The 62,439-nt window shown below is 50.0% G+C and overlaps 4 protein-coding genes across 8 annotated transcripts; 3 read left to right on the top strand and 1 right to left on the bottom strand.

Annotated features, from left to right (window-relative positions):
- The first annotated feature begins 5,392 nt into the window (after positions 1–5,392).
- Positions 5,393–11,854, top strand: ATP1B2 (ATPase Na+/K+ transporting subunit beta 2). The gene is made up of 7 exons (XM_058283578.2): positions 5,393–6,191; positions 7,985–8,113; positions 8,446–8,550; positions 8,652–8,857; positions 9,091–9,147; positions 9,941–10,039; positions 10,148–11,854. The coding sequence occupies exons 1-7, from the start codon at positions 6,080–6,082 to the stop codon at positions 10,310–10,312; spliced, it is 873 nt and encodes a 290-aa protein (XP_058139561.1). The 5' UTR covers positions 5,393–6,079; the 3' UTR covers positions 10,313–11,854.
- A 5,301-nt stretch (positions 11,855–17,155) lies between these two features.
- On the bottom strand, positions 17,156–30,873 carry TP53 (tumor protein p53). Of its 5 annotated transcripts, none has more exons than XM_012529093.4 (12): positions 30,736–30,848; positions 22,562–22,661; positions 22,374–22,475; positions 22,212–22,233; positions 21,869–22,117; positions 21,248–21,434; positions 21,054–21,166; positions 20,717–20,826; positions 20,244–20,380; positions 20,066–20,139; positions 18,614–18,720; positions 17,156–17,987 (listed from the first exon to the last, which is right to left on the bottom strand). In XM_012529093.4, the coding sequence occupies exons 3-12, from the start codon at positions 22,445–22,447 to the stop codon at positions 17,906–17,908; spliced, it is 1,155 nt and encodes a 384-aa protein (XP_012384547.2). In that variant the 5' UTR covers positions 22,448–22,475; positions 22,562–22,661; positions 30,736–30,848; the 3' UTR covers positions 17,156–17,905. The 5 variants fall into 5 exon arrangements, with proteins under 5 accessions (XP_012384547.2, XP_012384546.2, XP_058139559.1 ...); XM_012529092.4 differs by having other exon boundaries at positions 22,568–22,661; positions 30,736–30,847; XM_058283576.2 differs by having other exon boundaries at positions 30,742–30,840.
- Positions 30,874–32,100: 1,227 nt separating this feature from the next.
- WRAP53 (WD repeat containing antisense to TP53) lies at positions 32,101–53,041 on the top strand. Its single transcript, XM_004468767.5, has 10 exons — positions 32,101–32,985; positions 33,134–33,232; positions 33,413–33,524; positions 50,727–50,815; positions 51,044–51,134; positions 51,244–51,376; positions 51,913–52,121; positions 52,289–52,392; positions 52,544–52,678; positions 52,780–53,041. Exons 1-10 carry the CDS (start codon positions 32,429–32,431, stop codon positions 53,024–53,026), a joined length of 1,776 nt encoding a protein of 591 aa, XP_004468824.2. The 5' UTR covers positions 32,101–32,428; the 3' UTR covers positions 53,027–53,041.
- Positions 53,042–54,716: 1,675 nt separating this feature from the next.
- Positions 54,717–60,838, top strand: EFNB3 (ephrin B3). The gene is made up of 5 exons (XM_004468757.5): positions 54,717–55,257; positions 57,437–57,729; positions 57,906–57,998; positions 58,103–58,207; positions 58,638–60,838. The coding sequence occupies exons 1-5, from the start codon at positions 55,136–55,138 to the stop codon at positions 59,045–59,047; spliced, it is 1,023 nt and encodes a 340-aa protein (XP_004468814.1). The 5' UTR covers positions 54,717–55,135; the 3' UTR covers positions 59,048–60,838.
- The last annotated feature ends 1,601 nt before the right edge of the window (positions 60,839–62,439 follow it).

Below are 62,439 nucleotides of genomic sequence, written 5' to 3'. Positions count from 1 at the left end.
TTCCCAGGCCCCTCCTTGAACTCTTCAGTCTCGAGCCTGCAAGGTCTGCACACCTGCCTCCACCAGCTAGCGGTGTTTCCTCGGAGAGTCCTCGGAGAGTCCTCGGAGAGTCCTCGGAGAGCGGTGTTTCCTGGGCACCCTGGATAGCTCCATTCCACTGATGTTTCCTGAGCACCTACTATATACCAGGCAGTGTTGAGACACTGGGGTTCCACTGGTGAAAAGGACAGACATCTCCCTGTTTTAATGGAACTCAGGACACAGTGGGGGGTGGGGGTAAGGCACAGCCAGCCAGAAACAAGAAAACAAATAAATACATTTTAGATGTGGTTAGGACTAGAAAGGGAATAAAATTTTGTCACATAATTGATGCAGGGGCGGGGCAGGGAAGTGCTCCCTGAGGCAGCATCACTGGCACCGAGGCCTGAATAGTGAAGGCAGTGGTGTGGAAGCAACGCGTGTGAGCCGCTGGGGGAGGAGGTTAAAGGGCCCAGATACCCCCAGGACCCCCCCCAGGGGCTTTTTCTGAGGGGTAGTTTCCTGACATTGCTGTCCCCGAGGAATCTTCCGGGGCTGGCTTTTCTCTTCTCCCTGCCCCCTTGCCAGGACACTGTTCCTTCAACCTCTCTTTCTCCAGCCTGCCCTAGATTCCGAGATTCCTGAGTGTCGTCCAGAGCTGTCTGCACTCTTTCATTAAGGCTGACTTTGCCTTGACACAGACTTTACCAGGCCCCTGCCAAGGGCACCTCCGATGTCCGCCCAATGTCCCCTGCCTCCTCTACACCCCCCAAAACTTTCCAGAGCTTGGCAGCTCACCCTGCAGCCTCTGGGCCTCGCCTATCCACTCCCTCTACCCTAACCACTGCCCCTTTCTCTCTCTCTCTTTTCAACCAGCATTCACTGACTGCTGACGGTGTACTCCAGCAGTGTCAGGGACTCCAAAGATGGAAGGCTTAGTCCCCAAGCTGGAGAACATGAGGGATAGCATGCAAAATGCTTTAATAGAGATATTGATGAAGTGCCAAGATCACCAGGAAGAGGCCCTTACATGTGTGAACTTGGACAAGCGACTTTTGACTCTCATTTCCCCATTCGCAAAATGGGGAAGTTACTCTCTCCATAGGGCTGTCGTGAGATTTTGATGAGACCCTGTGTGCACCACATGTCTAGCATTAGCACAGTGCTTGGCATACAGAAAGTGCTCAGTATAGGAGAGATGTTCTTCTCGGACTCACACACAGTTCTTGACATGTTGAGTCTGAGCCTGAGTTTTTGAAATATAAGTCTGGGCCTGCCAGGTATAAAAGATGGGGAAGGCATGTGGTGTCACTGAGACACGGGCAGGATGAGATGGCATGAGGACAGGGTGGGGAGGCTTTTTGGCCATGTGATGAAAGGCCATGTATGTCCTGCTGAGGAATTTGGGCTTGATCTGGTTAGTGTAGGAACATCTGTGTTTCTGAGCCCTCGTCTTCCCTTGGCCCCTCTTGTCAAGTATGTAGACAGCTAAGTCCCTAGAACTGTGTGGATTTGGTAGGGGGAAGAGGAGCACAGATCCCATGATTGGATATGGGAGAGGGGATGGGGGAGAGGGGGTGGCTCTGTTTGCCTTCCTCCTCTCTGGAGATGCTGGAGCAGCCTTCCTGAACAATGGAGGTTTAGAATGGCCCTTTGCCCCTCCAAGTCCGCCACAGACTTTTCCAGATCTCCTCTTTCTCAGCTTGTTTTCCTCTGAATACAATGCTGTATTTAGTGGAGTGCCTCCTCCACCCCACCTTCTACTGTCTTCATACTGATCCTAACCTTCAGGAGCAGATGGCAAGGCAGGCAACTCACCTGCGGTGGCTTGGAACTACGTACCTCAGAAAAACATGTTCTTCAACTTGACCCATTCCTGCTGGTGTGATCCCTTGTTAGGACCTTTTGAGGAGGCTGCTTCAGCTAAGGTGTGGCCCAGCTGAAGAAGGGTGGGCCTTATTCCTATTACTGGAGACCTTACAGAGAAGGCCTCAAAGGAGGAAGATAGAGAGGGAGCAGCCAGAAGTCCATTGCCAGTGCATTGCCATGTGACAGAAACACCAAGGACCAAGGATACCAGCAGCTAGCCCCGGAAAGTCATGGTCCTCTGGGAGAAAGCATGGCCTTGATGACACCTTGATTTTGGACTCCCAGCATTAAAGTCATGAGTCAGTAAATTCCCAGTGTTTAAGCCAACCGATTGCGCGGTATTTCTTTTAGCAGCCAGGAAACTACAACCTCACCCTTATTCTGTGTCCCTCTACAATGCACAGAAGACTTTCATTCTTTCCTTTCCAGGGAAGCCTGAGCTACAGGACAGAGACTGAGCCAGAAGTCTGGAGATCGCCCCAGGCCTGGGTCTACCAAGCTATGTGTCTTGAGGGTAAAGTCAAGTCTCATCCCTCTAGGTCAAGGCTGGACCCTTTCGGAGCTCATTACTTGCTCCCCTTGCCTGATGAAGGAAAGGGTAACGTGGTTCCCTGCTGTTTCTTGCAGAAACATTCCATATTTCAGCCAGAAATTATTTCAGCTAGGCATTACCTTCGGTAGCTCTGTGCACTTGCTTGTGAATGGAGGACATATAAGACAACTAGGACATATAAGACAACTAAGACAAAGGCTTGCTCTCAAAGAACTTATAGTCTGGTTGGAAGGTAAGACACACCCCAGAGTTTTCAACCCAGTTGCTCAAGACAAAATCTCAGGCGTCAAACTTGATGCCTCACTTTCTCTCATCCCCCATAATATACTCCACTGTACTTCTAAAATAGATCCTGAGTGCATCTTGTCTCCATCTTCAAATCTGCTTCTCTGATTCAAGCAATATATATATCATCTGCCAAGTGGTCTCCTGGCTTCTTATAATCTATTCTCCACACAGCAGCTATGGGGATTTTCATTACATTTATTTTATTTTTTAATTTTCTGGTTATTTATATATATATATATATATATTTATGTTATTTTTTAAGAGTTAATAGATCACACAAAATCATTACATTTAATCATATCACTGTCCTGCTTAAAACCCAGGAATTGCTTCCACGATGGTTAGATTGAAATCCTGAAGACTCCTTGTGGCCTACAAGGACCCATATGACTTGGCCCCTGCCTGTCCTTTGGATCGCATGCTGCATTAATCTTGCCTTTCATCGTGAGAGCCAGCTTGATGTGCTTGCACTGGCCTCTTCCTGGAAAACTTTTCCCTCACATCACCCCACGGTGCTGTTTGGTCATTTAGATCTTAAGTTAAAAGCCACCCCCTTGGTAAGGCAATCCTGCCCACCCAGATACTCTCTACCACATCACCCTGTTTTATTTGTGTGTAATTGTTAGCATTGTTTTATTTGTTTGTTTATTTTTATTGTCTATTGGAATGAGCACCCTTGGAGCACAGGGAGAACGGTGCCTGGCTCTAAAGCACATGCCCTGTAGACACGCACTGAATAAATGAACAGGAGTTGGGGCTAGACTCTGAAGGGTGGACTGCTTTCAGGAGGAAGGAATGAAATGGACAAAGGTGTGAGGTCAACAGTGAGCACGGCCTGTCCCCGCAGTGGTCGGTTCAGCTGTAGCCAGGGTCCAGTGGGAGATGAAGCTGGAGATACAGGCTGGGTCTAACCTGAAGGGTAGCCTGGAGAGTCTGGGCTCCATTCTGCTGGGTAATGGGAAGCCCTTGAAGAACTTTGAGCTGAGATGTGGCCTTCCTGGAGAAGATTAACACAGAGTCTGCCCCAGAATGGACTGAAGCAGAGCCAGCTGCATAATCTGCAGACCCCAGTTAAAATGTAAATGCACTCCCCTTGCTCAAAGTGGGGGACAAGTGCAGTGAAAGGTACTACTACAGCATAAACTGTTTTCCTTTCCTCCACCTCCTTCTCTGGGTGCTTTTTATGCTATTTTATGTTGTTTTAAGTAAAGAAAAACAAATATTTTTCTACTTTCAGCTTGCTGATGAGTAAAAAAGGACTGAAAGAAACAGGAACTATGGTTTTCTCTCTCTTTCCCTCCCCTTCTAGGATAATTTCCAGCCTAAGTGGTTGGCTAATACAGATAGTAACATAACTGAGACAGGATATAATACAGCACTTCGGTCACCCGAGTATCTTAGAACATGGTGCCTTCTTTCTGTGTTTGAAGCAAATTCTGGTCAGTGCCTCCAGTTATTCAGTTGTAGACGTAACCCACTTGCCTTGGACTCGTTCTGAGTCTCACTGAACTCCCATGTCTCATGGGGCCCCTGGAATTCTGTCCTCATGGAGCACCACACACACTGTACGTGAATGGGAGGGCACGTTGTGGGCATTTCCTCTGCTCACATGGTCCCATCAGACTTCCCTTACCAAACACAGGTGCAAAGATAAAATTAAGAATCTCAAGATGGCAACAGCAGAGCGTTTACCCAAGTCCAAGGCCATTCTAAACACCCGCCGCACACCCATGAAGCTGGCCCTGGATTAGAGGGAGTTTGAGAACTAAGGTAAGAATCTAGATGTGAGCTGTAGAGGACTTTGGGCCAAGGATATGCAGTGAGAGCTGAAAGGAGAAGAAAGGCCTCTCCAAGGAAAAGCGACAAGATTGGAGAGAGGTGAAGAGAGAGAGAATGGTTCTTAACACATAAGGCTCTTCTAGACCTTTGTGGATCTCTTGAGCCCTGTGAGAGCTGCAACCTCGATGGGGCCCGTCCTGGCCTCCCCAAGCCTAGTGCCACACGTGGGCACTTAATATGTTGGTTGACCCAAACAGGCAAGTGAGGAGGGCAGCGTGGACTCGAGGGAGGCAGGTGGCCTGAGCAGACCTGGCTGCAGGGCTGGGCAGTGCTGGAGACTGGGCTTGAGGGGTTGGGAGGGTTTCACTGAGGAAAGCCTGGGCAGCCCCTGCACTGAGAATACCCCGTTTAAGTGTGGCCAAGGGGCTGTGGGATTGGAGAAGGAGGTGCTGCGGGGCCGGGAAGCAGTTCCCGCGCCCGGCATTTCCCTCCTGCAGTGGACTCTGTTCCTCTCAGGGATTCCTCTCCGTGTGGCCTGCTCAGACTTCCATCCACCGCGACCCCGCTGGTCTCTTCGCATCCAAGTCTTTCTTGCCCTGTTTCTGTCGCCACAACCCTGGGCCGGATCTGTCTCAGTCCCCTTCAAACTCCCTGCCTGGGGTCCCCACGTCTGAGAATAAATCTGCTTCCGTCTCTGTCTCTGAGTGTCTGGGGTTATTCTTCCCGCTATTCCGCACGGACACGCCCTCCATCCCCTTTTCCCAACCTGACGCTGGTCAGTACCTGGGATGGGGTTAGGGGAGAGAACGCCTTGCCCCGAAGAGGCGGCTGGGGGCGGGCCCCACTCTTTCCATATTTGCATATGCATGAGGTCGCCCGGGCCAGCGGCGAGGAGGCGGGGCTTCTGGGGTGGGAAGGGGGCGGGCGCCCCCAGAGCCGCCGACTATAAAGACGGCGCGCCGAGGCCGCCGGCCCCGCACTGCTGAGGAGCGGAGCCTTGGCCTGGGGGACCCCATCCCTGGCCATCCCCCAACTGCGCGTCCCGCCCCACCCCCGCGGCCGAGCCTCCACTGGTGCGGCGGTCTCTGCTCGCCCGAGCAGCCTTGCGGTCACCGGCCCAGCTCATCAGCCTCTTTGCATCTCGGATTTCGGGGCGGCCCCCTCCCCCACCTCTCCCCGCCTCTTTGCACCCCGCTTTTTTCTGCATTTCACTCGGGTTTTGTAGCCGTCTGTTTTTGCACCTCTTTTCGTTTTGCTTCTAGGCGGTTTGGGGGTGAAGCTGCAGTCGCACCCTACCCCCTTTTTCATCCTCCCCTGCTCTGACAGCCCCCCTCTCCATCGCAGTCGGGGGACCTAGAATCCGTGCATCCTCCGCCGCGCTGCCAGCACCCCGCAGCACTTGCCTGTGCACCCCGGAATTTGCGGCAGCTGCATATCTGAGGAGGGGGATCTCTCTCACCCCCGCCGCCTTTGCACCCCGGGCGTTGCGGTGCGTGGGGGGCTTCGGCGCACGGCTTCGCGGTTTCTCCGCAGCCCCCCGCCCAGCGCCGGGAGTCGCCCCGCGTCGCCAAGATGGTCATCCAGAAGGAGAAGAAGAGCTGCGGGCAGGTGGTTGAGGAGTGGAAGGAGTTCGTGTGGAACCCGAGGACGCACCAGTTCATGGGCCGCACCGGGACCAGCTGGGGTACGCGGGGCGGCCTCGCCAGGGACTGGGGGTGGGGGGCGTCCGGCGGCGCCTCGCGGGGCGCAGGGTCCCAGCGACGCGGCCCCATCTCAGCTCCCCGGCCCCCAGCGTCCGGCCCTCCTGCCCGGCTCCGGGCGGGGAGGGGGCCGAAGCACCGGTCTAATCTCCCCGGCTGGCCGCTGCGGAGGCGGAGAAAGTAGGTCACGGCCGCCTGCTCGCCCCCCGTGGAGCCCCCTCGGGCGGGGGGTCGCGGGCTCTGCGCGCGTGTCCGCGCCGCGGCGCTCGCGCTCCCTCTCTGGGCCTGTGCGCTGCACACGGTCGCCCGCCCTCCGAAGAGCGCCCCTTCCCTCCCCCGGGCTCTCACTCGCTCGCCAACCCCGTCTATTTTTAGCTCATGCCCACCCCCTGGACCCTGGGAACCTTCCTGAGGGGGCGGGTCTTGGAGAGGTGGGGGGGTGTTGGGGGGTAGGGGCTGTTCGCAGCAGAAGTTGTCTGTATCCCACCGCAGAGCGCCTGGAGCCTTCAGTGGCTCTTTTGTGGGTGGGGGTGTGCTGGGAGGGGTGGCACTGTGAGGTTTCGAGGCTGGATGTGCCGCTCGGAAGTCAGATGGCGGTGGCGGAGGAGTTGTCACTGGTGGTGAACTGTGTATATCCTAAGGCCCAGTGTGTCTGTGGAGTTGGGGTGGTGGGATCGCCCCTCACTCCGCACCACGATGAGGCTCAGAGGCTGTGGAGCCAGGTGCATGTGGCCAGGGGGGTCTGGTGATGGGCGTGGGTGCAGGTGAGGAGTGGGATTCTTCCAAAAGGGCTCATCAAGCTGGGAAGTTGAAGCACAGGGGACACTGTGACACGATTAACAATTCATCCAGCTGATTGAACACTGTTGCCGCCAGCCCGCCCACCAAAGGGCCCATGGGGTGGGTCCCCTGCAGTCCCTGCCTGCTCAGAACTCCAAGTCCAGTTTGCTAGTGCTTGGGAGAATCCGGGGAGGCTTCTTGGTGGAAGTGTCTTCTGAGAGGAAGGACCAGGAGTCTGGGGTGCTGGAACCGGCAGGCACACACGCTAGGCTGAGTGATGATGCCAAAGAGGTCACCAAGGGCCTAGCTTCTGAGCGGGGGATGCCCTGTGGAAGAAGCTGTCCTTATTCCCTGTCCCTTCTGGAAGTTAGTTGAGAGTGGAAGCTGACAGATTTTGTAGTTAGGATAGAGCATTAGGGCCTTGGTTTCAGGAAGTGCGTTCGAGGCGTGGCTCCTGAGGACTGGTGGTTGGGGGCAGGACAGAGAAGATTTGCTCAGTGCGGGGTATGCACCCTGTCACGAGGGTCCGGTCCCTGAGGGGTGGTAGTGTGTGCGTGAGCAGTGGTCTGTACCAGCCTAAAAAGCCATGTGGAAGGACAGTTTTACGCACATGTATCAATACAGTGATAACAGATGTTGTGCCTATTTCAGGGCCACGGATACTTGAGAAGTTGGGAATGTGATCCCAGGCAAAATTGCTGTGGCCTATACTTGGGGTTGTCCCAGCAACGAGAATTTAGGTCTCCTGTGGCCTGCGCAAGGTCCGGCTTCACTGTGCCGTAGGACCCAGAGGGGGCTGGGAGATATGGCTGGAAGCCAGACAGCACTGCCTGTTTCCAGCTTGTCTCATTGTGCACCCAGGGGGTGGCTTTGAGACGTTCCTGTAGCTCTGGGACCCATCCCAGTGCAGATCCTGAGTGTGCGGAGGGGCGGGTGGGGAGAGGGGAGGTCACAGCAGGAGGCTTGCAACCTCCTGGCCCTGGGTCCTCCTCCGTAGCCTTCATCCTCCTCTTCTACCTCGTCTTCTACGGCTTCCTCACGGCCATGTTCACGCTCACCATGTGGGTGATGCTGCAGACCGTCTCTGACCACACCCCCAAGTACCAGGACCGACTGGCCACGCCCGGTGAGTGCTGAGGTTCCTCCCACTCCCCCTCTACCCCTCGAGTGCCTCCAAGCCTCCAAAAGGGATCCAGAGGCGGAGAACTCCCGGGGAAGGGGGTGGTTCTGATGATCCAATTACCCTGTGCTGGGAAGTTCTTCTTAAAGTCTGCCTTCCTTCCCACTTCCTGCAGCTGGAAGCTATGGGGTCTGGGGAGGTGGCGGACGCTCCCGTTAGATCTCCCTCCTGTGCATGTGATCTCAGATCCTCACCCCTCACCCCGGTGTGCTCTTCTTCCCCTGTGCGTGGTCCCTCATCTCACGGACACCCCACCCCTCTGCGCTTGTCGGCCATAGGCTTGATGATTCGCCCCAAGACCGAGAACCTTGATGTCATTGTCAACGTCAGCGACACTGAAAGCTGGGACCAGCATGTTCAGAAGCTCAACAAGTTCTTGGAGCGTGAGTGTGGGGCTGCTTGTGTGGCTCTCCAGGATTTGGGCAGGGGATGGGGGACGCTGGAGGCAGAAGGTCAGACCCATGACTCTCTCCCACCTCCATAGCTTACAATGACTCCATCCAAGCCCAGAAGAACGATGTCTGCCCCCCTGGGCGCTATAATGAACAGCCGAATAATGGAGTTCTCAACTACCCAAAACGTGCCTGCCAATTCAACCGGACCCAGCTGGGTGACTGCTCTGGCATTGGGGACCCCACCCACTATGGTTACAGCACTGGGCATCCTTGTGTCTTCATCAAGATGAACCGGGTACCCGTGGCTTTGGTTCCCCGGGAGAACGGAGGAGGGAGATGGGGCCACCATCTCTGCTGACCGTCGCTTCCTGTCACTGGGACTAAGGGGGGCTAGAGAGCTTTGTGGATGTTTGAGTAGCTGAGAGAACAGGAGAGGTGGGTCATTGGAGGCGGAAGTCCATGGCTGGAAGAACTGTGTCTTTGACAACTTCTTCCTCTGACCCTCATTGCCCTCCCTCTTCACTCCAGGTCATCAACTTCTACGCAGGAGCAAACCAGAGCATGAATGTTACCTGTGCTGGAAAGGTGAGTTTTGGGACCTTGGCCACCTGCCCACCCATTTGTTCCTCATGGTTTCCGTATGATTCACTCATCTCTCCCCATCTTCTTTTCTCCCAGAGTCCCCACCGCTATAGGGACAAGGGGGTAAGAGTGGGCCCCAATATGGCTTCAAGTCCAAGGTGCTCCCACCCCTCTTGCTGCTCTCTAGGATGCAGAAGCCTGCTCTGGTGTGGATACAGATATCCCCACCCCTCCACCAAAGCCCTCATCTGCCTTCTCTCCCTCACTTTTCCACCTTCTTTCTTCCCTGATCAGCTATGCCTCCTGCTTTCCCTCCCATATGTCACCTGCTTCCCAGTTCCCTTTAGGTGTCTGGTAGCTGCTGATCTGTGGGACCCCTAAATTGTCTTAGGAACCCTGCTCCCCCACCCCCGTTCTCTGTAGGAACTTGCCGCCTCTCTCCATTCACACCTCTCCTTGCTTCCTACTGAGCCCTTACTCATTTGTCTGTTCTCTCTTGGCCGTGCTCCAGAAACCGGTTTCCGAGGCTGGGGTAAGAACTCAGGGTGGGAGTGGAGTAGGAGGCTTCAGTGTCATTAGCACCCTTAGGAGTTCCCAGTCTGATGAGAAATAGGACAACCCCTTCCTGCATACACACAAGTGCACACTCAGACTCATGGCTCAAGGGACACAGATTTGAGATGGGAAGAATTTGGGGGCAAAGGAAGAACAAAGGGAAGTGTGGGAAACCCCGAGCTTCTGGGTTCCTGCCATCCCTAACATGCTCTCCTCGCTAACCTTTCCCCCCAACCCCCAGCGAGATGAAGATGCTGAGAACCTAGGCAACTTTGTTATGTTCCCTGCCAATGGCAGCATCGACCTCATGTACTTCCCCTACTATGGCAAAAAGTTCCACGTAAGTGCCACGGGAGGCCGCGATGGTGGTTCTTGAGGCAGATGGGGCTCTTGGTGGGGAAGGGGCATTGCCGTAGGCCTGGACCCTCACTCTCCCCTCCTGGCCCAGGTGAACTACACGCAGCCTCTGGTGGCTGTGAAGTTCCTGAATGTGACCCCCAACGTGGAGGTGAACGTGGAATGCCGCATCAACGCTGCCAACATCGCCACAGACGATGAACGAGACAAGTTTGCCGGCCGCGTGGCCTTCAAACTCCGCATCAACAAAACCTGAGGCCCCTTCCTCCCGCCCCTACCTCTTTCCCGTGGATGCTTCTGGAATGCCCCTGACCCTGCCTGATTCCTCCCTCACCCACCCCAAAGGTATTTTTTATAACAGAGCTATGACCTGTCTGAGCCACACACCCTTTTCCTTTACTTCCCAACCCAGCCTGGTGTCCATTGCCATTTCCTGGCTACACACCTTTTCGCCATCTTCTCCTAGCTCTAGCTCAGTAAGAGTCAGGGATGGCTACCAAGATGGTCACGGAGAACGTAGGAGCCTTCCTGGTTCGCACTGAGCTGTGAGTGGGTGTCCCCACAGCTACCCACCTCTCCTGTCCCCTGACCCAGAAAGCTATAGTAAATGCCCCCTTCCATCTTATTTTACCCCTCAGCTCCCCAGAGACGAATGTGGCACCCCGTCCTTCCCTTCCTAAGCTTTGGCCTCTGTCCCCTTTCTCTACCCCTCAAACTTTCTCCTTCATCCACCAGGAACCATCTTGGCGGCTTTTGACTTTTCTGGCTCCTCTGGCAGGACTTTCTCCACCCCCTCTCCCTCCCTGGCCCCTCCTTGCAAAGAAAACCACTTTGAATTGAGGACAAGGTAGTGGTGTGGGCCTTTTCCCTAGTTGTCTTTGCATATTCCACTTCTCACCCTGTGGTGACTTTGTGAGCTGGGAAATGAGGTTTCCTCCCACAGGGCGGGAATGGAAGAGAAGGCCGTGTCGGTTCTTGAGAATTCTCTAGTGGCCCCCCACTCCAATTCCTCCCTGACCCCTCCTGTCGCCCAAAGAGCCTCTACTCAAGGGGGCGGAGTTGACCTAGGCTGAATATCCACTTTGTTTTTACCAGTAGCTCCCTTCCCCCTACTGGCTTTCCCAGAATATCCTTCAAGTTCCACTTCCCAGGGCGCTCTGGGGGAGGTGCAGCCGATTTGGCTGTCCCCAGCGGCCACCTTGGACTCTTCCACCTCTCTCCCCTGGGCCCTGATCTGCCCTCACCATCCTCCGTCTGGCTCTCCTTAGCCAGTTCCCAGCTAATCACTAACGCCTTCCCTTTCCTCACATGTCAGCCTGCGAAACTTCCCAACGGCCGCCTCGGTCTAGGCTCTGAATGTCGTGGCTCCCTCTCCTTCCGCCCCTTTCCCTTGGCCTTTTTTTTTTTAAACCCCATAATGCCCGTAGAATATTAAGCGAGGGGCCTCCTCTCTGTGTGTTCTTTAGTCATAGAGGCGTTTTAACTCTTGCTCCTCTGGTTTCCCTGCACTTCCTGAGCCTCGCTCACGTCCCTGCGCGTTGGTGACGCCGCGGCTTCCCCAGGCGCCCTTCCCTCCCTCCCCCCCGCGCTGCCGCCTCTGTGTCTTCCCTCCCTGTCGCTTCTCGGCCTTTTGGCTAAGATCAAGTGTTTCTTCCCTCCCCGTGGCCACGTTCCCCTCTCCTCCCCCGGTGGTCTTTCTCTGCAGTTATTTAATGCCTCTGTCAGATCTACTGTAAAAAGAGGAGAAAGGACAATAAAATGAGAGCAATTATATATATAAATATATATCATACACAGAGCCCTGCGTGTGGTCGTTCCTTTCTGAGCATTTGGAAGAGCCCCAGAAAGGGGGGTGGAGGGTGGTTTTGGGTGACCCCAGGGTTACCCAAGCCTTGGGGGGCTGCTCCCCACCTTTGACCTCTTCCCTCTGGTGTCCGGGTACCTTAACCATCCCTTCACTTTGACCAACTTAAGGCACACTGTCTTGGGATCACTCAGTATCAGAGGGGCAGGAGGTCTACCTCCTTTTGTTCCTCGAAACTTATAAAGTGCCAACTGTGTGCATTCTAGGCACCATGAGGACACACTTATGAAAGAGGCAGACTTCCTGCCCGTAAGGGGTGAAGAGCACACAAGAAACTCTCATCCAAGGTAGACCTAAACGTGCTGCAAGGAAGGGGAGAAAGCTGTGGGAGGCAAAATTCAGAGCAGTCAGCCACCTGCTGGGGGTTTGGAGGGAAGGCTGTGTAGAGGAGGCAGCGTTTAAGTTGGGGTTTATAGGATGGGGTGGTCTGGGGAGAGAGGGGAGTGTCAGCAAATGCTTAGAGACAGAAAAGCTGATGAGAAGACACAGATCACAAAGAAGTTTGAATTGTATGACCCTAATTTTGTGTAAAAAAGTACATACACACATGTACACACATATAAGCATAGAAAAATACGATGGATGGACATATACCATTATGTTTATTGTGTTTACTTATGGGAGAAGGAATAGGTTATAGCTAATTAAAGTTGTATATTCTTGGAATTTATTTATATTTCTCTTAAATTATTTTTTTGCAATAAGTTGGTCTTAGTATTGTCTTGAAAAAAAGCTTCACTGCCTATGTATAAATATATACATAAATTTATTTTTTTTAAAGATTTATTATTATTTTTTATTTCTCTCCCCTTCCTCCCCCCCGCCCCCAGTTGTCTGCTCTCTGTGTCCATTCGCTGTGTGTTCTTCTATGTCTGCTTGCATTCTTGTCAGTGGCACTGTCAATCTGTGTCTCTTTTTGTTGCATCATCTTGCTGCGTCAGCTCTCCGTGTGTACGGTGCCACTCCTGGGTAGGCTGCACTTTCTTTCATGCTGGGCGGCTCTCTTTACGGGGTGCACTCCTTGTGCGTGGGGCTCCCCTACGTGGGGGACACCCCTGGGTGGCATGGTACTCCTTGCGCTCCTAAGCACTGCGAGTGGGTCAGCTCCACACGGGTCAAGGAGGTCCTGGGTTTGGACCTTGGACCTCCCATGTGGTAGGCAGATGCTCTATCCATTGAGCCAAGTCCACTTCCCTATATACACGAATTTATTATAAATGCATAATACATACACACACACCTCATAAGGATCATTGATTTGGGGGCATTGTTATACCAAAATTGAATCATACACACTTTTGCGTACCTTATATTTTTCACTCAATTTCTTTTTTTTTAAAGATTTTATTTATTTATTTATTTAATTCCCCTCCCCTCCCCCGGTTGTCTGTTTTCTGTGTCTTTTTGCTGCGTCTTGTTTCTTTGTCCGCTTCTGTTGTCGTCAGTGGCACGGGAAGTGTGGGCGGTGCCATTCCTCGGCAGGCTGCTCCCTCCTTCGCGCTGGGCGGCTCTCCTTATGGGTGCACTCCTTGCGCGTGGGGCTCCCCTACGCGGGGGACACCCCTATGTGGGGGGCACTCCCTTGCGCGCATCAGCACTGCGCATGGGCCAGCTCCACACGGGTCAAGGAGGCCCGGGGCTTGAACCGCGGGCCTCCCATGTGGTAGACGGACACCCTAACTACTGGGCCAAAGTCCGTTTCCCTCACTCAATTTCTTGTCGATACTCCACCTTGTAGAGTTTTAATTCAATTTTAATTGCTGCATAATATTCCATTTTCCTGTTGAGTTAGGCCTTTGCTGTTCAAGCTCTTGGACAATTGTAGATATAAACTATTTTCTGCATTGCAAAACTTCCCCCAGTCCATTGTTTGTCTCTTTTTTTCTAATATTTTTTATTGATTTTTCTCCCTGTCCCCCCCCCATTGTCTATGTTCATTCACTGTGTGTTCTGTGTCTGCTTCCATTCTTGTCATGCTGCATCAGGAAACTATGTTGCTTTTGTTGTTGTTGTTGTTGTTGCATCATCTTGCTGTGTCAGCTCTGTGTGTGTAGGGTGCTACTCCTGGACCAGCTGCACTTTTTTTGCGTGGAGCGGCTCTCCTTGTGGGGTGCACTTCTTGCACGTAGGGCACCCCTACATGGGGGACACCCCTGCGTGACAAAGCACTCCTTGTGCAAAGCAGCACTGCGTGTGGGCCAGCTCATCACACAGGTCAGGAGGCCCTGGGTATCGAACCTTGGACCTGTTCTCTGTGTTCATTTGTGTGTGCTTCTCTTCTCTTTAGGAAGCACTGGGAACCAAACCTGGGACCTCCCATGTGGGAGAGAAGCTCAATAGCTTGAGCCACCTTGGCTCCTGGTTTGTTGCGTCTCTCCTCTTTGTTGTGTCAGCTCGCTGCACCTGCCCATCACTCCAGCTTGCTATCTTGCTCATCTTCTCCAGGAGGGACCTGGAACCGAACCTGGGACCTCCCATGTTGTAGGCAGGAGCCCAATTGCTTGAGCCACATCCGCTTCCCTAGTTGTTCTTTTGTGGTTTCTGGGTTTCCATTCTTAATTAGGAAGGTCTTCCTAGTCACTAGGGTATAGTCATTTTATTGTATGGGGGGGACGACAGGATTTTAATTTGATTAGCTTTTTTGTTTCTTTTTGTGTATGGCATAAACAGGGGGTCTGATTTTATTTGATTTTTCCAAGTGCGTCAGCTTCATTTATTTACAAATATCCCTAAATGTATTACTGTTGAACTGAAAATGCCAACTTTGGTCATGTAATAAATTCTTCTATCTGCTGAGATCTGTTTTTGGATTCGTTTCTTGCTGATCAAAAAGAGGTAATTTTTTAACCAGTGATTTCTTATTTTTCGAACTTCTTGTATGCACTAAAACCATTAGTTGTGATAGTGTACATCCTGTCTAGTTCTTGATTTTAATTGAAAATATCTTAGTGTTTTTCCATTTGGGACAATATTGACTTACTGGTATTTCATTACCAGTCTACAACTCTTTTACTTAAAAAAAAAAAGGCTGTTGAAATTTAATCAGATTCCTTTCAGCATCTATTGATATGACTGCATACTTTTTCTTCTTTAATTTGTTAATGTAGTGAATTATGTTGATAGATTCTCTGCTATTAAACCAACTTTGTATTCCTGGAATAAGCCCTACTTAGTAATATTCTTTTGATTTATTGATGTATTCTATTTGATAATATTTTATGTGGAGATTTTGCATCGATATTTATAAGTCGTTAATTTGGTTTATAGTTTCTTAGTATCATTATCAGTTTTAATTTTAATGAAGCCAGCATCATTTTACATGAATTAGAAATTTCCCTCTTTTCCTGTGGTCCAGAAGTTTAAATAACATTGGATCCAGTTGGTCCTTGTTCTTTTTTTTCTCAGTCAACTTCTTGAATTTCTCTATTCTTTTTTTTAAATTTCATTTTATGGACTTTAATTGCTTTTTAAAAAGTTCCTCCTTTTGAGTTTATCCTTTCAACTAGGTTTGTTTTCTATTTTAATAATTTCAGTTTTCATCCTTAATCTTTAGGTCGCATTTTAGGTTGTGTTCCTTTTTCTCTCTCTTTAAATGAAAGCATTTAAGGCTATACATTGTCCTCAGAGTACAACTATTCATGGGCCTCATAGGTTTTTGGGACCCTGAATTCCTGAAATCAGAAAGTTTTTTTTTAAATTAAAAGATGAGACATTGACTTAAGGTTGTGACTTGAAAGACTGACTTGGAAATCATGAGGAAATGGGGAGATTTGATTCCAGACTTCAGTGGGATAGGGCCTAGGCTCTGTGAGCCTGAGGGCAAGGACAGGTCTGCCATGGGCCCCCTAGAACAGTATTGGGTACAGAGTAAGGAACCAATTGATCAGATGTATGATCATGAATGTAACCAGACGGAAAGGAGTAAGCAGAACTAGAGGTCAGCAACTCACAGGTCACCCAGCTCACAGCAGAGATGGGCAGAAAACCCAGGCTTCATAATTCTCAGTCCAGTGATCTCTCATCTCACCATGAAATGATTAGCAGAGCCAGAATGGATCTGCCTTCTGAAGGACACAGAGGAAACAAAAACAGAACTAGGGACACAACCTAGGGAAATGTTGAAGGTAAGCGGGTGCTGGATACTGGCCAAAAAGGGCACTTCAAGCCATCTACAGGGGTGGGGAGAGGGACTGAGTTTCAAGAGCTGTGGTTTGTCAAGGCCCTGGAAGATGGCTAAAAGAAAGGTCTCTGAAGGAGGTGCTTCCAGGCCTCCCAGGGAGAGCATTTGGCCTTCCCTAGTGTGAAAAAGAAAAGGTAGTTTTGAAGCCAGGGAGGCTGGGGGCTTCATAGCCTCCGGGATACTTGGGGCATGGTAAGGGGCTCCCGCTGGCACTTTAAGTCTGGTTGATAGAGGGTAGTGAGGCCAGAAGCACCTCTGGACTGTAGTTCCCCACCTCCCTCACCAGAAAGGACGCAGAAAGACAAGCCAGGTCCCCACTATCTAGCCGTGGCTCCGGGCACTGGCTCAGGCAGCTGCGGGTAACAGGGAGAGCTGCCCCCAGCGCCCCCTCCCTGGGAGCTGGCAGCTCTAAGGAACAGGACAGGGCGGGGGTGTGCTCAGCTCCCCATCCCCAACTCTCTTCCCCACCCCAAGAAGCCCTTTGAAAGGTTTTCCTGGCAGAGTTTTTAAAGCTTCAATTCATTCAACCGCCTGGCAAGAGGCCCAGGATGAGGGGATGCTGGGAAGGCCCCGGTCCTCACCTTAGCCGCCCCCACTTCCCTGGGACCCTGGCTAGCAGCCTCCCCTTCCTCCAGTAGCACCCACCCCCTTTCGCCTCGGAACCCAGGTGTCCTGGCCCTCTCCTGCGAAGCAGATGGCCACCCCAGAGGCTCAGCCTTGCTAAATCAGACATTTAAATCCCGTAATCCTCAGTGAGAGGCTGAGGGTAGCGGCAGGGGAGAGCAGGGGAGATCCTCGCGCCAGCCCTGGCAGGAGGGGAGGAGGGACAGTTGGTTCCCAAGTTGTGAATGGAGCCCCCCCCACCTCGTTGTCATGCAGGCTGCAGACTGAACCAGTCTCCACTCTTTGTTCCCCTCCCGGAACCCGGGAGTGGAGCACCCCGCCCACACTCCCTGGACACTCAGGTGGCCGCTTCCCAATGTCCCCTCCTCACTCACCCCTGGCCCCTGCAGCCCCCAGGAAGCCCGCACGGTCACTCGCTCCTGAGACACACAGGTGGTAGCAAAGTTTTATTGTAAATAACGAACCAATATAAAAACGGGACATCCAAGGGAAAAAGGAGAAGGGCGCGGGTGAAGAATACAGATGTGCCTTGCTAAATGCGAAAGAAACTGCCCTCAGCATTGGGAGGGTAGGGGAGTAAAACAGATGGCGGTGGGTAAGGATCCTCCATCAAGGGCAGGAACCCTTCAGAGTGTGGGGTAGGGATGAAATTCCCTTTTAGGTCCTGAGGTTTACCAAGAGGTTACACAGGATTTGGTCAGCTCCATAGAGAAGGGACTTGGGAAGCTCCCTCCCCCTGACCAGTTGCACAATTACAGACTCTATCAACCCATCCACCAGCAGGGACAGGAGCCAGCACCCGTGGGGGGGCCAAGTCCCAGTCCCCATGTAAAAAAAACCGGTGGCTGAGGCCACACAGACATCATTCCATTCATCCTCACAACAAATTCCGTGAGGTAGGTACGATTATCAGCATTTTCTGATGTGGACTTAGAAGAAATGGAACAACTTGAGATAGCTTCCCAATCTCCCTTGGAGTGAAAACCGTGAAAGCTAAGCTGTAGGGTCCCAGCTCCCCCCAAGCCCCCCAAAACACCCATGCAGGACTTCTTCAGTGGAGCCCCAGGCCAAGGTAAACTAAAGACCTCCTGGGGTTTCTGAGGCACACCTGTACCAAGCGGGGGTTGCCAGGGAAGGGGGCAAGGGTGAGGGGTGTCAATGGGGACAAGAAGCAGAGGATGTCAGTCGGAGTCAGGCGCCTCTCTCTTAAACAGTAATTTTTTATGGCGGGAGGTAGATTGCCCCTTCTTAGACTTCAGATAGCTATAGAAGAGACAAAATGGGGGAGAGGGGTATGGAGAAATGATACGGCATATGAGCAAGAGTGTCTTGGTCTGGGCCCCATTTTCCTAAGTCAAGGCTGGGAAGGACGTGCTGCTGGAGCAGGGGAAACTGAAGTGAAAACAGAAACCACCACTTGCAGTCACATCCGCTGAGTATTTTGGGATACTCATAAATTAATATTCACTTACTCCATTTTACAAATAGGGAAACTGAGTCTGAGAGAGAGAGTAACAAGGTCACGTAGGACCTGCTAGTACCAGCAGAGCTGAGTATCTGACCCCAATTCTTGACTCTTTGTGATATATTTCCACCAAGTTATCAGGCCCCCAATGAAGACCCTCTGGCTTTGAACTAGGGGTTGCTGGAAATGAAAAAGAAGTATCCCCTATTATCCCTGAACTTGAGAGGCTCAGGGACCCCCTCACCCCCATCCTTAGGCAGGGAGTTGGCTGCATGATACAACTGGGGAAAGACTCTAATGGAATGTTTGAGCAGGGTTGAGGCGCAGGGGAAGGGGATCAGTTGCCTTTCACCATCCAGACAGGATTAGTAATTGAATCCCATGGCTTTCCAACAGTGGCTGGGATGGGGTCCAGGTCACTCACCTGGTGTGAGCCCTGCTCCCCTCTGGCTCCTTCCCAGTCTGGGCATCCTTCAGCTCCAAAGCTTCATTTAGCTCTCGGAACATCTCAAAGCGTTCACGCCCTCTGATCTGTGGGCGGGGTGGGGGTTGGGTGGAAAAAAGAATTGGGCAAAGTTATAGAACCATTTTCATGTTCTCTATACTATAACAATTTCCTCTTTGGAAAGTGGTCCTTTAAAAATGTATATTATTGGGAAGTGGATGTGGCTCAAGCAATTGAGCTCCCGCTTACCTTGGGCTCGGTTTCCAGTGCCTCTTAAAGAAGACAAGCAAGACAGTGAACTGATGCGATAGGCTGGCACAGCAAGCTGATGCAACAAGATAATGCAACAAACAACATGGAGCCTAGAGTGTCTACAACTAGAAGCGGGAGGAGTGCATCCAGTACCCATGTGCAATCTAAGCCCTCACTTGACATAGATGTGCAATGGACACAACCAATCCAATGTCCACAGAGAAAATGTGGAATGGGTGTGGGAACGGTAGCCATGGGGGCTGCTGGGTGTGGGGAACGGGAGGAAGAGATGAGATGTGGAGGCGTTTTCGGGACGTGGAGTTGTCCTGGATAGTGCTTCACGGACAATTACGGGACACTGTAGATCCCCCCAGGGCCCACTGGATGGAACATGAGAGAGTCTGGGCTATGATGTGGACCATTGACTATGGGGTGCAGTGATGCTCAGAGATGAACTTACCAGGTGCAATGGATGTATCACGATGATGGGAGAGAGTGTTGCTGTGGGGGGAGTGGGGGGCGGGGGCGGTGGGGTTGAATGGGACCTCATATATTTTTTTTAATGTAATTTAAAAAAATAATAATAAATAAATATTAAAAAAAAAAAAAAAAGATAATGCAACAAGAGACCCAAGGAGGAAAGCATAATGAGAGAGACAACAAAGCAGGGAGTGGAGGTGGCTCAAGCAATTAGGTGCCTCCCTCCCACATGGGATGTCCCAGTTTGGTTCCCAGTGCCTCCTAAAAGGAAGATGAGCACATAATGAACAGACATAGCAAGTGCAAACAGCAAGGGGGTGGGGAAAAATAAATAAAATAAAGCTTAAAAAAAAAAAAAAAGTATATGATGGGACAAGCCGGTATTCTTCTTAGATATGACCAGAAACCATTGTCCCTGAGGCACCACTGCCCCCTGCTGGCAAATCACCCAATTGCAGGCAAAGCAGCCAAGAAGAAAATAGCAGCTTGAGCCCTAAATTTGAAACTTAAATCTTTCAACCTGACAATATTAATTTTACAAGAGTCAGAACCATAGAAAGAGGAGAGGATGGATACAGAAACACGGCATTAGGAGGAACAGAAAAGTTAAAAACTAAATTCTCTACATCTTTTCTTCCCTATCCAACCTTTCTGAGTAGGAGCAGGAGACTTTGTATCTCTCTCTTCCCAGTTTGGTACCTGAAGGGTGAAATATTCCCCATCCATTGGCTTCTTCTTTGGCGGAGGAGACGAGCTGGTGGTCGTGGGCAGTGCTGGGAAAAGAGGCAAGGAAAGGTGAGAAGGGGACTGAGCGGCTTCCAGGCAGCTCCGCACCCTTCCTGCCTCCTCCACTGCGCCTTTTACCATGCCTGCTTACTTCGCTTAGTGGTCCCAACCGGTGGCTCAGGGCAAGGCTCCCCCTTCTTGCGGAAATTGTCTTCCTCATTTCTTCGGTCCCTCCCAGGACAGGCACAAACACGCACCTCAAAGCTGCGCCGTCCCAGCAGATTACCACTAGCCAGGGAAGGAGGAGGCAGTGAGGAAGCTGGGCCCTACCTGTCCTGTTCTGCAAACCAGGCCTCCCTACTGCCGATCACCCTTATCCTCTCTGTTTGGGGCCTAAGTTCCAGCTCCAGGCATATTGAGAAGCGACAGGTCAGAGACGTCCCATAGCTAGAGCAAAGAAACCGGGGAGGGAGGAGACTCCACATATGGGGCTGGGGGCTGGAGGGAAGGACAGGGGGCCATGGGTGTGGCAGAAAGCGGTGAGGGGAGGGTCTCAGGGGACAAAGGAAGGCAGACGGCTAGGAAGGAGTGTGCTGGCATCAAGAGTAGCATGTGGGTGCCTACTTGGAGTCTTCCAGGGTGATGATGGTGAGGATGGGCCGCCGATTCATGCCTCCCATGCAGGAGCTGTTACACATGTAGTTGTAGTGGATGGTGGTGCAGTCGGCGCCGACCTGGGAGAGGACACAGGTCTCAGGTGAGGCTGCCCAGCCCTGGGGAGATCTGCAGCAGCCGGAGGAGGCCCTCGGCCTCTCTCTGCTTCAGTTTCCTCAACTTTGGAATGGGGAGGATTTGGAGGGAGGCCAAATAAGCAGCAGGAGAGAGCCCCCGTCCCAGCTGGATGGCCACGGGACCCCCTCAGCTCCCTCTTCCCAGAGACCCCAGCTGGCAATCCAGAGACCTCGGGCATCTCGTAGGGCACCACCACACTATGTCGGAAGGTGTTGATGTCGTCCAAATACTCGGCATGCAGGTTTCCTTCCACCCGGATGAGGTGCTGAGGGGGGGCCAGACCTAAGAGCCATTGGGGAGGGATTAGGAGCTTGGGGACCCTGGGCACACAGCCCTGTCCCATCCTCAGCCCCAACCCCTCACCATCCCCATGTTCTGAGCAGCGCTCGTGGTGGGGGCAGCGCCTCACGACCTCCGTCATGTGCTCGGACTTCTTGTAGACAGCCATGGCCCGGACGCGGGCCCCAGGAGGGGGTGGTGAGTTGACCCAAAGCTGCACTGGGCAGGTCTTTGCCAGCTGGCAAAACAGCTTGTTGAGGATAGGTGAGTACTGTAAGAAGAAGGAAGAGAAAGAGTCAAAGGTCAGGGGACAAGTGCCTGGGAAGGGGGCTGTCAAAGAACAAATGTGGCTTAAGCTCCTGCTGGAAGCCGCGTACTGGGCTGGGAAGGTAGCGACAGGGATGACAGGGCTGGGGACCCCAGAAGTCAACGTTCCAAAGCCAGAGAATGAATGCCAGCGAAGGAAAAAGAAGAAAAGTCCCATGTCCCCCTGAGAAATCAAGCCTCAGCTCCTGAGAGTATGATGGGAACGATGAAAGCCAAAGGTCAGGGGGCACAAAATTTAATGGCAGGTCAGATGCCAAAGGTCACAGGCTATGTGGGTGAAATTTCAAAAACAGACGAGAAGCCTAAGGCTAAAAAAGTCAGGGGGATATGGGCAGGCAAGGAAAGCTCACAAAGAAGCCTGCCCTGGGGGCCACTGACCGTGCAGGTGACAGACTTGGCTGTTCCAGAACGCAGGAAGCCTAGACGGAAATTATAGTCGCCAGGGTATTCCTTTTGGGAAGGGACAGAGGATGACAGGGGCCAGGGGGTGGCTGGCGTGGGGGCGGCTGGTGCAGGGGTAGTGGGCGCAGGAGCCTCTGGTGTTCTGAGAGGCTCATCTTGGCCTTCGAACCAGCTGGTAACATCATCTGAGAGGAGCAGATCTTCCATGGTAGACAGCGATGGGGACTGTCGGGGGAGAGGGGCAGGAAACGCGCATCAGAGCTGCCAGCTTCCTACCCCCTCCCCAGCCCCTGGCTCCTTCCCATCCCCCAGTCCTTACCAAAACGTTGTTCTGGGGAAGTCTGAAAAATAAGAGGGGACAGTCAGTACTGATTTGTGCTTCCGTCAGGCCTCTGTTAGGGGATGGGAGCGGGGTGGCAGGGAGGGGAGAGCGATCAGAAGCTGGCGGGAAACCTGCCCCTCCCACGAGGCCATCACTCACAGTTTCCATAAGTCTGAAAATGTCTCCTGACTCAGAGGCGCCTCGATGCTCATATCTGACGGGGGCTCCTCCATTGCAGCTCCCTGGAAGGCAATCTGGCCCCTACGGAGAGAAAGGGAAGGGTGCAGCGTTAGATGCCAGGGCACCCGGCCCTGAGCTGGGAGGGACATCCTCCCCCAACACCCTACCGGGACCTGGAACAGGGCTGAAGGGCTCCGTCCACCTTCTCTCTTCAAATCTTTTTACCACAACCTGGGCTGCTCCTGCTCCTGCCCCAGCCCTCAGCACCTGCCGCACACGGTAAGGAAGAGAGGCAATCAGGGGGACTTCCGATCTTGCCACCACTAAATCTACAAACCTTCCTGAAATTGTACCCTGCTTCCTGCCCACAAGGACAAAGTAGCCCTGAGCCTGCCCCCTCCACCTGGGGGACAGAAACCCCCCCAGATCTCTGATATTTGGCTCCATTTCTCCGATCCCCTTCATTGCAAAGCTTCTTGAAGAACCACCATCCCCACTTCTGGCAGCCCCCAAATTCCCCTGGGACTGGCTTACACTCCCTCCTGCCTGGGTGGGTACCATGGGATGCTCTAGCCACACCAGCTGCCCTTCTCTGCTTGTGAACACTCCAGGTCCACTTCTGCAATGTGCTGTCCCCTGTCATTGCAGGGCTGGAGCCTGCTCACTGAGAAGTGTCGACGTAGGGGACATGAGCACAGCCAGCCAAACCCCATCACAATACCGTGCCTCAATTCTCATAGAACTTAACACTGTCTGATACTTCCGCTCATTTGAAATTTTAGTCTGTTCCCCTAGCTAGCAGAACACAAATTTACTCGGTGCAGAGAAGTCATGTCTTATTCACCAGTATTCGCTCAAAGCCCTGGCATGCCGTTGAGCTCACTGACCGTGCTGAATGAATGTTTGCGCTCCTGGCCTGGTAGGGGCGATAGAGGGAACAAGGAGGATGGTAGAGGGTGGTCCCTGAAGGGGCTGGAGTCTCTGCTATGAGGCTCTCGCCTCCCCTTCTCCCAGACCAGCTTTCAAATGGCTTCATCATGACATCCTTCTTGACCCCAAATTTGTTACTGGCTTTGCTGAGGAACACGCTGGCCCTAAAGGTTCCTGCTCCTTACACTTTTCTTTCTGTCTCCTTAAGGGCTTGACAAACACCCCTCACACTCCTCTACCAAGCAGGCTCTTTTCTATTCTAAATAATTTCAAACTTAGAAGAAACTTGCAAAAACAGCACAAAAACAATACATAGAACTCCAACATATTCCCCATCCAAATATCCAGATTCACCAATTTGATTACTTTGCTGTCTTTGTTACAAGCATTCTAGCAACCTCCTAAACTACCAAGCAATCATCTATTTGCTAAACATTTGCCAGGAGGTTGCATGCGTCATCAAGCAGGCTCTTTCCCTAACCTTTATCTCTGCTTCCTCGTCGGTAAGGGCTTTCAGATGTACTTAAGAGTTTGCAAAATCCTTTCACCTGTATTATCTTCCTTTGTCCTGATAACTACACTAGTCACTTTAAAAGTAAAGTAGTTACTTCTCAGGAAGCTAACTGACTCGTCCAAGATGCACGAGGAAAGTAAGTGAATTTTATTTTATGACCATTCAAACATCTACGAATAAGATGCTCACCTCCTCGTCATCCAGCCTGGCAGGGCTCTCTTGAATTCTGATGCTGAGCTGGACAAGGGGGATAGACTATGAGCACGCATGGAGGGAGGCAAGAGGGGGCAGCAGTGGGAATGATCCCAAACATTAATCTTGAGGGGAAGGACCAGGTTCCCTCTAGATCAATGATAAAAGGACTCTTATGGGTGGGAGGGACTCAGAAGTCAAAAGCCCTAGGTCTGTACTGTGGCTGTGTGACCTTGGACCACGACACTTCATTTCTCCAGGCCTTTTTCTCATCTGTAAAATGGGAGAATTCACAGTACCCATCTGAAAGGCCGGGCCTGCATTCAGTCTCATCAAATCAACTGTGTGATTTTGGGAGGTTACCAGACCTCCCTGTGCCTTATTGTCCTTTGCTCTAAAATGAAAATAATTATAGTAAGGACTTCATTTGGTTAATATGGGAATGTAAAGAGCAAAGTGCCCCGCAGGTAATAAGAGGTCAATAAACATTAGCTCTGTTTATTTGTTTATTATCCTCAAGGGAGAACTCTGCTGGTGGGTGGGTGAGGCTTTTGTGGCCTGCCCCCCTCCCCCAACCTGCCCCACTAATGCAGGTTCACCTCTTCCAGGGAACTCCGCTCTGTAAACATCCCTGGACAGCACGTCCAGGGATAGTGGGCCCAAGGTCACTACCCTACCCCAGGGACATGGGAGCTCTCCCCTCTCACTTTAGTCCTTAGTATCAACTACATTCTCAACGTTTCTCTAAAGAGCAGGCAAAGTCGAAAGCCATCGTTAGCAAATCTTTTCAGAACAGGCACTTCCCACAGGTACCAGCATGGGGTGGGTGGCTATACAAAATCATTGGCAGGTGAAGGGGACCTTCCAAATGACGAGGTGGCGGGTTGTAGCGAAATGCAGGCATCCCCAGCAGGGGACAGGCCCCCGCTAAATCATAACAATGGCTGCTGTTAAAGAACCAGTCCAGGGAAACGGACTTTGGCCCAGTGGTTAGGGCGTCCGTCTACCATATGGGAGGTCCGCGGTTCAAACCCCGGGCCTCCTTGACCCGTGTGGAGCTGGCCATGCGCAGTGCTGATGCGCGCAAGGAGTGCCGTGCCACGCAAGGGTGTCCCCCGCGTGGGGGAGCCCCCGCGCGCAAGGAGTGCGCCCGTGAGGAAAGCCGCCCAGCGTGAAAAAGAAAGTGCAGCCTGCCCAGGAATGGCGCCGCCCACACTTCCTGTGCCGCTGACGACAACAGAAGCGGACAAAGAAACAAAAGCAGACAAAGAAACAAGACGCAGCAAATAGACACCAAGAACGGACAACCAGGGGAGGGGGGGAAATTAAATAAATAAATAAACCTTTAAAAAAAAAAAAAAAAAAAAAAAAAAAAAAAAAGAACCAGTCCAGGGCCCACCGCTTTCAGAGGCTTATCTCATTTAATCCTATCAAAAAAAAAAAAAAAAAAAAAAAAAAAGCCAGCGAGGTAGGTTTTATCAGGAGATGAGGGAAGTGAGGGTAAAATAATTAAATCCCTTACCCAGGCTCCCAAAGCTCCCAGAGGGCAGGGCCAGGGATTCGAACCTGGGCCTCCTGCAGCTATCTTCAAGTTCTTACATCATGCTCCCAAGACACCCCCCAGAGTCACATGTAAAACATTTTTTTTGGCTGGAAGCTATTTGTTTGGGGCCCAAAAAAATTGATCCTGGAAAGTTACAAGGTAGTAGCTGGTGAAATTGAAAAACGCATGCATCTTGAACTCATCTTATTAGAGTCAAAACCACTTCTAGGCAGGCTCCCTAGAAAAAAATGTTTGCCATGGGCGGTGTCAGTCTTGCACAAAACTGTCAGGGTTGTTTCTAATGGCGAGTGACAGGAGACACCGGCCTATCCATCTGCAAGGAATGGCTAAATAAAATGCGGTATAGTCACAAGAAATTTGCTATAGTAGTTTAAGGAAATTAATTTACCTGTATATATGTAAACAGATATATCTCAGGAATATGTTGGGTGAAAAAATATAATTTGTAGGGTAAAAACAACCGCACAGTATCGCACACAAATAGTTTATGTGGATTAAAACCCACTAAGCTACTACTTATTTATAAATACGTAAAAAGTGTGAAAGACAGGCAAGAAGAGTAAAAATTCACAAAATCTAGGATAGCAATGGTCTCAGGGAGAGGAATGCACGCTTATGGGACTTGGGTCACTGGCGAAGGGGGCTTTAACTTTATTAAGGAAGAGAAAAAAAAAGGCGTCTACATATTACCTGCCATTAAAATGAGAAACAAGACAAAATGTTAAGTGTTAGAATTAAATAGTTTTATGCTTAGGTCTGTGATGCATCTCAAATTAATTATCGTGGAGGTTGTGAGGTCGGGGTCAAGTCATCTCTCCTCCCCCCTTATGAATGACTATCCCGTTCCAGTGACATTTGTTGTCACAGATTTTCCTTTCCCCATTGATTCATTTTGGTGCCCTTGTAAATTTTCTGGACTCCGCAGTCTGTACATTGGTTGTTTTGTATCACTGTTTGAAGTAATCTTGAAATTAGGCAGTTTAAGCCCTCCAACTCTTTTTCGTTTTAGAATCAGCTTCTTAATTTCTTCTACAAACAAGCCTGCTGGGATTTTGATTGGGATCGATTTAAATCATTGAGGAGCACTGACATCTTAACCCTCTTGAGCCTTCCAATCCATTGTTTAAATCTTAGTTACTGGAGTATTTCATGGTTTTGGATGCCATAGTAAATGGCATGGTTTTTAAATTTCACTTTCCAATTTAAGAACAGCTGCGAATGATGACAGTTTTCTTTCTTTCTTTCTTTCCAATCATTGTGAGTTTTACTTCTTTTTCTTGCCTGCTTAAGGCCTCTAGTATGCTTCTGAAGAGGTGAGTGGAATCCTTTTCCAGTTCCCGATTTTAGAGGAAAACCAGTCTTTCACTTTAATGTTCCTTGTTAATTGTGAGTTGATTGGGGATGCTTTATCAGACTATGAAAGTTTCCTTTTTTTTGTGTGTGTGCTTTTTCCCCCCTTTAATCAGAATGGGTGTTGAATATCGCCAACTTCTTTTTCTCCAGCTGTTGAAATGATCACAGGATTTTTATCCTTTAATCTGTTAATGTGGTGAATTACACTGATTTATTTTTTTTTTTAGGTACCTGGGACCTCATATTTGAGAAACCAGCTCACTGTTTTGCAGTGAGAACCAAACCTGGGACCTCCCATTTGGGAAGTGGGCGCTCAATGCTTTGAGCCACATCCACTCCCCACACTGATTTTTGAATGTTGAATCAACATTGCAATCCTGGATAAACCTCCCTTGGTCAGGATGTATTTAGCCTTTTTAATAGATTCCTAGGTTTGATTTGCTAAAATTTCTTAGTTTTTTTTTTTTAAGGCAGTACTGGGGATTGAACCTGGGACCTCATACATCACTGAACTTCATGCACTCTGTTTTTTTTTGGACCATATTTAATATTTTAAAATGCAATTCATATTCTGATTAATTTTTGTATTTTTGATTCATACAATATTTGATATTTCTTGGTTACTTGTACAATGTGTATTCCATTTAGAAAAGACTGTAGCTTGGAGCACAAAGTATTTATCAATAAATGTTTTTCATCATCTCGGATTTATTGTTGTCTATTGGGTTGTGCTGGAGAATGGGTTGTGCTTGGATTCATAACAGGCAGATTCTCAGGGGAACTTTATCACATACCTTGGTCTTGAAGGAGAGAAGAAAGGATGCAGTGGCTCAGTAGTGGAAATTTTGGTAAATGTAAAGATACGGGATCTATCACTAACGTCGCAGAAGGAAATATTTCCAATATCCATATCCAGAGAACAGTCGTATTAGATTTTTACATATACAGGTTAATGAGATATTGGTCTGAAATTTTCTTTTCTTGTACAGTTTTTGTCAAGTTTTGGTATCAAGATTATGCAAGTCTCATAAAATGAGGTGGGAAATGTCTCTCCTCTATCTTCAGAAAGAGTTTGTATAAAATGGTGTTGCTTCTTCCTCACATATTTGAAAAGAACAAAGAACAGAAGAGACATACAGAAATAGTACTAAGATGGTAGACTTTAACTCAAACTGCACAATAATTACTTTAAATGTAAATGGACTGAACACCCGAAATAAAAGCAATTCAGTGGGGAAAGGCTATTTCAACAAGTGGAGCTAGAATAACTGGACATCCATATAAGAAAAAAACACCAAAAACATGACCCCTACTTCACACCATTAAAAAATTAGTTTTTAACTAGTTAATTCAAGATGGTTCATAGACCTAAGTGTAAAACTTAAAACCATGAAGATTCTACAAGAAAATATAAGAGAATATCTTCATGATCTTGGAATAAGCAAAGATTACCTAAACAGGGCACAGCAAACATGGAACATGAAGGAGAAAGAGAAAAAGAAAAATAAATTGGGACTTCAAATTAAAATCACTGTTAAGCAAACAAATAGGAAAGCAATAGGTTAGGAGAAAGCATTTGCAATATGTATATCTGGCAAAGTACTTGTATCTGGAATATATAAAGAACTGCTATAACTAAACAATAAAAAGAAAAACCAACAAAACAAAACTTGAAGAGCCACTTCATATATGACATATGAATAGCCAATAAGCACATGAAAAACTGCTCGACCGTCAGTAGTCAACAGAGAAATGCAAATTAAAACCACGATGACATACCAATGCAATTAGCAAAGACTGACTAATACCAAAAGTTGGGAGGGATATGGGACAACCAGAACTCTTCTTACATTGTTGATAGGAGTGTAAAATGGTAAGCTACTTTGGAAAACTGGGAGCTTCTTATATATCTATTCTCTGACCTAGCAATTCTAGTCCTAAGTATTTAACCAAGAAAGACGAAAATATATGACCACAAAAAATTGTACAAGAATGTTCAAAGAGCCTTTATTTATAAAAACCCCAAACTGGAAGCAGCTCAAATGGCCATCAAAGGGAGAACGGATAAGCAATCGATGACGCATTATTTATAGGAAGGAATATACTAAATAAAAAGGAATACAGGCACACCATTCGTACATAGAATAACATAGATGAATTCCACAGTCGCTATGTTGAAAGGAAAGGAGCCTGATCAAAAGAACACATATTGTAGGACTGCATTTACAGACGTTCTTGAATAGGCAAAACTAACCTGTGGTCACAGAAATAAAGGTGGGGGTCGGGATTGAATGGGAAAAGGCATGGGAAAACTTTCCGGGGCGACGAAAGTGTTATACATTTTGATAGGCGTGTGGGTTATACGGGTGGTTACACTTGCCAAGCCTCATCATTATCTACCTGCGCACTTAATAATAGCTGTACATCGCACTGCGTGCAAATGCTACCTCATTAAAAAAAAAAAGTGTTGGTTCGTAACAGCAAGTAACTGCTGAATTAAATGATTGCGCCCTAAGTGAAGAAGATGCAGATAAAACAGACTCGCTGGCGATTTCGCCCAGGTTCCGCCGCCTCCCGCCGGGAAGAATCAGCCGGGGCAGGAGGGCGGGACTTAGGACCTCGAGCCCGCCCCCCCAAGGTCCGCCCCTTCCGCCTTCAGACGTTCGGTCTGCGTCCTAAATGAGAATTGCTCGGCCCAAAGCCGGATGTAAGATAACTGTTTCTCCGGTACAAACGGCCCATCATTACTCTCCCATCGTTGATTCTCAAATGTACCCTTTCTGGACCCTGGGTTTGCACTCCACATTTTTTTTAAAACCCCATCCCTCACAATGGTAGCGTCCGCCTCCATCGCTGCGACCCTGGAGCACACCATTTAAAGAGGAGGAGGGATTGAATTTTGCATCAAAACAAACACTCCTTCTTTTCCAAAAAGCGATAACCGAGTAGTCGTGGGGGAAAAAAAAAAGCGGGGTTGGGGGATAGTAACCTCCCTCCTCAAGTAATAGGAACCGGCCTAAGAGACATTTTCTCTCTTTTTACTCCCCTCCCGTCAGGTGAAGAGTGAGATGCTCCTACAAAGAGAAACCGGAAATGCTAGTACAATTGGCAAAATGCAACGGGGGAGCCAAACAATAACAGGGCTCCCAGGCCTTTCAGATAGGGACACTTCCTCCCAATCCCGCGGGCAAACCCCAGCGCTTCCTGCTTCTGCGGTGGACAGTCTTTAACTGGATTTTCTCCATCTAGCGAAGCAGGGGACCGTCTGGAAATACCACTTCAGTAAAGACAAAGGTCCGGAAGTTGTGCGACCTTAGCAGCTTGGGGTTCCCCGATCCTTTCGGGATGGATCCCAAGATTCCACCACGATGCCATGGGCCCCAAAGTCTCGAGCCACGAGTTCTCAATATTTCGAGATCGCAAAGTCTCAGACCCCAATGCTTTGGGTGTCTGATTTAAGGATTCCTCACATCCGGCCTCTGGGTTGGGGGGCAGGGTGGAAAAGAACCCTTAGGCTTGATCAAGGTTCCCCAAAGTCTCTCTTCCCCGCTTAGGTATTCAGATCTGAGTTCGGTAGTTCCTAGCATCCCTATCATTTACAGCCTGTCCTCCCAACATTGCATTCCCATGTTGATCCCGGTAGCTAAGTTCCTATTTCCCCAAAAACTCACTAAGTTCCCACTGCTTCTCTCCCCCCGCCCCCCTCCCCCCATTCTCCGAGTTTAAAATACACGGAGCCGAGAGCTCGTGACTCAGAGAAGACTCATCAGGTTCAGTCAGGGGCTTACCCGAACCTCAGGGGAGCTTGTCACCGTCCTGAGAAGCACCCCCCGAACCCGGACGCCAGGTGACCCCGGAGCCCAGCGGCTACCTGCACCCAGGATGGTGGCTCTAGACTTTTGAGGAGCTGCAAAGTTTTTAGCGCCAGCCCAAGCACATGGGAGGGGGAAATCCCAATCCCAGCAATCCTCGCGAGACGCCTGGCACAGAGCTCATAGTCGCCATGACAAGTAAGGGCAAGCAATTTCGCCTGCAGGCGGAGGCGAAGAGAAGGGGCGTAGGAAAGGAGGGCACGGAAGGAGCTAAGATTCTTGTCATATTGGTGTTGTAGTTATTGACATTTTGTGGCGGGGAAGTTCCACAAGCCAAAGCTTTGAGGGCAGAATTAGTGGAAATCATCGCGGAGGTCTTGCCACTGTGTCAAATATGAAGGGTGGAAGGAAGAACGTCTTTGCTCTTAATTTTTCCCGCTGCTTGGTGCATCCTTTCCCCAGATAGTTTTTTTTCCCTTCCATAAGCTAAAATGTCACCTTTTAGGAAGTCCTTCCTTGATATCCCAAGCTAGCGTATTCCCCCAAATACTGATACTCAATATCATATCATCTGTTTAATTTCCTCAAAAGCCCTTATCACTATCTGAAGAGATTTGCTAATTTGTTCATTGTCTTCAGTGCACAACAACCTAAGCATTGCGAGATCAGAGATTCTATCATCTGGTTCGCGGTCGGATTCCTTAGTATCTAGTACAGGGCTGGATAGCAAATAAGAGCCCAAAAGTAAATATTTACTTCTATTGTATGGTATGTGAATATATCAATAAAACTGCTTAATAAATTATTTTACAAGATCATCCAAAAATAGCAGCTATTCAGCAGGGGAAACAGAGATCAAGGAGTGAAGAATTTCCTTATTAGTTTATTTTTATTTATTATTGAAATAATGAAAATGTTCTAATGATGATTGAGGTAATGAATGCACAACTATGTGATTATACCAAATACCACTGGTTGTACTTTTTGTTGTTGTACACTTTGAATGAATTGTTGCTTTATTAATATGTATCAATAAAGGTGTTTTGTTAAAAACATTAAAAAAGTGTATATTTACTGAATGAATGAAAAGAGAGGGAGGTCTGAGGAATCTGGCGAAGGAGATGCAAAAAGGAGTCAAAAACAGTAAAGTCGGTAATAGCGCTGGCGTCCTCTGCAGAAACTGGGGACTTTCAGTACCACCGCTGAACGGCAGGGGGCGCTCAGGCACTTTCTCACCAAGGCGAAAAGCGCTCAGACTACGACTCCCAGCAGCCACTGGGGCCCAGGACAGGATGAGAGGGGGCAGTCTGACCTGTTACGTCCCCGGCTCCTCTTCGTGCGGCTCCCGCGAAATCTGACCGGGATCCTAAGGTCCAATCGGAAGGTGGTCCCAAATCCCGCGAGAGCAAGTGGCGCGCTGCGACCCTGGGAGCTGAGGAAACCTGTGTTTTCAACCCAGGTGTCCCTCCTGCGCGTCTCGCCTGCTGGGGGCCTCCCACCCTGTCCCGGAAGTGGAGGGAAGGCAAGGTGTGTTTCTCCAGTTTTGTGTCCGATTCCTGATTTCTGCGAACTTTGGAGCAGCCCAGGTCCCTCCGCGGGCCAGTCAGCTGGTAGTCAGCGGGAAGAGGGTTGCCCGGCCCGGGGCCAATGCCATCCGCGCTTCTGCAGTATGAAGACGCCGGAGACGCCACCGTTAGCTCCGGACTGCTCTCCCTCAGCCCAGGCCCCAGCGTCAGCCCCTCATTCTCCCCAGGCTTCTCCGGTGCATAAAAATACGGACCCTCATCTGATGACCCCGCCGTCCGATGGGGATGATCCGCTCCGGATGACCCCAGATCCCGCGGCTGGCTCGGCTGTGTCCCAAGAGCTGGGGGAGGGAAACCCATCCTCTCTCTCCACTACCCTGGAAATAGGGTTTGGTACTCCCAGCAGGTTGAGTCCTCGAATCCAGGAGCAGGAACTTTCTGAAAAGGCGAGCTTTCCCGTAGAGGAAGAAACGAACGGGCCAGATTTGGAGTCTGGAGAAGCCATGGAAGGGGTGTCGGAGGAATCAGGTGCAGAGGGAGAGGTCTACATGGACCCATCTCCAGAGAATGAGGGATATACAGAACCGGCTCCAGAGAATGAGGGATATACAGAACCGGCTCCAGAGAATGAGGGGTATACAGAACCGGCTCCAGAAGATGAGGGGTATACAAAACCAGCTCCAGAGGATGAGGGCTACACGTAAGTGGTGATGGCATTTGACGCTGGAACCTGAGGAGATTGGAAGTGTGAGATAAACCTTATCCACCAGCCCTCAGTCCCACTTCTCTAAGCCTGTTTGCCTTTTGCTTTGGCGACCCAGTTTGTTGTTCCTGTATCTTCCTTCCAGAACTTGGAACTACAGCTTTTCCCAACTACCTCGGTTTCTCAGTGGCTCCTGGTCAGAGTTCAGCACCCAACCTGAGAACTTCTTGAAAGGCTGTAAGTGGTAAGTAAGGATAATGGGACAGGGAAATCACCTCCCATTATCACTCTCAGAATTTTCACCCTCAGGATTTTCACCCTGGGGGAAGGAGTAAGAATCCCTTTTACCTTACTCAAGGTAGGCTTAGCCCCAACCATACAGTTGGAAAATGTGTCTGTCTGGCCTTCTCTTTCCTACTTCTAGGGCCCCTGATGGTTCCTGCATCTTGACCAACAGTGCTGATAATATCTTGAGGATTTATAACCTGCCCCCAGAACTATACAAGGAGGAAGAGCAGCTGGAATATGCAGAAATGGTGAGGGTAGGGGCTAACTGCCCTGATCAGACACTGCACCCCTATCTCCTTCTATGTAGAGTATAGCCCACATGTATCCTACTCACAAATGGGACTTTTCTTCATAAATTTCCACACATAGCATTCTCTGCCCTGAATCCTGAAGTCATTTAAAAATAGCTGTGCCTTTTTCAGTCAGGAATGTATGTTTTTCCATTAAAAAAAAAAGTAGTGGATTTCTCACGCACGGCAGTGTTTACAGGTGCTTTCTGAATGACTACCAGTATGTCAGTCATGGTGTTCAGTGCTGGGAGAAAGTGGTGAGCAAGACATTTGAAGAGCTGGGAGATAGACAGAAAAACATGTAAACCAATAAGTAGTCAAGGTCATGATAGGTTATAATAAATTAAGGAAATAAACAGGATAAGGAGAGGATAACTTTGGATAAAACGGTCAGGGAGGGGCATGCTGAAAAGGAGACATTTGAGCTGAGACCCCAAGGCTGTTGATAGACCAGTCATGTGAAGAGGCCTGGAAAGAGCATTCCAGGAAGAGGTAATAAATTATAAAGACCCAGAGCTGGGAACGAGGTTTGTGTATCAAAGAACAGAAAGAAGGCCAGTGTGGCTCAACTGAGGCGAGTGAGGGGGAGAGTGGGAGGTGAGGATGTGAGAAGCCATGTCCTGGAGGAGCTTGTGGATAGAGCATTTGTTATTTGGGAAGCCATGGAAGGGTTTTTAAACAGAAAAGTGAAATGATGGCTGAAGTTTAGAGTATGGATTATGGGTGGACAAGAGTGAAATCAGGGCGATCCATTAGTATTTATTGCAGTCCAGGTAATCTCTGATGATGGCTTGGGCTAAGGTGGTATCAGGAGAGATGGAGAGATGTGGGTAGATTTGAAGTAACTTTTTGGTCTTGGAGAGCAATTGCATTTGGAGGTGCAGGGAAGGAAGCAACCAAGAATGATGTCCAGATTTTTTGGCATTGGGTGGATAGTTATGCATTTTACTCAAGAAGAGGAAACAGGGATATGGACAGGTATTGGGATTAAAATCGAGAGTTTTTATCAACATTAAATGGGAAATATAAAGCTAATGGGAGATTTGGGGCTGGAGATACATTTTGAGAGGTAGGAGAGCATGTTAGTGGGATCTGCTGTCTTAAGATTGGATTCAGTCTCAAGTGCTGAGACCAGCTCAGCAATAGGTTTGCACTAAGGGAAAGTGATGCAAAACTTAAGAAATAAAGGACAGAAAGAAAGACACAAGAGAAAAAATAAAGATGGGACCAGGGAACTCAAAAGCTTCTGGAACTGAGAGCCTCGACCCTAGTTTCCACATCGTATTTATTAGAGATTACAAAGCATTAGCTATCTATGTTTACTTTCAACCCTGCTTGTTATTAAAGCTGCAACACCTGCAGTACTAGGGAATAGGCTGTACAGAGTTCAAATGCTTCCTCAGGCAAACAGTTTTCATGCTGACCAGACAGTGTTCCATCTAGTCAAGGCTGATACTCCTAAGCCCATACTTCTTATCTGCGTTATGGAAACTTTTCAACTTCAGGCCAGGTTCCCACGTTCAAATTCAAGGTCTTTTTCCCACATTTCCCCCTTTTTGTTTTTGCAAAGTAATGAATATGGCTTGGGCGGTTTCTTGTTGTATTAATCCCCAGAGGGTTTGTAGTGTGCATCTGAGGACTAAATACATGCAAAATAGACAGGAACAGGTAATTAATATAACTTTTAGAAGACCCTCTCCCCAACTCTTAATCCATATCATAGGGGTCAAGGATCTTTTTTTTTTTTTTTTTTTTTTTAAAGATTTATTTTTATTTATTTAATTCCCCTCCCCTCCCCCGGTTGTCTGTTTTCTGTGTCTTTTTGCTGCGTCTTGTTTCTTTGTCCGCTTCTGTTGTCATCAGCGGCACGGGAAGTGTGGGCGGCGCCATTCCTCGGCAGGCTGCTCCCTCCTTCGCGCTGGGCGGCTCTCCTTATGGGTGCACTCCTTGTGCGTGGGGCTCCCCTACGCGGGGGACACCCCTGCGTGGCTCAGCACTCCTTGCGCGCATCAGCACTGCGCATGGGCCAGCTGCACACGGGTCAAGGAGGCCCGGGGCTTGAACCGTGGACCTCCCATGTGGTAGACGGACGCCCTAACCACTGGGCCAAAGTCCGTTTCCCAAGGATCTTAATCCATCTGCAATTCCTGTCAGTTTTGTGAGGCCGAAAGCAACTGCAAATGAACATGTTGAATGCTTGTTACTTGGGCTTGTAATTGAGAAATATCTAAGCTTAAATTGTTTTTATGACCACGCAAATGACGTTTCACTGATTCTTAGGGAATATCACCGCTATTGTGTACAAAGGGGGGTCACAGAAAAACTAGATATATTCTAATCATATTGTAGGTGCAAGCACATATTTACAGTTTGTAATTCTTCTCCCAAGCTCAAAACTGCATTTTACACATCATTTATAACTGCAGTAGATTATACAACAATAAAGAAGACTTCCAACTAGCAGACATTTAATAAATAGACTTTCATTTTTCATGGGCTTAAGATTCCCAACCAGCAAGGCTATATAGGCCAGTACTCGATCAAAAATGATCTCATTTCCCCCAGTTTGTATAGTTTGAGGCATAGGCAGAGAAAAATTATTTTTATTCCCCCATTTTGGGCTTTGGGCACCTGGAACTTTAACTCATAATTTCAGTGCCTTCCTTGGTCTTGCTGTTAGCATCTTTATTGGACCTGGGGCCTCAACTCAGTGTTGAATTTAAACTTAGTCCATTGTTGTGAGGATTCATATTCTAGTCAGGAAATAGTAGCAGTCTTGTTATAAGAGTCCCGATGCAGCGTCTGCAGCAGTGAAAGCCTACCTCGTCCCTCTCAAGAGCAGGAAGGGACCCATGTCACAGTCATTGAAGTGAGCACGATGGACACTCATGGGTGAAGTCCATGAACTGTTGGCAAATAGCAGGCAACCGGAACTGCTGGGCTAGGCACCACAAGGTCTGGGACTCAAGATGCTCGCCTTTGTGGTGGAGCCACACTACTTCTTCTCAAGTCTCAATGGTATGGCTCTGGATGTTCAAGAAGGCATCTGCCTCAGCAGTCCTAAGAGAGATGTTAGAGGACAGTTACCTGTCACTGCTGGCAGGCATCCCAGATGTTCTTCCACAGATCTTCCCCCCAGAGGGTGAGTCACAACAGTCATTGTTTCTGTCTTATCTTTAGTATTTGCAATCCACCCCTAGGTAGGGATGGCAGTCTTCAGAGTGACCAGACACTACTGGGGTAAGCCTTTCACTTTCAGCAGGGCTGCTTATGCTGCATATAATTGCTTTTTTTTTTTTTTTAATATCTTTAGGACAAGTCCTTTTTTTTTTTTTTTTTTTAAGATTTATTTATTTCTCTTCCCTGCACCCCCCCCCCCAGTTTTCTGCTCTCTGTGTCCATTTGCTGCGTGTTCTTCTTTGACCATTTCTATCCTTATCAGCGGCACCGGGAACGGTGTTTCTTTTTGTTTTTTTTTTTTTTTTTTTTTTTTTTCCCCCCCTCCCCTGGTTGTCTGTTCTTGGTGTCTATTTGTTGCGTCTTGTTTCTTTGTCTGCTTTTGTTTCTTTGTCCGCTTCTGTTGTTGTCAGCGGCACAGGAAGTGTGGGCGGCGCCATTCCTGGACAGGCTGCACTTTCTTTTCACGCTGGGCGGCTTTCCTCATGGGCGCACTCCTTGCGCGTGGGGGCTCCCCCACGCGGGGGACACCCTTGCGTGGCACGGCACTCCTTGCGCGCATCAGCACTGCGCATGGGCCAGCTCCACACGGGTCGAGGAGGCCCGGGGTTTGAACCGCGGACCTCCCATATGGTAGACGGACGCCCTAACCACTGGGCCAAAGTCCGTTTCCCCGGTGTTTCTTTTTGTTGCGTCATCTTGTGTCAGCTCTCCGTGTGCGGAGCCATTCCTGGGCACACTGCGCTTTTTTCACACTGGCGGGTCTCCTTACGGGGTGCACTTCTTGCGCGTGGAGCTCCCCTGCATGGCACAGCACTCCTTGCGCACATTAGCACTGCGCATGGGCCAGCTCCACATGGGTCAAGGAGGCCCAGGGTTTGAACCGTGGACCTCCCATGTGATAGGCGGATGCCCTATCTGTTGGGCCAAGTCTGCTTCCCCAATTGCTTTTTTTTATATTGTGCTTTTGGCCCCTTCCCAGAGTTGTGACTAAAACCCCAGGGAGGGATGCGGTCATGGCTCAACTGGTGAGAGTCCGCCTACCATATGGGAGGGTCCAGGGTTTGAGACCCAGGGCCTCCTGACCCATGTGGTGATCTAGTCCATGCGCAGAGCTGCCGCATGCAAGGAGTACTGTGCCACGCCCCCATGTGGGGGCACCACCATGTGCAAGGAGTGTGCCCTGCAAGAGAGCCGCTCTGCGCAAAAAATGTGCAGCCTGCCCAGGGATGGCACCACACACACAGAGAGCTGACGCAGCAAGATGACACAACAAAAAAGACGGCAGTTTCCCGGTGCCACCAAGGGTGCAAGTGGACAGAAGAACACACAGTGAGTGGACAAAAAGAGCAGACAACGGGGGTGGGGAGGGTGGGGGGGGAAGGGGAGAGAAATAAAAAATTAAAAAAAAAACTTTAAAACAAAGAAACACCCAAAGGGTACTTGTTTAGAACGTTGCCTCTGCCAACAAACCCCACCCAAAGTCAGTATTGGGCTGGCCACATCCAATTCATAGGCCTAGTCAATGTCCTTCTCCTTTTTTCAATTTTTAAAGCAGCCTGCTGGAGGTCCTCCTACTCCCGTGAAGGACCTTTCCCAATTAACCATACAATTGTTTGAATATTTGAGCTAAGTGAGGGATGAAAGATTTTTAGTATTCCAACAATATTACAAATTACATTAACATGAGAAAACATTGTACTTTATTCTTAAATAACATTTAAGAATTTGATAGAGCAGCAGGGACTTTGCAGCCTGTCCCAATTGTTTGCCTATTTCAGGCTCTTAAGATAAGATACTGTTGTCTCTGATGTTTCTTTTAATTCTGAAAAAAGGATTACTGGTTAACGTAATGTCATCAGTAGGGTTTCAGCCACAGATTTCTTCTACACAGCCAGATTCTTTGCCACCAGGCCAGGGCAGATGGTTGGGCTATGCATACAGCCTTGTTGACTTTTCTACTGGTAGGAAAATGCGGGCTGGCTTGACTTGCCTAAGGAAATACTAAAGAGAGGCTTAGCAAGTTTTAAAACAAAGTGATAGTGACACAGTTGGATATTAATTTCTTGCAACAAACTAGCAATATTTGGGACTACTGCGTACTACAATGGTGTTACTTTAATTTACGATAAGAGGTTGTTTCTGCGACACTATTTTTAATAATAATTAAAACCATGATTAACCACATTATACTTTTATCTAATATTATGCTGAAACACTGGTAAATTTCCAGGAATTTTTTTTTTTAAGATTTATTTATTTATTTAATCCACCCCCCCGCCCTGGTTGTCTGTTCTCTGTGTCTATTTGCTGCGTCTTGTTTCTTTGTCCACTTCTGTTGTCTTCAGTGGCACGGGAAGTGTGGGCGGCGCCATTCCTGGGCAGGCTGCACTCTCTTTCACGCTGGGCAGCTCTCTTTATGGGGCGTATTCCTTGCACGTGGGGCTCCCCTATGCGGGGAACACCACTGTGTGGCAGGGCACTCCTTGCACACATCAGCACTGCGCATGGGCCAGCTCCACTCGGGTCATGGAGGCCCGGGGTTTGAACCGCGGAATTTCCAGGAATTTTATACACTCTTTAAGTATTCATATGAACTTTTTACTCATACAACTTTAATTAACAGAGGGTTAAATAATCCTTTTAATTTTATAACGCTTTTAAACACTTTCCATTCAACTTATAACATTAAAGGAACTTAAGTATTTTATTACATCAATTTTTTTTTTAAGGCAAAAGAACAAATCTTTTGTAAGAGTTTGAAATAAAAAGATACTTTTCAAGATTGACTTTGAGAAAGCAGGTTTGAACATTATGTTCCTTTAAAAGTGATGAGACTTGTTTCTTCTTAAAAAAAACAAGGAAATGATAAGGTTAAACTATAAGAAGCTATTTTGATAAAAGACTTTTTTTGTATACTGATTATTCAGGAGAAAAACTCTTTATAAACTTTTACAGAAATGGACTAATGACTTGAGAAACTTTGAGAGAGAGCAAAATTTTAATTTTGCATCAGTATACTATTTGGTACTAAAGTTTTAAAAACTTTAGATAGCCCCATCAAATCTTACTCAACTTTAACCATAAAAATTCCTTTTCCACAAACCTTCTGCACTTTCCGTAGTCATTTGGGTTTTGTCCCACATTTTACTCTTTCTATATAACCAATCATTTAATCTTAGGACAAAATTATTTTGTTTCTGTAATAACAACACATGCTATACATATGTAAATTACCAAAATGATTTTGGAAACTGTCTTCAAGCAAACTTCTTACAACATACAATTACGATTAACACTAAACAGACCTTTAAAAGTAATTATATAGTTTGGTTATATGCAAAAATAACTTTATTTTAAATACCTAGTAGCATGCAATACTAGAAATAGTATTTTAGAAACAAATTGGCAGGGGAGGTTGGCTGCCAACAAGTTTTCCTGTTTTAAAATTACTTTTTGTTATTATTATCAATTCAGTTTTTGTTTTTAATAATGACTTCTTGGAATTAGCCATTTAAACACTTTAATTCAAACAATGCTTTTATTAACTTCTTATAATTTTTTGTAACTATATAGACTATAATTATTTTATTTTAAGACAAATTTCACCTTCACAGGACACATTTCCTTACTTAAAGTTACCACAATACCTTCCACAACTTGTATGCATTTAAGTTTTGTCCTGCATATTTCCATTTTGATTTTATGAAAACTAGCTGTCTTCCTTTAGGACAAAACATACTCTCTTGAACAAACTTATTAAATTTCAGTCAGCGCTTCCACAAAATTTTTACCTTCTAAAATATTCATTTAAGTTTTACATCCTTCATTTTATCCTGTGAAGAAAAATAAACTAGTCATTTCAATTTAGGCAAGAATTTTTATGAAGAGACTTATAGTGATTTTGTTAATCAAGACTTACAATTTTTATCATTGTAGAGAACTTATTAGCATTTAAACTTATGTATTAGTATAAGTGCTTATTTAATTTTTGGCCATTTGAATAGAGCTCTTTTAGAAATTTTTATTTATTAATTTATATTATCATCTGGAGGTATAAAAATATACACTGACATTGAACAAACAGACAAACACAAAACAATTACAACACAGCAACAGAAACATAAAATTTACAATTTAACTAATAATTCTTACTTTTCTGCTATAGCTGTTTTTAGGTTCTCCATCATTTCACATCTTAGATTTTACTGCTTTTAAGATTTCTGGAATCCATGTTGTCATGTTGACAAGACTATATGCAAGCTTATAGTCTTGTCAGCAGCACAGGAAATCTCTTTTTTTGTTGAGTCAATCTTGCTGCATCAGCTCTCCGTGTATGCGGTGCCACTCCTGGGCAGGCTGCATTTTTTTTTTTTTTTTCATGTTGGGCAGCTCTCCCTATGGGGCGCATTCCTGCTGGGGACACCCCTGTGTGGCACGGCACTCCTTGCGCACATCAGCACTGTGCATGGACCAGCTTATCACACAGGTCAGGAGGCTCTGGGTTTGAACCCTGGACCCCCCATGTTGTAGGCGGATGCTCTATCCATTGAGCCAAATCCGCTTCCCACACATTTTCTGGATTACCACTCTTTAGACTACATTAAGACTTGAAGTTCAGGAGTACGCAATTGATTCAAAACCAAAAATTCCTTTTAACACGTTGATAAAAATTTTGTACTAATTTTATTAATTTGGCTAAATAGGCCCAATCAGAATCTTCTTCTAGTAGCTTAATTCTATCAGCCCCCACCAGACCACAGTCACATTATCATGTAGGCAGCAGGGGGGTTGCACAGTTGCTGCCAGAATATTTTCTTTATCTTAGTCAACACTTTAACAGAGTCTTCTTATAAGCATAATTTTACTAACAAGGCCCTTATTTAGCACTTTTGCCTGTACGGGATATTGTTATTTGTGTTAACCTTTCCTTGCACAAGCGGTTCAATGATTTCCCTCCATTATAGCCTACAAGATGCCCTGTTGTAAAGCTGACAACTTTCGCTGAGCATCTCCGGGTATCGGAGGGGGGAGGGGTGTTGGCGGAGGGGAAAGTGACTTTCTAACGTCAGTTAATGAAGGAGCTGAAGGCAAAACAACTTTAGGTTTAGTATCAAACAGATTTAAGAATAGTCCAAGTGGGCCAAATAGTAACAGGGAGCAGAACACCTTGTACATGCAATTTTTAAAACTCTTTTTCCTACTCTTTCCTAATCTCCTAATTCTAAACTTCCTGTTGGAACTATGAGCAATATTTTTCTATAATCTGTAGGAGTTCGAAAATACAAGGCTCACTGGACTAGGCTCCTCCTGCTTTGAGGAGTTGTTTTAGGAGACAGACATACAGGTGCTATTTTGTTGAACTGTCTCCGTTTCCCATTGTAACCCTGCTAAAATATCCGAGAGTGTCTTGTCACTGAGGACTTGGAAAACCTTCTAAACCATTTGGGGCTCTGTGCTGTGACAATACCTTTAGTTTCACTCAAAGCGATCCTTTTTCCCCTTGAGTCCCTGTTCGGGCGCAAGTTGCTGAGACCAGCTCAGCAATAGGTTTGCACTAAGGGAAGGTGACACAGAACTTAAGAAATAAATGACAGAAAGAAAGACACAAGAGAGACAATAAAGATGGGACCAGGGGACTCAAAAGCTTCTGGAACTTAGAGCCTCGACCCTAGTTTTCACATCATATTTATTAGAGATTACAAAGCAGTAGCTATCTATGTTTACTTTCAACCCTGCTTGTTATTAAAGCTGCAACACCTGCAATACTAGGGAACAGGCCATACAAAGTTCAAATGCTTCCTCATGCAAACAATTTTTGTACTGACCAGACAGCGTTCCATCTCGTCAAGGCTGGTGCTCCTAAGCCCACACTTTTTATCTGCATTATGGAAACGTTTCAACTTCAAGCCAGGTTCCCACGTTCAAATTCAAACTATTTTCCCACACTCAAGAGAGTATGGATGGAGGAGAAAGCCTAAGCAGAGCCGTAAGTTCTCCAACGTGTGGTTGGATGCAGAAGAAATTACAAAGACAGAGCCTGAGAGTCATGTCTAATGCTGCTGAGAGATGGAGTCAGGTGAATTCAGAGAAAAGACCCAAGAACCCATTAGTGACCTTGACAAGAGCACTTTCAGAGGAATGATGGAGGCAGAAGTCTACTAGAGTGGGTAGAAGAGTGAGGACAGGCAACTCTTTGGAAAAGCTTTGCTGTGAAAAGGAGCCAGGAAATGGAATGGCAACCAGAGGGAATGTGAGGCCAAAGAAGGGTTTATGCAGTGCCTCTATGGTGTTAGGAATAACCTAGTAGAGAGGGAGAAATTGATCATGTAGGATGGAGGGGTTGTGGTGGTTTGAAGCTGTATGTAACCCTGAAAAACATGTTCTTAAAGTTAATCCATTCCTGTGGGTGTGAATCCATTGTAAGTAAGACCTTTTTTTTAAAAAAGATTTATTTATTTCTTTTCCCTTCCCCCCACCCCGGTTGTCTGTTCTCTGTGTCTATTCGTAGTGTCTTCTTCTTTGTCCGCTTCTGTTGTTGTTAGCAGCACGGGAATCTGTGTTTTTCTTTTGTTGCATTATCCTGTTGTGTTAGCTCTCCGTGTGTGCAGCACCATTCTTAGGCAGACTGCACTTTCTTTTGCGCTGGGCGGCTCTCCTTACGGGGCACACTCCTTGCGCATGGGGCTCCCCTATGTGGGGGACACCCCTGCATGGCACAGCACTCCTTGCGCACATCAGCACTGCGCATGGGCCAGCTCCACACGGGTCAAGGAGGCCCAGGGTTTGAACCGCGGACCTCCCATGTGGTAGACGGACATCTAACCACTGGGCCAAGTTCGCTTCCCTGTAAGTAAGACCTTTTGGTGAGTCTGTTTCAATTAAGGATGACCCCCTCTGTCAGGATGATTACTGGAGTCCTTTATAAGAGAATGGAATTCAGACAGAGAAAGAGAAAGCCACAGAGGAAGCAGTCAAAAGCTGCAATGAATGGACCCTGGAAGAGAAAGACTAGGAAACGCTGCCTTGTAACAAGCTAAGGACCATTGATTGCTGGCAGCCAACCCCAGAATGTCACAGTCTTTGGGGAGAAAGCATTGCCTTGGTTTACTTTTTTTTTTTCAATCATTATTAGTGGATTTTTATTATTTCAATAATAATAAGCAGTTTACTTTCTTTTAAACTCAGAACTGTAAGCTATTAAATTCTCATTGTTTAAGCCAACCCATTTCATGGTAGTTGAGCAGCCTAGGAAACTAAAACAGAGTGGGTAACAAAGTCCTCAAGAGGATTGGTGAAGACAGGAGCTAGACCATGTTAGAGGACTTGGCTTTCACAGGGGCAGAATTCTTCTTTGCAGTGGAAAGAAAGGCAGAGCATAGGTTCAGAAGCAGCCATTTGCGTGTTGGAAGAGTTGGATTTTCTGTCTCTTGGCTTCCGTTTTCTTGGTGACCTATAAAACAAAGTCATCAGCTTAAGGAAAAGCATGTGTGAAAAAAGAGCAGGAAGTGTGAAATGATCTGTCCAGGGACTCAAAACTACCAAGGAATGTGGTAGTGTTGCTGTTCTTTTCTCAGTACCCATTAGAGGTTTGTTGTCATCCGTTTAACGTGTGAGATCAATTAGTGTGGTTGTACATTCCCCCCCCAACTAGATAATCAGCGATAGCTTCTGTTTGTAAAATGAAGGTGATAATAATGGCACCTTTCTCACAGAGTTCTTATGAGAGTTAGGAGTTAATAAGGAATTAATGTGAAGCACTTCAAATAGTACCTGATACAACAAAAAAAAGACAACCCATTTAAAAAATGGACAAAGGACTTGAATGGAATTTCTTCAGAGAAGATATACAAATGGCCAATACGTACATAAGTATCATTAGCCATTAAGGAAATCCAAATCAAAACCCCAGTGAAATACCATTTCACACCTACAGTTATGCCTACTATTAAATAAAAAACAATCTAACAAGTATTGGTGAGGATGCAGAGAAACTGGAATTCTTGTGTATTGCTACTTGAAATGTAAAATGGTGCAGTCTCTGTGGAAAATAATTTGGCAGTTCCTCAAAAAGTTAAATATAGAAATACTCTATGACCTGACCATTCTACTTCTAGGTATATACCCCAAAGAACTGAAAACGGGTTCAATCAGATACTTGTACACTGAAGTTCATAGCAGCATTATTGACAGTAACCAAAAGGTGGAAACAACTCAAGTGTCCATCAACCGATGAATGGATAAACAAAACCTGGAATATCCATACAATGGAATATTATTCAGCCATAAAAAGGAACGAAGTTTTGATATATGCTACAACATGGGTGAGCCTTGAAGATATGTTGAGTGAAATAAGCCAGACATAAAAGGCTCCACATCGTATGGTCTCACTTATTTGAAATATCTAGAAGAAGCATAAAATTCATGGAGACAAAGTATATTAGGGGTTATCAGGAGAGAGTAGGGGGGAAAGAGAATGAGGTGTTATTGCTTAATGGGTACATAATTCTCTTTGGGGTGATGAGAAAATTATGGTCATGGATGGTGATGATGGTAGCACAACATTGTGTATAATTAATACCATTGAACTGTATACTTGAAAGTGGTTAGAATGGGAAATTTTAGGTTTTGTGTATGTATATATATATTACCACAATAAAAAAAATGAAGAAAAGAACCACCTGTGCCAGGTATATAGTAAATGCTCAATAAACACTAGAAGTCATTGGTGTTAGTTGAATGCAGGCATGAAACAAGAAGATAGTCTGCTTAGGGTTTGCTAGGAGAGGAAACTAAGGATGTCTTGAGGGTGTCTGCAGGGGTGTGCCTATGGTAGAACAAAATCTAAGCTGGGTAAGGAAATAGATTGTAAATATATACATATATATATTTTTACACTTTTTAAAATTGAAATTAATAGATCACAAAGAATGGTACATTAAAAAACAAAAAACAAAAGAGGTTCCCATAGAACCCACTGCCTACCCTCCCACCCCATCATTTTTTGTAAATTGTATTTTTTTGAAGATATATACATTACAAAAAAAATGTTACATTAAAAAACATAAGAGGTTCCCGTATATCCTCCCACCCCCCCCCCGTCAATATATTTTTAATTAAGCTGAATAATTGTTGTAGTGCAACTAGCAGAGCAAGCAAACTGGATGGGTCGGAGATGGTATTCAGAGGTGAAAATTGAGGTGCACCACTGCTGGTGATGACAAGGCCCGGACACGACCATGGAAGTGGGTGGCTGCTGTGGACGGAAGGCAGTGGTGTGGTGCTGAGGAGGCCAAGGAGTGAGAAGGGTCAGGGCACTGGATGGGTCCATTCATTCTCATTGATTCATGCATTCAACAAATTTTTGTTGAGAACATTCTATGTACATATTGGGGATTAGTCAAGAACAAAACAGACAGAAGTCTCCATCCTGGTGAAGCTATATATTTTAGTATGGGAAGTGGTCAATGAAGAAATGATGAATGAAAATACGTAGCTGAAAGGGCTATGAGGAAATACACAGCAGGAAAGGGCTGAATTCCAGTTAGAAAAAGTAGGGTCAGGGAAGACCTCCCTTTTATGGTGACCTTTGAGCAGAGACCTGAAGGGAGGGAATCATGTAGCTATCTGGGGGAAGAACGTGCTGGGCAGAGAGAACAGCAGGTTCAAGTTACCAAGAAAAATCACAGGAGCATCTGTAAGGAGAAAGGTGGTGATCCAGGAGACAGTCTCAGTGAATGAGAGAGGATGACAAAAGGTCTGATGGCAGTAATGGTAGCTAGGGTTTGAGAGATGAAAAGATGAGGAAATGACAGTGAAACGAGGTTGACACCCCCCCACCTCCTGTGCTTGAAGTGTGTACAGGGAACCGCCAGGGTCAGGCAAGTCCAGAGGGTGAATGGAGCAGTGTGAGAAGAACGAGAAGTGAGACTGTGTTTCAGTCCTAGAGTGACCATGGTTCAGGGACTTGGGAGGGCAGGGGGGAGTGTGGGGTTGGGGCAGATGAGTGCATAGAGCATGGGCAGACTGGGATGGCTCTAGTGCCCAAGGTCAGGGGAGCCCGGGTCTTGATGGCTTACCAAAAGAAGAAGGGAACCCTGTTCCGGGGATGGTCCTGAACACTTCCCTGTCACGCGGCTCTTCAAGATTAGAGGCCCAGTCAGCTGCAGACACTGAGTTCTCCAGGCAGGGTACATGGCATTAAGAGCCCTGCTTTCTGGAGCCAGAGGTGGGGTAAATGGGGGCCCGGTGGGCACGGGTAGCCATCGTCAAATTGTTGAGGAGCAGAGATCTTGTTTCAGGTGAGGAGACTCTGGAAACACGGGAGGCTGAGTATTTACTACACAAACTCATTTAAGAGAAATGGGAATGTTAAAAAGGACGACTCATCATTACTTACAACTCTACAAAATTCAGCCCTTTTGAATTTCTCCACATTCTTTTGAAGCTCTGTCCAAGTACTGAAGCTTTTCTTGAGGTTGTGATCATATAGCAGATGGTTTTGTATGCTGCTTTTTTCCTCTAACAATTATATCCTAAATGTTTTTTATGGTGTTTCACTCTTCACAGTTTCCATGTTTAATGGTGTATGATATTGCCTTGAGTACCTATAGTAGTTTTCTTACCACTTTTCCTGTTTTTAATATTTGGGTTGTTTCCAGGTTTTTTTTTTTGCATCAGACATTATTCTTCAGTGAACATCTTCAGGTATTTTGAGGGAATTACTATTATAATTTTTTTTAAGAATTATTTTTTATTTTATTTCTTTCCCCTTCTCCCTACCCCAGTGTCTGCTCTCTCTGTCCATTCGCTGTGTGTTCATGTAGCAAGGGCACTTTGCTCAGCTGGAGGGATTAAGGAGGCCTTCTTGGAGGAAGAGGCATCTCAGAGACCTGAAGGACAATTGGGATTTAACCAGGAGAAGTTATTGGGGGAGATGTAGGAAGAATATTCTAGACTCCGATTAGTATGTGGGAATGTCTACAGGTTGAGAGTATGGTGAGTTGGCCTCCTTTGGGAACTGAGAGTGTGAGATGCAGAGATATTGACTAGAGAAGGATGAGCCTTAAAAGGTGGGTAGGAGTAGGAGCATAGTAATGGGAAGCTTTGTAAAGAGATTGGCTTTTTTTTGAGGAGGTACCAGAGATTGAACCCAGGACCTTGTGCACAGGATACTTCTAATACCCAATGAGTTGGGGTTTTTTGTTTGTTTGTTTTTAGGAGGTATTGGGGATTGAACCTGGGACCTCGTCCATGGGAAGAAGGTGCTCAACCACTTGAGCTACATCTGCTCCCCAGGAGATTGGCTTTTATACGTAGGATTATGTGCAGGCATTGAAATGTTTTAATCAGAAGAGTGCCACTGTACAGATTTCCAGGTAACAAGGTCTCCAGGACCTCATTGTAGCTGCAGTGTGGAGAGTGGGTGGGCAGGTCAGAGTGTGGGGTACAGAGAGGCTTGGAAAACATGGAGAGTGTTGCAGGAAGACTGGCAAGAAGGTCGTGACCTGCAACAGAATCTGAGGAGCAGGCAGATCCAAGAGAAACGTAGGAGGTGGAATTGGGTTGACCAGGAGTGGAAGGGAAGTGAGGAACAGTAATAGTCTGGTGCTCCGGTGCAGGCTGGAGAGCGAATGTTGAGCCTAGTGGGAACAGCAGGGTTGAGGGCGGAAGAGGCTGTGGTGGTTGTGCTGTCCAAGAGCTGTCTATGTTGAGACTCGGTATTATTTATGCTGCAAATACCTGACAGAATTGGTACCCAGATTGTTTCAAGATTTCTACAAACCAGCAGGAAAAGACAACCAACCTAGCTGAAAAATAGACAAGAATTATGGGAAGGTGTACCTAACAACTGATAAACATATAGAAAAATGTATAATCTCACTAGTCATGAGGGAAATGCAAATTTACACCATTGTGAAATACCATTTGACATCTTTCAAATTGAGGGCAATTTAAAAATCTGGCAATACTAAGACAGTGCAGAGCAACAGGCTCTCTTATACTCTGCTGGTGGGAGGGTAAATTGAGATAAGCGATAAGCACTTGGGAGACACATTTGACATTACCTAGCAAAATTGGCAAAGTGCATACCCGACAGCCCAGTAATTTGCTGTCTAGCAGAAGCTGTAGCGAAAGCCCTCCCACATGTGTACCAGAATGCTAAAGCCCTCAGCCGGAAAATGGAGGTGCAGGAATGACTGTTAACAGGGGAAGGGTGAGTCAGTCTGGAGAGGCATGCCATGGAGCACTGGGCAGCCAGGAAAACACGTAGATCAGAACTGAATGGTCCAGCACCGTTACCTCTCACAGGACAATCACAGAGGGCTATGTCTAGCACAAGGCCACTCGTGGGGTGTTCAAAGACAGAAGGGATAATGCTATATATATATATATATTTTTTAATTTTTATTTAATTCCCCTCCCCTCCCCCGGCTGTCTGTTTTCTGTGTCTTTTTGCTGCGTCTTGTTTCTTTGTCCGCTTCTGTTGTCGTCAGCGGCATGGGAAGTGTGGGCGGCGCCATTCCTCGGCAGGCTGCTCCCTCCTTCGCGCTGGGCAGCTCTCCTTATGGGTGCACTCCTTGCGTGTGGGGCTCCCCTACGCGGGGGACACCCCTGTGTGGCACAGCACTCCTTGCGCGCATCAGCACTGATAATGCTATATATTGTTGTCTGTATCACGACATTCCTAAATAACTGCATGAGAATGATAAATTCAGGAGTGTTTACCTCTAAGGGAGGAGGTCTGTAGGGAAGGGGCTTTAACAGTTTTAGATGTTTTATTAAGCTGGGTAGAGGGGTCACAGGGTGTTTTTTTTTTTTAAGATTTATTTTTTATTTATTTCTCTCCCCTTCCCCATTCGTACCCCCCCACCCCCCCGTCTGCTCTCTGTGTCCATTCGCTGCGTGTTCTGTGTCTGCTTGTATTCTTGTCAGTGGCACTGGGAATCTGTGTTTCTTTTTGTTGCGTCATCTTGCTGCATCAGCTCTCCGTGTGTGCGGCGCTGTTCCTGGGCAGGCTGCACTTTCTTTCACACTGGGCGGCTCTCCTTATGGGGCACACTCCTTGTGCATGGGGCTCCCCTACGTGGGGGACACCCCTTTGTGTCTCGGCACTCCTTGCGCGCATCAGCACTGCCTGTGGATCAGGTCATCACACGGGTCAGGAGGCCCTTGGTTTAAACCCTGAACCTCCCATGTGGTAGGCGGACGCTCTATCCCTTGAGCCAAATCCACTTCCCTTGTTTCATATTTTAAACATACTTTGGTCCCTTTTTATTTTTTTAATTTAAAAAAAAAGATTTATTTCTCTCCCCTTCTCCCCCACCCCAGTTGTCTGTTCTCTGTGTCTATTTTGCTTCATCGTCTTTTTCCTCTTCTGTTGTTGTCAGCGGCACAGGAATCTGTGTTTCTTTTTGTTGAGTCATCTTGTTGTGTCAGTTCTCTGTGTGTGCGGCGCTATTCCTGGGCAGGCTGCACTTTCTTTTGCGCTGGGCGGCTCTCCTTACGGGGCGCACTCCTTGTGCGTGGGGCTCCCCTACGCGGGGGACACCCCTGCATGGCACGGCACTCCTTGTGCACATCAGCACTGCGCATGGGCCAGCCCCACACGGGTCAAGGAGGCCCGGGGTTTGAACTGCGACTTTGGTCCCTTTTTAAATGTAATTTTTGTTAAAGGATCAAATGGCACCTTGTTGATGTTAGTCTCTGGGTTGGGATGTTATCTGTTTCTAAGTACTCAAAAAGAAATAGGAAAAATCTGTATGGCTTTGGGGGCCTATATCTGACCTTAATGTCTTACTTGACTCTTGAATATTGAGACAAAGTTACTCTTCTTTATATTTGCCCCCCTCTTTGTTCTCCAACTAGGAAGTGCCTACAGATGTACAGATGGTCTCTTGCTCTTCCCTAAAACAACCAAAGTCACATGTCTCTTGACTGCTTTCCCCCTGAGTGACCCTGGCACCCCCCATCTCTGTCCAGGTTCCTGTCCTTAGAATGGCGGAAGGCGACACCATCTATGATTATTGCTGGTACTCTTTGATGTCTTCAGCCCAGCCAGATACCTCCTAGTAAGTGATGTTCTTTGCTCACCACCACCACCACCCCCCCCCCCCCCCCCCCCCCCCCCGTTCCCAAGTACAGGAGGGCTCGCTTCCAAGAGAAAGTCAGGGGCAGCCAGGGGCCTTGGGAGGAGGAAAGCTCCGTGTGCCCTTCAGAGGGGAGCTGAGAGGGCTGGTCTGTTGGCTTCCTCACTTCCTTTGACAGTGTGGGGACCTCAGTGTTCGTGTCTCTCTCAGCGTGGCCAGCAGCAGCCGGGAGAACCCGATTCACATCTGGGATGCGTTCACTGGAGAGCTCCGGGCTTCCTTTCGTGCCTACAACCACCTGGTACACCTCCGAACCCGGCCCCAGCCCCAGCTCTCCTCCTGGCCCAGCTTCCTTTCTGGAGGACAGCTAAGGCCTCTATAGGCTGTTTTCAGCCTGTCCTTGCCCCCAGGATGAGCTGACAGCAGCCCACTCGCTCTGCTTCTCCCTGGATGGTTCCCAGCTCTTCTGTGGCTTCAACCGGACCGTGCGCGTCTTCTGTACCTCTCGGCCTGGCCGCGACTGCGAAGTCCGCTCCACATTTGGTGAGCATCTGTGTCCAAGGGGTCAGAGAAGGCTTTCTGTGAACCACGTGACCCACATGTAGTGTTTCACTTCTTCAGTACAGCACTGAGAGGCATTTCAGTGCCCAGCTGTAGAGGAGAAAACAAACTCAGAGGGGAAGAAACTTCCCCAAGGTCAGCCAGCTGCATAGAATAGCTGGCTCACCGCTAAGCCCGTGCGCGGTCTGCTGTTTTTGGCCTTCAGGATCTTAAGTGTGTCTAGGAAATTTGAGGTGAAGCTGATTCCATTTTCCCGTCGGCCTTCAGCTGTCCATTCCTTCAAGGAAAAACTGGGTTTTGAGAGGGAGGAAGCAGAACTTGGGCCTTTAGGTTCTTTGGGGGGGATGAGCAACAGAGGTCTTTGTCCTGCTTGTGATGAGTAGGCGGGGCAGGGGTGGGGCAGGGCCAGAATGACTTCAGCCCCAGTCGGGTTGGCTCTGAGACAAAAGACAGTTAATTAGCCTGGTTGGTGCCAGGTGCCTTTGCCTTCTACCCTACTTTGTTCCTTCCTTCCCTAGCCAAAAAGCAGGGCCAGAGTGGCATCATCTCCTGCATAGCCTTCAGCCCTGCCCAGCCCCTCTACGCCTGTGGCTCCTATGGCCGCTCCCTGGGTCTGTATGCCAGGGACGATGGCTCCCCTCTCGCCTTGCTTGGGGGGCACCGAGGGGGCATCACACACCTCTGCTTTCACCCTGATGGCAACCTCCTCTTTTCAGGAGCCCGCAAGGTAGGGGTCACACCATGAGATCCCAAGGCAGGGGAGCAGTAGGGTAGGAGTGGGGATATAGTCTGCCATGTGTTGGGGGATAAGGGGTGGGAAAAGATCAACCCAAGGTAGAAGAGTGCAGGGATGTCTGGGGACGGCAATGTTCCAGCCCGTTTTTGTATCTGCAGGATGCTGAGCTCCTGTGCTGGGACCTCCGGCGGCCTGGCCGTCCACTCTGGTCCCTGAGTCGGGAGGTGGCCACCAATCAGCGCATCTACTTTGATGTGGACCCGTGAGTGACTGGCTCCTTCCTGCCTTGGGCCCCCATGCCCCGAGGAAGGATGCCAGAGCCTGCTGTAGGGTCCCAGCCTCTGGGGGGGGGGGGTGGTCCCCATCCCAGGGGCAATGCCTCTTTTGACAGCAAGCCTCTCCTTCCTCTCTAGGACTGGGCAGTTCCTTGTGAGTGGAAGCACCAGTGGGGCTGTCTCTGTGTGGGACACCAGCCGGGCTGGGGACAAGGGGGAGCTGGAGCCAGTGCTGAGCTTTCTGCCCCAAAAGGACTGCACCAACGGAGTGAGGTCAGCCCTTCAATCCCAGAGTCTGGGGGCGTGGGTTGGGGAGGGAGGTTCATCCCTTCTGGCTCGGGTGCTGACAGGCCCTGTCCCGTCTCTCCCTCCAGCCTGCACCCTAGCTTGCCTCTGCTGGCCACTGCCTCTGGTCAGCGTGTGTTTCCGGAGCCCACAGAGAGTGGGGATGAGGGGGAGCAGGCGCTCGACCTCCCGCTGCTCTCCATGCGCCATGTCCACCTTGAATGTCGGCTCCAGCTCTGGTGGTGTGGGGGGGACCCAGGCACCAGCATCCCTGACGACCACCAGGACGAGAAGGGGCAGGGAGGGACAGAGGGAGGTACGGGGGAGTTTATATAAAAAGTTTTTATATGATACTAGAGTCTGTGTGTATTTGGGGAGGGAAATGGCCGAGGTGAGGGCTGGGGAAGGGGCTCGTGGGCTCTCTTGCTCAGCAGCTGCGGTTCTGGCACATTGTTCCTGAAACCAGGGGTTGAGAGGTGGGACTGTGCCCGAGCCAATGGGGCGGCTGGGCTTGGTGAAGTCAGGTGGTAGGGGTGGGGCTTCGTGCCGGGGACTGGTGGGTTGCTAGGCAACTTGGTAAACTGACAGCGGGGCGGGGGGTGGGGCTGCAGGGGTGCCAGGGACCTGTTTGAAATCTCACTCCCAAGGTGGGGGCTGCAGGGGTCAGGGTGAGCCGTGGCTGCGCAGAAGCGGCAGGCGGCTGTGTCAGACTGCTGGGTGTGACAGAGACTGCAGACAGTGACAGACAAGACGTCCGCTCCGCGCTCTCACTCTCCCGCCACCCGGCAGCAGAGGGCCCTTTACTCAGCTCTGGGGGGAAGGAGAGCACTCACACTCGCCTCCCCTGGACTCCCCAAGAGGCAGGCAGCTGCGGGGAGCCAGAGTCAAGGACACAGGAGTGGGTAAAGGTGCCGAAAAATACAGGCGTCACACTTGCTGTGAGGTTCAGGACATGGACAAGGGTCTTCCTCATTCTGCAGCTGGCGTCCCGTCTCCGTCTGTCCGTTTCTGCCTGCTCTAGTCTTTGCCGGTGGTGGTGGTGGTGGTGGTGGTGGTGGTGTGTGTATTTAGAGCAGAATACCGCCCCCCGCCTGCCCCAGACACACACACCCCTTGCCCAACACAGAAGGGGGCTCTGAAGATACAATCAACAGGCGGTGCGGTTTGGGACAGGCCTGCGGCGGCAGAAAGGGAAAGAGAGGAATGTCACCTCTGGCCGGAGGTGCTGAAAGCCGGGCTCTTACACCCAAGAAGGCAAAGCCTCCGCCCTTCCCCCAGGATAATTGGAAACAGCCCTTCCAGCCGAGTGAGGCTTTGGGGGTGTAGGCGCTCCCTTTCCTCTCCCAGCCCCATCTCTCCACAGCCATCCGAGAAGGGCCCACGTTTCCCCCCTACTCTCCCGCCTCTAACAGTGAGGGTCCCCCGGGGCGGGAGTTCACCAGCCGGGGCTTGGTTTCCGGCCCTATCCCAGGCTCCCGGTGTGACCTCGCGCACCGCCCTGGCCTCCGCGAGCCTCAGGGTCCTCCTCGCGACAGTGGGGCCCGGGCTGAGCCCCTCCCACTCCACGCAGGTGGGCGTGACGACCAGCTCGCGCACCTGGGGAAGTGCAGGCCGTCAAGGTTACCCTCCCCAGCCCTCCCGCCGCGGCCGCGCCGCCAGGGGAAGGGGGAGGCTGCGGGAGCGGAGGGGGCTGGGTTCCCCGGGTGAGAGGGCGAGCGCTCTTCGGGGGCTGAGAGGGGGGCTTCGAGCGCTCGCGCGGCCCGAGGGCAGGAGCGGAGCCGGGCCGAAGCCGACACCGAGGTGGGGAGCGGGAGAGACAAAGGGGGCGCGAGGGCCGGCGCGAGGGAGCGAGGCGGGGCCGCGGGGCGAGGCGGCGGCCGGCGCGGGCGGGAGGTGCGCGAGGTGAGGGAGGTGCGGGGGGCGTGGGCTGCGGGATCCGCCGCCCGCTCCGCCGCCTGCTCCAGCTCCAGTTTTTCCCTCCACCATCCTCACCCCCTCCCCGCCTCTCCTTTAACTCCCCCCTCCTGGGCTCGGGACTGGTTTCCTCCCTTAGCCCGCTGCCCTCAATCCCGGCGAGGCTGGGGCTCCGGCTCGGCTCCCCCTTCCTCCCTCCCTGGTCCCGCGCCCCATGCCGCCTCCGCCCGGCCCCCGGCTCCCCCAGTCCCCCACTTAGGGCCCCGCACAAAATCCCGGGGTGCTGGAGCGTGAGCCGGGGGGGCGGGGGACGCAGGGTGCCTGCAGACGGCCCCGGGAAGGGCTCTTGAGGGGCTGAACGCTCTGTAGCAGGGGTGCAGGCAGAGCAGGAAGGGGGTCCGCGTGGGCGCTGGGGCGTCAGCCACGGGGGGTGGTCGGGGCTGAACAGCCAGGGCAGTCGAGGCAGTCACCCCAGGGGGTGAGCGACTTTGGGGGAGTTGGTGCCCCGCCCCCCCAGGCCTTGGTGGGGTCATGGGGGCCCCCCTTTCTGGGCCGGGGGGCGTGCGAGGGGGGACCCTGCTGCTGCTCGGCTTTTTGGGGCTGGCGTCTGGGCTCAGCCTGGAGCCTGTCTACTGGAACTCGGCAAATAAGAGGTGAGCGGCCTCGGGCTGGGGAGACCCCACACCCTGGAGACAGGGGTGCGGAAGCCTTGGGGGCTTTGGGGCCTGGGCTCCCTGACCAGAGAGGAGGCCGCAGGGGTGGGGGTGGCTCTCTGTTGGGAGTTGTTGGGTGACTAGACGGGGGTGATCTTGGGGCTGGGTAGCCAGCCTCCCGGGTCCCACACTGAGCTGGATGTGAGTGGTGACAGTGAGGTGTCAGGAGTTCGAGAGACCCCAAAGGGGCAACGATGAGAAAATTCGTGGGTAGCCGGGGAGGGCAGTGGAGCGTTATTTGGATTTGTGGGAGACATGTCGGGGGCTGGGCTTGGAGAGAGCCTGGTTAATGTCAGCTCTCAGGAGAGAACAGCTGAGTAGGTGCTGCTGAGGGGAAGGGCAGGGTGCCTCCCTCCTCAGAAAGGACTCGGCATTGGAGGCAGGAGGGAAGGGGGCTCACTTTGGGATCTCTGGGGGACAAGTTCCCCGAGGCTCCTTGATTCTCCTCACAGTCTGTCTCCCTACTCTTGCCCACGGCAGAGGGTCAGCAAACCCTTGGCTGAACAGCGTCCCAACCTGAAGATATTTCTGCCTTCCTGGCTTGGGCACTTCTTTCTAGGGGAAACTTCGAGCCCCCTAAAGCCTTCTTCTTTCCCTTTTGCATCTGAAGGGACCCCTGGCCCCTTCCCCCATCTTTGCCTCAAACTCTTCCATCAGACCGTATGCGCCCGGGGCAGGCTTGCTTTGCTCTGAAAAGAGGCCAGGGGGTCAGATGAAACCCCACATGAGGGTGGGTGGGACAGAACCTTTGAGAGGTCTTGCTTCCATGCAGGTCCTGGTCCCTGCCAGCAAGAGTTCTGAGTTTTGAAAACTTCCACTTCCCTGGGGAGGCTGTGTGAGGCCTTGGGAAGAGGGTGGGCTTTGGAACTCATCAAATCCCGGGTTTAATCCCAGCTCTGCTGCTTCAAGCTGTGGGGCCTCGGGCGTGTCACTTAGCCTTTCGAGTTTGTATCCTCAATTCCTACAGCTTTTATGAGGCTTTGAGTTAAGGTGTTTGAACACATTAAATGATCAGTTAAAGGGAGCTAGGATTATTGTTTCTCCTCTCCTTACATCACAGCCTCCCTCAGCCCTCCCTGCCCTGGCATTCCTCCCACCCATATCACTTTGGGTATAATCCCAATGTCTTTTCTGCACTTGGCCCCCTGACCTGCCAATATGCCCAGCTGCGGTCTGATTATTAGGTGTAGCTTAAGAATGTTAAGTGCGGTTTGTTCTGATAGGGTTGGGGGAAAAAAGGAGTTAGGGGGTTCTGTGGGCTTTTGGGGGTATTGGCTGGGAGGGAGGGGACGGGACCATTTAGGAGTCTGGGAGGACAGAACAGCAGTCCCCTGGAGCCCAGTCCTGAGACCCTGAATTAACCATCAGGGTCCAGGGAGGGGCTGCTGGTGGATGCCCGGGCTGAGGGGGATGTGGGCTTGTGTAGGTTGTTATCAGAAAAGTCAACTCTTTCAATTTCAAAGTTACAGGGCACTTGTCCTAGGAAGTCTGAGGCCCAAGATGGGTGGACCGAGCAGGGGAATGGTCTGGGCAACTGGCCCCCAGACCCTGCTTCCCATTATCTCCATTTAGGGCCATTTCCAGACCAGACATTTCCCTCCTGTCACATTGCCTGGCTAACTTCGGGTGCTGATCTAGATCACCCTCTACCCCCCCCCATCTCTCCCCCATCCCCACCAGCCCATCCCCTTAGCCCTGAAATTCAGTGGTGGTTGGAGAAGGGGGGCTCTGCGCCCATAGTTGATGGCCATGGAATAGTGAAATCACCTGGGAGGGGTGGGCTGTGTGGTTCCAGGGAGGCCAGCTCCTTGGTAACTGGCATCCTGTTGCCATGGCAACGGGGCTGGTGATGGAGCGAGAGATGGCAGTGTGCATGTGGTGAGGGCGGGCTGAAGAGTGCATTTGGGCACACTGAGGGGCAGGAGACCTCTGAGCTTGGCGTCCCGCTGTTTCCAAAGTGAGCTCGCAGAGCCCTTGGTGCCAGCTCTGTAAGAACAGACTTTCCACCCAGACAAAGGCAGGCAGGCGCTGGCTGCGAATTGCTGTCCTGCAGGGAGGGGGACGCGCTGGGGACCAGACCTGTGACATCGCCTCCTAATCATCGTCCTCTCCCCTGTAGGTTCCAGGCAGAGGGAGGTTATGTGCTGTACCCTCAGATCGGGGACCGACTCGACCTGCTCTGCCCTCGGGCCCGGCCTCCTGGCCCCCACTCCTCTCCCAGTTACGAGTTCTACAAGCTGTACCTGGTCGGGGGGGCCCAGGGCCGGCGCTGCGAGGCACCCCCTGCCCCAAACCTCCTCCTCACTTGTGACCGACCAGACCTGGATCTCCGCTTCACCATCAAGTTCCAGGAGTACAGCCCCAACCTCTGGGGCCACGAGTTCCGCTCGCACCACGATTACTACATAATTGGTACTGGTGGGTGGAGGGCAGGCGACGGTGGGGAGGTGCCCCCGGGATCGAGGGTGGATGATGGAGGGGACCACTGGAGCCAAGAGGGGGACGCCTGTGCCCTCGGGCCAGGGCATGGGGACAGAATGGGAACTCGACTCTGGTGCCAACTTCTCCCTCTGGCTTTTCCCTCCTAGCCACGTCGGATGGGACCCGGGAAGGCCTGGAGAGCTTGCAGGGAGGTGTGTGCCTGACCAGAGGCATGAAGGTGCTCCTTCGAGTGGGACAAAGTGAGTGGGGCTGGGGGCGCCCAGGAGCCCCGGGATGAGGGGCAGCACCACCATGATCAGGGGCAGCTGTCTCAGCCCCTTTCTTGGGTCCTCCCCATCTCCAGGTCCCCGGGGAGGGGCCGCCCCCCGAAAACCTGTGTCAGAAATGCCCATGGAGAGAGACCGAGGGGCAGCCCACAGCCTGGAGCCTGGGAAGGAGAGTGTGCCAGGTAGGAAGGAGCCAGGGTCCAGCCCCCTGCCCTCCCCAGCCTCCTCGGCTCAGCCCACAGCTGCCCTGCCTTCACCCTCTCTCCTCCCTCTTCAGTTTAGGGGGCCATGATACAGGAAAGAGAAGAAGAGAGGATGGGAGGGTGGGAGGGGAATGGGAGCCAAATGAGGAAAAGGCTCAATTAGAACTAATTAGCCAAGTCAGTGCTTCAATCAGTGCTGTCAGGGAAGTGGGGAGGATGACGTGGCAGGGAGCTGAAGGGCTGGACACCTGGATTCTGAGCGGGGTTTGGGGGGTAGGGGTGGTGGGGTCCCCAAGGGGCCTGGGCACTGGTGGGGAAGCCCATGGGGACTCCCAGGGCTGGGTGTCCGGATGCCCAGGTGGGTCCTTCAGCCCCCTCCCTCTTTCCTCCTTCACCCCTTCCCTGCCAGGTGACCCCACCAGCAATGCAACCTCCCGGGGTGCTGAAGGCCCCCTGCCCCCTCCCAGCATGCCCGCAGTGGCCGGGGCAGCGGGGGGGCTGGCGCTGCTCTTGCTGGGCGTGGCAGGGGCTGGGGGTGCCATGTGTTGGCGGAGACGGCGGGCCAAGCCTTCGGAGAGTCGCCACCCTGGTCCTGGCTCCTTTGGGCGGGGTGGGTCTCTGGGCCTGGGAGGCGGGGGAGGCATGGGACCCCGGGAAGCGGAGCCTGGGGAGTTAGGGATAGCTCTGCGGGGTGGTGGCGCCGTGGACCCCCCGTTCTGTCCCCACTATGAGAAGGTGAGTGGTGACTATGGGCATCCTGTGTACATCGTGCAGGATGGGCCTCCCCAGAGCCCTCCAAACATCTACTACAAGGTATGAGGGGGCCTCCCATCCGGCTCCCCTGGATCCAGCCCTTTTTGAGGTGCTCCCTCCAATTTAATTCATGGTGTGAGGGATGCCTCCAGCATTTCCTCGGCCCCTCTGTCCCCCACCTCCTTTGTCCTTCCTGGCTGTGCCCACTTTTAGGATTCCTTAGGACTTCCACCAAGCCACCTCCTGCCTTTCCATTTGGCCACGTATGCCCCTCTCTGTCTCTCTCTTCCTGGCTCCTGTTCCCTTGGGGAGGGGCAGAGGCTCAGCCTCCTCCCCCAGCCATGGCCCAGGTACCCTTATCCCCCTCACCCAGAGAGCTAGGGGCGGGAGCAGCCTGTCTTTTGGCTGGCAGCTCTTCCTTTCTGCCTCTCACTGTTTTTCTCCTTTTCTTTTCTCTCTCTCACTCTCCCTCTCTTCTGTCTCTAGGTCTGTTGTTCTTCCCTAGCATCCTCCTCCCTACTGCTCCCTTCACCCTCTTGCCTTCTTATCCTGTGCCTCTCCCTTCTCTGGGGTGGGGACATCAAAGCATTTCTCCCCTCAGCTCTTGGCCCTTCTCCTGAACTCTCTTCCCAACCAACCCCCTCAGTCCACCAAAAATGGGGGGCCTTGCTGGGAAGGCTCTGGCACTCCATCGCAGCTCGGGGCACGGGCAGCAGGGCCCCCTTCTCTTCACACTTGCTCCAGTCGTTGGGGTGGTTGGGGCACAACAGCTCCCGCGAGAAGAAGTGTCCCGTTTTGCCCAGAAGTGGCCAATGGCAAGATAGGAACCGGTCGGGACATGTATGGACTCGGCGTGATGCTGAGTGGGCCACTTGGGACAGGAAGTGACTTGCTCCAGACAAGAAGTGACCAGGCCTGGACAGAAATGGCCTGGGAAGTGGCAGAAGCAGTGCAGCAGGAACTGGAAGTGCCTTCATCCAGGACAGGAAGTAGCACTTCTGAAATAGGAAGTGGTCTGGCTGGAATTCGAAGTGGCTTAGTCCGGGTTGGGGGTGGGGGGGGTGGGGAGGAGGATGGTTCTTACTCTGTGGAGAAGGGGGGGCAGAAAGAACTTCCTGTTTGAGGAGGAAGCTGGAACTTACTGACCGGAAGAAGATAGGGGTGGACTGAGGAGGACTTTCCTAGCATTCAGTGGCACTTCCCAGGATCTCCCTTCCCTTGTGATCTGTGCTGCTTTTAGGCCAGCTAAGATGGCTGCCATCGGCTGTGGCAGGCCCAGTTTGTCTTGTTCTTGCCTTCCCATATCCCAGTTTAATCTGTTAATCAACAGGACTACCCCAGAACCCACATGTTTCCCCTAGTAACCCAGATGGCCGTCTTGTTCGTCAGATCCTCCATTTCCTCTTCCCTTCAAACTCAACACAGCTCCCTTCTTAGTGACCAAAATGGTGGCCCACTGACTGGTCTAGCTGACAGCAGGACTTAGCAACTGCTGCTGTTTCCATAGTGACCAGCTTATACCTCTTCCTGCCCTCTAGTGCACAATGGGGTGTTGGCCTCAGTTCCCTCCCAGCTCAGTTTCTTTAGATCAGAGCCGCCCTTGGGCACCAAGTCGGCCACCTCAACCGCCAGCCAAGATGGTTGCTTTGTCCACCGGAGACCAAGTCATCTTTCTGGTGCTGTAGTTCCCAGCTCCTTCCTGATTTTTCTAATCCCTCCTTCCAGGGAACAGGAAGTCGATCTTGCCATGGGGGAGGTGGCGGGATCTGACAGTCACCTCAATAGTTTTACTGTACAAGGGAAATTTGAACAAAAACCAAAAAAAAAAAAAAAAGAATAAAAAACTTGAAAAGTTGACAAGAAGGCTGGAGAATGAGCATGAATTGGGAGGGAAAGCACTAGCTTTCAAGCTGGGGAATGGATCACGGGATGCCCAGGGGAAGGGTGAGGGGGTCACTGCACGGAAAGGGGCTGAAGGTTATGAGCGAGAAGGCCAAGGAAGGCAGAATCCTAACGCTAACCAGGCCACCACCCTCCGGGGAGGAGACAGGAGGCCAGCAGGAATGGGAGTTGCCGATATATTCTGATGGCTAGAAGGTGGCCACTTGTGGGGCAAGTTTGGGTGTCTGCTTGCTAGACCAAAGTGCTGGAGACAAGGCAAGACAGGAACTGAATGGTAAAAACCACCAGCATGTGTTCAAGCCCCTGTCCAAGGCACCTCTGACTTGGAGAGTTTTGCTCTTAGGGACTCCATGGGGGAGAAGGATGTGGCTGACCAGAAAGAAAGAGTAGGAGGAACCCAGGAACACAGTTTCGAGCTCCCTCTCTACCCACAGCCTGGGCTCTCCTCCCCTGAAGAGCCCGGGTGCCCAGCCCCCTGGCCTCAGCCCCATTCTCCACCCACAAAGGCAGTCATCAGGAGCATCACTGGAGCGAGTCAGCCAGGGTCACAACCTCTGCCCTGCCTGTCCCTCCTCTGACTTTAGGTCCCCTCCCGCTGTCTCCCATCTGCCTGGAGGTCAAGGGGTCCCCCCTTCCATTCCTGTGTCCAGTGGGACCCCTGCCCCTCCCCCAGTCCGAGGAAGATGCCAGAGTCCTAGGAGGTGCAGGTGCCGTAGGAGGGGAGTTGAGATCCGGGAAGCCAGGTGCCGGGCTGTCTCCTCTCCTGGAATTTACTCCTGCCTTCCCAGCCTGCGCTGGAGCTGCCCGAGTTGGGGAGGCTTCACGGGGGTGAAAGGGTTGGTCCCTGCCCCTTAGTGGGGGTTGGTTGTCATGGCAACATCCCCTTCTCCTCACAATGGGAAGCCCCCCTCAGCCTCCCGTGTGGATGGAGCCGACAGCCCCATCTCTGGCTATCAGCCTCAGGGACTTGGCAACCGTCACTATGGCAACTCAGAGCCCAGCAACAGGGCCCACCGAGAAAGGGAGGGGTCCAGGACTGGGGCAGGGCTGTGCGTGGGAGGGGGCAAGGGAGCTGAGGGGGACTCCCCCCTACGTGTACACTAGAGGCACAGGTGGTGAGACGAGGGAAGAGAAGTGGGGATAAATACTCTCCATGACAGATAAACACCTCACCAAGGCAGCTAAGATATCGGAGCATGCTGAGGGACAGGAAGACACCTGGGGACAGATGCACAGCTGGGGAGAGGAACACACACTGCATAGCACCCTGGGACACGCCCCCTCAGAGCCCTGGCATCCACACATCCCCGGTCAACCCCCAACATGAGCAACACAAGACCCGTCCTTTCACGTGTGCAGTGACTGGGTGTCTCCCGAGCTATTTGAAAGCACTGGTGACTTCCACGCAGAACAATACGTATCCTATTTGCTTTCTGGCCTCAGAAAACACAAACCTACTCCTACTCCAGCTACAAGGAAATTTACAGAGGGACCAGAAACATTCATCCACTCACTCAGTGTCAAGTTCATTGCCTACTTTGCTCCAGGTGCTGTTT

The sequence above is a fragment of the Dasypus novemcinctus genome, chromosome 21 (genome assembly GCF_030445035.2).
Source record: "Dasypus novemcinctus isolate mDasNov1 chromosome 21, mDasNov1.1.hap2, whole genome shotgun sequence".
Lineage (NCBI taxonomy): Eukaryota > Metazoa > Chordata > Mammalia > Cingulata > Dasypodidae > Dasypus > Dasypus novemcinctus.
Note: the sequence above shows the minus strand (reverse complement) of the source record. Positions and strands in the feature narration are given on the sequence as shown.

Bases quoted from the DNA above. Each gene is read 5' to 3' on its own strand.
- ATP1B2 (XM_058283578.2), top strand. From the start codon at position 6,080: ATGGTCATCCAGAAGGAGAAGAAGAGCTGCGGGCAGGTGGTTGAGGAG. The intron at 6,192-7,984 runs GTACGCGGGGCG...CCTCCTCCGTAG, and splicing joins CCGCACCGGGACCAGCTGGG to CCTTCATCCTCCTCTTCTAC. The intron at 9,148-9,940 runs GTGAGTTTTGGG...CCCAACCCCCAG, and splicing joins ATGTTACCTGTGCTGGAAAG to CGAGATGAAGATGCTGAGAA.
- TP53 (XM_012529094.4), bottom strand. From the start codon at position 22,447: ATGGAGGAGCCCCCGTCAGATATGAGCATCGAGGCGCCTCTGAGTCAG. The intron at 21,435-21,868 runs GTCAGTGGCCCC...TTCTTCTTACAG, and splicing joins CCAAGTCTGTCACCTGCACG to TACTCACCTATCCTCAACAA. The intron at 17,988-18,613 runs GTGAGTGACCTG...TCTCTTCTATAG, and splicing joins GGGAGCAGGGCTCACACCAG to CTATCTGAAGTCTAAGAAGG.
- WRAP53 (XM_004468767.5), top strand. From the start codon at position 32,429: ATGAAGACGCCGGAGACGCCACCGTTAGCTCCGGACTGCTCTCCCTCA. The intron at 32,986-33,133 runs GTAAGTGGTGAT...TCTTCCTTCCAG, and splicing joins CCAGAGGATGAGGGCTACAC to AACTTGGAACTACAGCTTTT. The intron at 33,233-33,412 runs GTAAGTAAGGAT...TCCTACTTCTAG, and splicing joins TTCTTGAAAGGCTGTAAGTG to GGCCCCTGATGGTTCCTGCA.
- EFNB3 (XM_004468757.5), top strand. From the start codon at position 55,136: ATGGGGGCCCCCCTTTCTGGGCCGGGGGGCGTGCGAGGGGGGACCCTG. The intron at 55,258-57,436 runs GTGAGCGGCCTC...TCTCCCCTGTAG, and splicing joins TGGAACTCGGCAAATAAGAG to GTTCCAGGCAGAGGGAGGTT. The intron at 58,208-58,637 runs GTAGGAAGGAGC...CTTCCCTGCCAG, and splicing joins TGGGAAGGAGAGTGTGCCAG to GTGACCCCACCAGCAATGCA.